The sequence below is a fragment of the Cupressus sempervirens genome, chromosome 11, assembly GCF_028749045.1.
Source record: "Cupressus sempervirens isolate cs-2001-9-10 chromosome 11, ASM2874904v1, whole genome shotgun sequence".
Lineage (NCBI taxonomy): Eukaryota > Viridiplantae > Streptophyta > Pinopsida > Cupressales > Cupressaceae > Cupressus > Cupressus sempervirens.
In genome coordinates this window covers 31,552,994-31,625,082 of record NC_143128.1, presented here as the reverse complement: position 1 = coordinate 31,625,082, position 72,089 = coordinate 31,552,994, and the positions used below count along the sequence as shown (strand labels likewise).

Sequence of the window (72,089 nt, the reverse complement as noted above, 5' to 3'; positions counted from 1 at the left end):
TGGAGGAGTACACATTGTGAACCAGGTAATCAGAAAAATGACAAGTGTGTTCAAGGTTTTCCATACCTTTTCCAATCCTTACTAGCCCAAGGCTAGTGGTCAAGAAAAAGATACAAAGAAAGTATTGGTGAGCATCATGTACAAGACATGTGGAGTTGAAAAATAAGATTGGGAGGAGAGGCTTTCAGTAGTCCTTTCGATATATTGGAATACCAACAAGGTCACCATTGGGAAAACCCCTTTTTACCTAATATACATGTAGAGGTGATAATGCTACTTGAATACACAGTTTCTAGCCTAAGAGTGGAAGTTGAACATGGGATGGGAGATGTGCAAAGCTTAAGAGAAAGACTCAATATCTTAATAAAAATGGGCAAAAGAAGGAAAATGGCTCAATGGACAACATAGGTGGCACAACGAATATAAAATTTTTGAGCTAATAAACATTTTAAAAGAATGAATATCCAGCTCAAAAAACTTGTATTTAAGTACAATGGAAAAAATGAGATAAAACTCAAGAAGTTCAAAGCACGATGGCTAGGATCATACAAAATAATGGAGTAAGGGAAAATGGAGCAATAAATTTGTCAACTTTACATAATAATCCCTTACAATACCTAGTCAATGGGTCTAAATTGAAACCTTATAAAGAAGGGAAAGAATCATTTTGTGTTTATTCAATAGACATCAAAGATGGAAGGTGTGTGGAGGGAATACAAGAAAAAATAATTTTAAAATTAGAGAAGATAAAAGGAAAGACTAGAGGTAAAATAATAAAACCAAACCCTAACATGGTCCCATTATATAAGTCAAGTTGGAAGAATAACAAAAGACATAAAAGAATAGCAGTACGGGTAGAAGGAATTTAGGTATGAAGCATTGCCATACACGGCAGAGTTGGAGTATGAAAATTTATAGTATGAGGGGCTGCAATATTCTCTATACATAGCATTAGAGTACAAAGCAAATCACATGGAGGGGTTGTCATATCACTAGAACAAGCACAAGTAGGAGTATAGATGGGAAAGGAAGTATGGGTGGGAGTGCGGGGAAGAATTTTTACAAAGGTTGCAATTGGGGTACTAGTACGAGGAAGAACGCATAAGAAGATTACCATTAGAGTACAGTTACATGGAAGAATCTATATGAGAGGCGTGGTTGGAGTACAAGTACAAGGAAGAATTTGTACGAAGGTTGTAAGGATGTGAGCAGTCAAAGTTAGCGTATAGTCAAAGCATCGTAAGGAGATATTGACATAAAAATAAAGCATCCCAAGAATTGGTCTTTGTACAAGTTAGGAAGCAACACATGAAAGTGTTATGCGTGTAGTATCAAGGAGATAAGCAAGTTCTACCTAAGGGAGTCGTACCAAGAATAAATTACCCACAAACACATGGTAGGAGACAGTTACATGGAAGACAAACCAATGGGGGAAGACACAATGATAGTAAGGACATTTAACAACAATTACAATATTTTAAAGACAAGCATTGATAACCCAAGCAAAGGAACAATTAGTGATTCAAGGAAAGACAAATTCTTGCAAGTGAAGAAAATGGCCACGAAGAAAGACAAGGGGAAGAAAACAGAAAAGATAAGAGTGACCAATGTCACATTTGATAGTGTGGAAGGAAGAAAATATAGGACATGGTGGGAAAATGCAAAGGAAAACCATGTGTTGAAGGAAGCACTATGCAAGGCAAAAGTGGATAAAATCATTTTTATGCCTATTTTTTATTCAAAAGAATTTGATCCTATGTTGAGAACTATGGTTGTTGGAATGACAAAAAAGAGCATAAATATGTGATTCAATATTTTCAATAGACCTTCATTATTTTATATTCTCCAAAATAGATAAACAAAGCATTTGGGGTTCCTAACCATGGGCATGATGTAACAAAAACCCCAACAAAAATGACAAAGGAAGAGAAAAAAAAATGGTTAGGACTCATGCATGAGTGATCTCACAGAACAAGAATAGGATACCATAATTTTGAACAAGAATAGTAGTCGAGGGTAGAAGAAAATATTTATAGCCAAAGAATATTGGAGTTGCATTGTGGGCTTGGTAAAGAGAAAACTCACTAGTGGAAGCCGCATATCTGACATTGCCATCTAAATGTTACCCATAGTAAATGGAGTGAATGTGGGAAGGGTTTTCAATTGGGCACAAGACCTTTCAAAAAGGTTAAGGGAATTCTTATAGTTAAAGCATAAAGCATTCTACATGCCTCATCATGTCATCGCCCTATTTTTAGAGGCAATTCAAACACAAGTGCCTCTAGAGCATAGGACTTTTGTAACAACAAATAGGGTGGATCCCTATAAGCTTGCCATGGAATATTCGTTTGACATGGATATATCCAACATAGGGCATAGAGGAGGAGATCCAAGGAAGAAGAAGTTCAAGAACATAGTGGTACCAAAGCCTTCTATTCAAATAGAAAGCACAAATCAAGAAGATGAAAGTTCTGATGAAGAAGAGACAAGTACAAGAGAATCTTATTCTGAATCAAATTAGAATGATTAATTTCAACTAAGTTACATTAAAGGCACACCTGGAGAGGTCATATTCTTGCCACTTCCAAACGGACGTTGCCCATAGCCACACCTAAGTATGTTGAGATTCAAATAGGTATGGAAATAGGTACTAGTCATGTCTGTACAGAGGTTGGAGAATGGGTTCGTACGAAGAACAAGGAAACCTAGGAAATCCATATGAAAGAAACCCATATGGTATTTCGTACATAGGGGGCCTTGATTGCACATGAAGCTCATGTGGACACACATACGCAGAAGGCATAGACAGATCCCAATCTCGGTACAGAATTCTATACGCCAATAGTTCATATAAATGACATGGCAGGCACAAAGGATGTAGTCTACATGATAAACAATGATCAGGCTAGAGGCAGCGATACATTGGACAAGGACAGAGAAGGTAGTATATGGTTAATTCCTTAGTGGGGTACAAAACAAATTTCATATCTAGATATGAAAAATATGGTTCCTCCAAACCAGTTGGCTCATACTAAAGCAATCAACCTTTGATGCCACAAGAAGGCAACTACCAATATTGTGAGACTGGAAACACCTACATGCATCAAAGTGGCTCAACCAATTACTTTAGTGGTACAATCTATAAGGAAGGAAGAATCCCAGAGTGGAAAGCATATAGAAACAATCATTCCTTAGAAGGAGATAACACAAGTTGAGGGCTAAATATTGGACAAAGCTGATAAATTGCTAGGAAAGTTTGAAATATGCCTCCACCTTCATCACCTCCCTTGGAGATTGAAATTGAAGACATAACGGAGGCACAAAGCGAGCACTTGGAGCTATTAACAACAAAAATGACAAGACTATCATCAGAGGGCAACATTGAGATGCTTCTTAGGGAGTTACAGGGGATGGAGCAAATCACAAAGGAGATTCTCAAAGAAGCCAAGGAATATAACCTAGATACCATAATCTGAGCAAGACAATCTCTAATGGCATTCATGAAGAAAGACTTCCATATGGACTAGATTTTACTCATGCAGAGTAGAGACGGGCATGAGGAGGTAGTCGGGCATGAGGAGGTAGTTAGCATATGGAAGATTGGACATACCATACCTATAATGATAGAGCAACCACCACTTATGCGGTCACTTACTCAAATGGAGGAAGTGTTTAGAGGGACATTCACAAAGCTTGAATAGGAAAAGGATTTGACAAGAAGGATGAAAGAAAAATGGGAAAAAGTGAAAGTAGCTTGGGAAGTAGAGAAAGAAACTCAAGTTGAGAAATTGGCATCAACTAAAAGAGATAGGATGGAAGCCTTGAACCTTTCTTGGGGAGTTTGAGCTAAGAAAATGGCTACAGAGCTAGATCTATGGTGCCTTCACAAACAACCTTGAACCATTTTTCAGGGAGTTCTATCTAAGCAGATGGTTGCAAAATGAGATCTACGATATCTTTGCAAATGAGCATCTAGTCCAGGTACATTCTCCCACCCTACTTTTTGAAGTGTAGTTTCCTTTTAGGTTTTTTTGGGTAGTCATCTCCAAGATGGCTTCCTTTTGGGGGGAGGATAAATGTAAGGCATAATAATACAATTATGTAATTAAAGATAATTAGTTTTGGAATTGGGTAGTTAGGTGGCATAGGGATGTGTCGGTTGGTCTTCCTAACCAATCAGACACTATATTAGAACATTGGAACATGTTACATGAATGATGTACTTGTTTTTGGTTATCAATACAAGGATATTGGTTTCCCTCACCAACTTTGGTACGTGTGATATTGGTAGTAAATCTTTGTTGATACTAATATAGTTAAATTCATGCTTTATTATTTTGTTTGGTAGCCATTCTACATGTGTTATGATTAAGAATTGATGAAGTGTACAAGATAAGCATGCCAAAGTGACATTCAATCATGTTTAACAAATTAAAAATCTCAATTCCATATGTCCAAATTCATCTAATAAAATTATTCCCAGTGTACATGTGGTGTCCATATGTTGTCTTCATGTAATTATTTTCTCATTGGTTCATAAAAGTAGTGTAATTTTCTCATTATCCAATAAGTTGATGCCTTATTGTAATTGAACATCATTTAACACTTATAATGAATAGTTGAATTAGAGTCATGTTAGCTTGATCTTCACCATTAGTTTCAAATTAATTTGGGTTATTCATTGTCATTGAACTCTCTATACAAGGAAAGGCCTTCTCATTTAATGATACATTTATAGAGATTGTTGCTAATATGTTGTCAAAATGATGACTCCTTCATTGTTGTTATCATAGTGAGTGTTTGTGAAGTTTTGGGGCATTGCATAGTGTTAGTTGCATACAGAGTCACCATTTTCCAAAGGTTTTTCCTTCAAATGTTTGCCCATTTGATTATTGAAGTCCTTTTCTTATCGCCCATGTATTCACCCTCTCCCAAAGTGAATGGTTGAAGTAACTAGTGCCCGCAGTCACGGTCCCTTCCCTTGAACCACTTTGGATCACTTCGAACCTTAGTTCAAAGTAGTTCAAAGTAGTTCAACCAAAGGTTTTACACTAACGATCTTTTTGGCAGGTGATGTACATCAACCCGATGGAGCTTTCTTCTGAATCACTTTGGACCACCTCAAACCGAACATCAGTTCAAACTAGTTCAAAGTTGTTCAATGGCAGAGGTGTTTGGCAACTTCAAATATTTAAGTACGGCACGCTGTCACATTGCGAGACAATTAATGATCTTGTCAGAGAATAATGATAAAAAGGACATTTTTATTTCCAAGGAAAGAAGTCATCATTATTGGAGAAGTGGAAATCTTCAGCCGAAAAAGTAATTGGATGTTGCATTAAGCTAATCATTAGCAATACATTCAAAAAAGAAATCATTAAATAGAAATTCAAGCAACAAGGCTTTCGAATGTATGAAGGTTAACAAGAGGTGATGTGTCATTAATACCTAATAATCATCCTGTACTTCTACATGTAAACACTTTATTTTAAGAAAAACTCATTCAATTTTCTTTTTAATTATCATGCAAAGAATTGAAAGTGTGGAGAAGGAGCTATCAAGGGAGATAGAGAAAATTGTTGATTTCTCAATGGAATACAGGTGAGAACTTAGCAATCCTTGTTTTCTTCTACAAATCTCTGTTGTTTCAAAGCTTTATCTGTTTGAAGCCTTGTTGTTTGATTGAGAATGAGGTCAGTATTGCATTTCTTCGGTAATGTCTCAAGCCTAGAATGTAGAAAACCTATCATCTGTGATACAAATTTGGAAAGGGTAAAAGAGGAGAATTTACAGGAAAACTTTCTTGTATATGCTAATGAAGTTAATGGATGTATGGAAGTCTTAACTAGTGGGTTGGTTGAGGCTACCGCTTTCCACCAGCCTTCGTGAGTCCTGAACTCTCCTACAAATCTATATTGATCACTATGATGTTAAAATCTAGAGTATTGTAAGTAAAAATGGCAACGTGATACTCACGATTTCAAGAGACACTATTGCCTTTGTATTGCATTTGCCAGAAAATACCTATGCTACATTCTCCCATGTTCAAGCCTAGGCCGAATACCAAGAGACCCCAAATCAATCATGCACTACCATTGCTAGGAAATGGACTGAAACCATGTATAGTAGAGGTTCCAAGATACCCAAGGTCATCACTAAATATCACCTAAAACCCCATATTCAAGACCTAGTGGTGTTATTGCATAGGGTAAAAGGTTCAGCTGATGTACTTCTTTTTGAAGAATGGATGTATAGGTATATAGAAATCATTTTGAAGGGTGAACAATGGATGGATTGGGTAAAGATTATTGCCACTTCAATGAGGTTTCAACTCAGAGGTGCTAAGGAATTTCAAGAGGATTTTTATATGGCTTCCTATTTAACTTACTGCATTGCCTATACTTGTGATCTTATCCCTCTTCCTCATGGAGTGTGGAGTGAAGAAATGACAGTTTTCTAGTATTTCCCTCTACTATAGAAAGAAAAAATATTGGAAATTTTAGGAAAGTTCGTGACCTACTAAAAGAAAAGGTTTATATGTCTCTAAAGGAAGTTCCCATGCCTAGACTATCCCCTGAAGCTCAAAGGTTAATTCAGCAATATGGAAGCTACTTTATACAGTTCCCCAGGCTCACATATTTCAGAATTAGTGGGTTTGAGGATAAACCTATGAAGTTTCCTTGGTATGTCTTAGACTGTTTAGTTTTGGCCAAAATATGCAAACAACTCTTCTCTGTTATTAAAGATAATCTACCGCAAGAAGATTGGGAAACAACCTTCCCTATTAAGTTGGGCTCATTGGTTTGTAATAACATGGATAGTGCTTCCATCATTGGAAGTAACTTACTTGGGTTCAATCTCCGCTTCTACCATAGTAGGAGGAACTTTGATAGTAAAGGGTATGCAATCCAGATCCTTGGCCTTGAAATTAACCAATCAACCCCTTGGTTGGAAGATCTATGGCAATATTGTAGGAATGAAGGAGAAGTTATAAGGAAATATCATTCAAGGCTGAATTTGCAGCAAATTGATTCCTTCAAGTTGAAGTTCAAAACAAAGGGAGTAGTTGAGGATGGCTCGGATATAGTTGAACTTGGTTGGGAGGAATCTAGTGAATTGAAGTCCCTAGCAGTCGACCGGAGTAAGGATGAAGAGGATGATATTAATCTAAGGGCTAGGTTCATACTGATCTTCATAGATGACTGGTTACAGAGAAAGAACAAGAAAATAATCAATGAACCTTCTGTAGAGGTGATTTCTTTCCCAGAATCACTTCCACCTAACATCCCACTTTTTCCTGTTGCAAGTAATATATTGGTTCAAGATGAATAGAAGAAGTCACCTTCTCGTTTGCAAACTACAACTCCAAGAACAATCCAAGTTTGAAGCTCTGAAGCAACATAAAGTTCAGAAAGAGAGAATGTCTACTCAGGGGTAGGATTCGAGTGATGGCCTCAATTTCTCTGATAGTGCAGATGGTAATGTTAAATTCATTTAAGCTCCCAAGGTAGATCAACCTAGATTCCTAACTCCTACCAGAGATGCCTAAGTGATGTCTAAGAACCCAATTATTCCTTCTTGGTTATCAAGCACAATTTAACAAGAAAAGGAATTTTCAACCAGTGTCCACACCAATGAAAGATATAGTCACTAGGTATGTAGCCAGAGGTTCGAAGGTAAAGAAGTTGAAAACGGATGCTCATCTTACCAACGATCTAGTAACAAGAAAAATTACTGCTGAAATAGCTATCTACAAGAAAAAGGAGTTTGAGGATACTGATGATGAAGGGTTTAAGGTTACCTCTATTGAATTGGAAACTATTAATAGAAGCACCGGCAACCATTTATTTAAATTCTCTATTGACCATATGCTTACTCAATTTGAGAAAGATAGTAAAGAGAAGAAGGAATTAAAGAGCATGGTAATGATAATGGCTGCATACATTGATTCCTTAATGAAACTTGGAGCTTTACCAATTATTCAGGTCCCGCAACCATTTGATCCCAATTCGACATGAAGTCAACAATTGATGAGGCAAATGTAGAGAGGAATGTTGTCAGCCGATGTCGTGAAGAGTTGGGTGGACATCATAATAAAGGAAGGTAATAAATTCATCTTTGAATTTACTAGTGTTTACACTGAGGGAGAGACATTGCTAGGAGAAATTCAGACCTTGGTTCCAGTTTAGGAAACAGAACTAAGTCGATGTCAAGTAGTCATTTTTTAGGTAACCGAAGTTGAACAGTTTGGGGTCCTCAAGTTCTTAAATAAGAATCCAATGAAAAATGTGGATCCTTGTATGTTGTTTATTCTGAAGAACAATATGGGCTGGAAAGAAACAGTCTACAAGGAGACAATCAAAGAAGTGCAAGGTATTGAAAGCAGGGTTACAGAGATGCACGAAGAGCTCTTGAAGGATATGAAGATTTTGAACCCCACAGGGATTTTGCAGTTTGATGAAGGGAACATGGACGTTGAGATGGTAATCAAGAACTTCAACGAAGTCATGGAACAAATCAAGGATAGTGAATCACTAAGTGACGACGAATTCACTGTGTTGGCAAGTATTGAATCAATGTTGCATCTCAATAAGAACTTGATGCCACATTAGAGTTTGAAAGTAAAGGAATGTAGGTGGCAGAAAGATGCATGTAGGGACCAGTTGCTGAGCCTAAAGAACCCTCACTCCCAAGTGACGCAAGAGTTTATGAGCACGTTTCGAAGCTGGAAGCTAGTATGTCAGACCGTCAATGAGGAGGAGAAAACTAGCGAAGATGCTTGAACTGAACCGTTGCTTTAGTTACTTTTTGGCGCCCTTTTTTTTAAATAACTACTTTCTCATTTTGTAACTATTTCTTATATTATCCGAAACGGCTAGGTTTTGATGGAGGCCTTTCAGATTTGGAAAAACTATAAATGCTAGGGCATTGAACTGGTTTAAGGTTAGCAAAAGATAGCTAGAAGATAGATAGTAGAAAAAGTTCTATTAAAGTAGATAACTTTAATCAGTGATCAAGGATAATATATGGATTTTTGGCTTTCAAATGACTGTGTGCATGGGAAGGTTTAATTTACATAGATAAATTGCCTCGGATTCTACTTTGGAACTTGGTGTTCAGAGTGTTAAATCATTATTACTTTGTGAATGTTGATTTGACGATTCAGGATCTTGATTGTTGTTCACTTTGTAAGTTTATTTCAGTTCTAATGTTTGAATGATTTATGTCAATTTGTGGTATAATTCATTCTTTGAAGTAGATTTTCTATATGAGTAAGCTCGAATGGATGTTTCTTTGAGAAAGTTGTATTGATATTCACCTCACTACCTAAGAGTAGTCGAGAGATCCTTACGCACTTTCAAGTAAAAGTGTAAAGATAACCTTAAATTCATCGCAAGTCAAATAAGGGAGCTATACCTTTAGAAATTCAGAGAGAAAGTTAAACAACATGAGACTTTCTCAACTATTGTGAACATTTTTGTTCATAGAGTAAACTTGGTAAATTGGTTGAAAGGACAATCTGTTCAAACTTTCATAATTTTGGGCATAGAGTAAACTTGGTAAATTGGTTGAAAGGACACTCTGTTCACCAATAGATTTTTGGCGACTCTACTGGGGAGAATCCCTTTGAAAAAGAACCTGGGTTTTGGAAAAGAAATGTATAAAAATGGTTCTTCCACATAACGAGGTCTTCCCTATACTACAACCTAACCTTCGATTTGAAGATACTCAAGAAGACATAATCTCAGACTTGGTTGCAACTGCTTGGGCATTGCATAGAAGTAATCTACAATACCAACAAGTATTAATTGTTTTAGAAAGAGAAGAAGAGAGGGCGGAGTTGTTGAGAGGAGTACCAGAAGTTCAAGAAGAAGCAGTTGTAAATAGACTGGCTTAGGCCCCCACAAGACCTTGAACTTGTAACCAAAATTAGAATTGGCTACCCGTAGATACACAAGGAGGGAAAGAAAAAAGGGGATTCTTGATGAAAACTTTGAGCCATTGAAGAATCTGAAGTTTCTACCAGAATTTAACGATCTTAAGAAGAAGAGTATTAAATCCCAAAGTAGACCCAGTTCCCCACCTAAGCAATCTCCTCTTTCACCTTTAGTACAATCTTTGCTTCCATTAAATACTCTCATCCCTGTTGTTATAATTGTTCAACCCTTGCAGGTTGTACCACCAAACATGGCCTTAAATCAACCGTGGGGACAAAATATAGGGCCATTAAATTTGGGTGTAAATCCTGCACCATTACCCAAAGGAGCCACTGAAATTTTACCCAAGTTTAGTGGAAACAGCAAGATTTCAATAGAGGACCACTTAAGTGCCTTTTATTCAACCTGTGCTATTATAAATGTGCCCACACAAGAAGTTGTTGTAAGATTGTCTGTGCAGACATTAACTGATGCCGATGCAGATTGGTTTAATCATCTTCCTCATCATTCCATCACCAGTTGGGATGATATGAAAAATTCTTTTGAAGATAGATTCAAGGCTCCCGAAAATGAAAGTTTTCTATTTTTCCAACTTGGTCAAATGAAGAAAGAGATGCATGAACCTATGAGGGAATTTGTAGCTAAATTTAATAGACTCATGCAAAGAATCCCCACTGCGTCTAGACCTAATGCAGAGAACCAAAAATCATTCTTCATTAATGTCGTTCATCCAGAAATAAGTTTCCATCTTATAAAAGATGCATGCATTGATTTGGTCGCTACCCAGAGACTGGCTATTCCATTAGAGGATGCATTTATTAATGCAGATAAATGGAAGCAAGAGGTTCAAACATTGGGAACACCTTCATCTTCAAACTCCACTGATCTTGTGTAACAAAAACTAATGAACAATGTAGCAATGATGAAGAAGCCCTCTGGACTCTTGAATTCGATGTAAGTTGTTCAAATTTGGGCTTAGGTGCTAGTGTTGTCCTCATTTTACCCTCAAGAGATGTTTTCTCTTTCTCTTTCAAATTGGATTTCCATAATACTAATAATACTGTCGAGTACGAAGAATTGCTTCTGGGGCTGCAGGAAGCCAAGGTGAAGGGAGTAAAATAGTTGAGGGTAAGAGGTGATGCTGAGCTTATCGTAAAATAGGTAAGAAAGGAATTTTTTATTAAAAATGATAGGCTAAAGCATTATAGAAATTTAGTTTGGGATGAAATCGAGTCATTTGAAGCATTTTCTATTGAACTCATTCCTCGCTCCCAAAACACCAAGGCTGATTCTTTGGTTGTTTCAGCATCATTATTATTGCCTCATCTAGAATTCAAAAGTGACACTTATAGGATTGAGATGATCTATAGACCTAGAGTTCCATACAATGTTAGTCATTGGTAGGTCTTTAATGATGATGCACAATTGAAAGAATTCATAGGATGTGCTGGAAACATTGTTGAAACCTTCTTCAAAGGATCTGAACATGATGGTAAATCGATTGGAGAAGAATCAATTGAATCTGGGGAGATTATTCAACTCAAAGGAAATCGGATTCCTAAAGGATTGGTTTCTTTGGAGCATTTTTTCGATAGAAAAGATGATAGCACCTTGAAGAGAGATATTGAACCTAAAGAAAAAATAGAAGGACATGAAAATATCAACATTGGAACCAAGAAAATCCCAAATTGATTTCTATAGGAAATACCTATTCTGCAAGAGAAAAGGAGAAATTGTCTGAACTTTTCATTCAATATCAAGATGTTTTTGCCTGGGGTTATGAGGATCTAAAGAATTTCAAGAATGGTGAATTTGTACATCACATACCACTAAAACCAGAGGCAACTCCTTTTAGACAAAAGCTCAGGAATTACAATCCTAAGGTTTCTGAAGCCATTTTTAGAGAGGTGGAGAAGATGTTGAAAGCTCATATAATATATCCCATACATCATTCAACATAGGTGGCCAACATTGTTCCTATGAGGAAGAAGAACGAGGAAACAAGGATTTGCGTTGATTTTAGGAACTTGAACTAGGAAAGTCTTAAAGATAACTATGTGCTTCCCACTATGGATCACATCTTACAAACAGTAACTGAATCTAAAGTAATGTTTATGCTTGATGGTTATTTAGGATACAATCAGATCAATGTTGCACCTAAGGACCAGCATAAAACAGCTTTCATTACCCCATGGGACACATTTGCCTATAATCAGATGCCTTTTGGTTTGATTACCATTGGAGTGACCTTTCAGAGAGCAATGAAATCATCTTTCAAGGATCTGCAAGACAAGATAATTGTGATATATCTTGATGATTTGACAGTCAACTCTAAAAGAAGAAAACATCACTTAAGGGACTTGGAAAAGGTGCTAAGTAGATGTAGACAACATGGTATATCCTTGAATCCTAAAAAGTATGTGTTCTTTGTGGAAGAAGGTAAATTGCTTGGACACATCGTCTCTAAAGATGGTATAAAAATTGATCCAGAGAGGGTGAAAGCAATACAGAAGCTGACTCTGCCCACCAATATAAGTGATTTGAAATCCTTCTTTGGTCAAATCAATTTCCTAAGGAGCTTTGTCCCTGAATTCGCTGAAAAGGTGAGATACATGTTGAATATGATGTGTGAAAAACATCCTTTTAGGTGGCAAGAGGAGGGTAAAAAGGCTTTCGAAGATATTAAAATAGCCATTACAAATGCCCCAATGCTGATAAGTCCAAATTTTGAAAAGGATTTCGTTATCTATTGCTATGCTTCTGAACACTCTTTATCTAGTATTTTAACTCAGCAGGATGATAAAGGTAATGAGGCTCCAATCACCTTTATGAGTGTTCCATTAAAGACACATGAGTTAAACTATACTCCAATAGAAAAACATGCATTTGTTGTAGTGAAGGCATTGAAACAATTCAGATATTATATACTGCATTCTCATTATGTTGTGTATGTGCCTGAAACAGTAGTCAAAAGTATATTAACTCAACAGGAAGTAGGAATGAATAAAAGAGCAGTGTGGGTAGCTAAAGTTCAAGAATATGACTTGACTAATAAGCCTACTTCTTTGGTGAGAGGGCGTGGTTTGTGTAAAATGATGGCTGAGAACAAAGATGTGTCCCTTGATGAACCTGATGAAACCCCCGCTATCTTATTGGTCAGCCTTACAGATCCTTGGTTCTTAGATATTGCATATTTTCTAACATACAATGAGTGTCCCCCAAATATGAGTCATAAGGAAAGGCAAAACCTTAGATTAAAGGCTAAGAAATATGTAATTTCAAATGGTGTTCTATATAAAAGAGGAATTGATGGAACCTTTTTAAGGTGTGTGGATGCAAAACAGCAAGAAAATTTGTTAAAAGCATATCATTTAGAGGCTTGTGGAGGGCACTTCTCATCCACGGTTACTACTTTAAAAAATTTCAGGAATTGCTTCTATTGGCCAGGCATGTTCAAAGATGCTTATAAATTTGTGAAGAACTGTGACAAATGTCAGCTTTTTACTAGATGCCCTCAATTAGCAGCATTACCTCTCAGGCATGTTGTCATTGATGAGCCCTTTCAGCAATGGGATATTGATTTTGTTGGACCTTTAAGTCCTCCATCTAGCGCTGGACATACATACATATTAATAGCAACAAATTATTTCACTAGATGGGTGGAGGTAGTTCCAACTAGAAAAGCTAACTCTCAAGTGATATGTGATTTCCTAATGGAGCATATTTTTGTCAGATTTGGGGTACCTCAGAAGAAAGTTTCAAACAATGCCACTTACTTTTCATCTGAGGAAATCTCTCTTTTTTGTTATGAGCATGGCATATCATTGGCCCATTCCTCAGATTACTTTCCACAAGGGAATGGGCAGGCAGAGTCCACCAATAAAAACTTGGTATCCATAATTAAAAAGCTGGTGTCTGATAATTCCTGGGATTGGCATAAAAAACTTTATGAAGCATTGTGGGCAGATTGGATTACACCGAAAAGAGCTATTGGTATGGCTTCATTTGAATTGGTATATGGAATTGGAGGCCAAGTATCATTACCTCTGGAATTATCTGCTGCAAAACTACAATCGGTTATTGAAGATCAATTCTTTAAGGATTCACTGGAGAACAGAATAATGTACCTTCATAAGCTAGAAGATGAAAGAAACAAGTTGGTTGATCACATTACTGAGCATCAAATGAGGGTGAAACAAATTTTTGATAGGAAAGCCAGACCACGCAGTTTCCTCAAAAATGAGGAAGTACTTCTCTGGGATAAGAGGAGGGAATGGAAGGGTGCACATGGAAAATTTGGGTCTCTCTGGAAAGGCCCATTTATTATTTCAGAAGTTGTCAGCCGAAACATCTTTCATTTGAAGTACCCAGATGGAATAGTTTTGCCCTTTACTTATAATGGGCAGGACTTGAAGTTCATCAAGTTTTGACTTTAGAAGTCCCCTGTTGTGTACATAGCCTTTTTGTCATGTTGTGGTTTCCTTTTCCTGTGTTTTCCCTTTGTGTTAGTTTAGGTCTGTTATGCTCCTTGTTTTCTAAGTTCTTTATGTATTTTGCATACACAGTCCCTAGTCAGAGCCCTTGTTAGTTGCATATAGAATCGTCATTTTCCAAAGGTTTTTCCTTCAAATGTTTGCCCATTCAATTATTGAAGTCCTTTTCTTGTCACCCATGTATTCACCATCTCCCGAAGTGAATGGTTGAAGTAACTAGTGCCCATGGTCACAGTCCCTTCCCTTGAACCACTTTGAACCACTTCGAACCTTGGTTCGAAGTAGTTCAAAGCAGTTCAACCAAAGGTTTTACACTAACAATCTTTTTGGCAGGTGATGTATATCAACTCGATGGAGCTTTCTTCTAAATCACTTTGAACCACTTCGAACCTCGGTTTGAAGTAGTTCAAAGTTGTTCAACGACGGAGGTGTTTGGCAACTTCAAATTCTGAAGTATAACGCATCGTCACCCTGCAAGACAATTAATGATCTTGTCAAAGAATAATGATAAAAAGGACATTTTTATTTCCAAGGAAGGAAGGAAGTCATTATTGGGAAAGTGGAAATCTTCAGCCGAAAAAGTGATTGGATTTCGCATTAAGCTAATCATTATCAATACACTTGAAAAAGAAATCATTAAATAGAAATTCATGCAACAAGGCTTTCGAACGTGTGAAGGTTAACAAGAGGTGATGTGTCATTAATACCTAATAATCATCTTGTACTTCCATACACAAACACTTTCTTTTAAGAAAAACTCATTCAGTTTCCTTTTTAATTATCATGCAAAGAATTGAAAGTGTGGAGAAGAAGTTGTTGAAGGAGATAGAGAAAATTGTTGATTTCTCAGTGGAATACAAGTGAGAACTTAGCAATCCTTGTTTTGTTCTACAAATCTCTGTTCTTTCCAAGGTTTATCTGTTTGAAGCCTTGTTGTTTGATTGAGAATGAGGTCAGTATTACATTTCTTTGGTAATGTCTCAAACCTAGAATGTAGAAAACCTGTCATCTGTGATACAAATTTGGAAAGGGTAAAAGTGGAGAATTTACAGGCAAACTTTCTTGAATATGCTAATGAAGTTAATGGATGTATGGAAGTCTTAACTAGTGGGTTGGTTGAGGCTACCGCTTTCCCCCCAGCCTTCGTGAGTCTTGAACTCCTACAAATCTGTATTGATCACTATGATGTTAAAAGCAAGAGTATTGTAAGTAAAAATGGCAATGCGATACTCATGATTTCAAGAGACACTATTGCCTTTGTATTGTGTTTGCCAAAAAATACCTATGTTGCATTCTTCCCTGTTCAAGCCCAAGCCGAATACCAAGAGACCCCAAATCAATTCCACAATACCATGGCTAGGAAATGGACCAAAACCATGTATGGCAAAGGTTCCACGCTACCCAAGGTCATCACTAAATATCACCTAAAACCCCATATTCATGATCTAGTAGTGTTATTGCATAGGGTAAAAGGTTCAGCTGATGTGCTTCTTTTTGAAGAATGGATGTATAGGTATATAGAAATCATTTTGAAGGGTGAACAATGGATGGATTGGGTAGAGATTATTGCCAGTTCAATGAGGTCTCAACTCAGACGTGCTAAAGAATTTCTAGAGGATTTTTATATGGCTTCCTATTTAACTTACTGCATTGCCTGTACTTGTGATCTTACCCCTCTTCCTCATGGAGTGCAGAGTGAAGAAATGATAGTTTTCTAGTATTGCCCTCTGCTACAAAAAGATAGAATCTTGGAATATTTCAGGAAAGTTCACAACCTGCTAATAGAAAAGGTTTACATGTCTCTGAAGGAAGTGTCCATGCCTAGACTATCCCCTGAAGCTCAAAGGTTAATTCAGCAATATGGAAGCTACTTTATACGGTTCCCCAGGTTCACGTATTTGAGAAATGGCGGGTTTGAGAATGAACCTACGAAGTTGCCTCTGTATGCCTTAAATTGTTTTGTTTTGGCCAAAATATGCAGACAACTCTTTTTTGTTATTAAAGATAATCTACCACAAGAAGATTGGGAAATAGCCTTCCCTATTAAGTTAGGCTCATTGGTTTGTAATAACATGGATAGCGCTTCCATCATTGGAAGTAATTTACTTGGGTTCAATCTCGACTTCTACCATAGCAGGAGGAACTTTGATAGTAAAGGGTATGCAGCCCAGATCCTTGGCCTTGAAGTTAAACCATCAACGCCTCAGTTGGAAGATCTATGGCAAGATTGTAGCAATGAAGGAGAAGTTATAAGGAAAGATCATTCAAGGCTAAGTTTGCAATAAATTGATTCGTTCAGGTTGAAATTCAAAACAGAGGGAGTAGTTGAGGATGGCTCAGATATAGTTGAACCTGGTTGGGAGGAATCTAGTGAATTGAAGTCCCTAGTAGTCGACTGGAGTAAGGATGAAGAGGATGATATTAATCTAAGGGCTAGGTTCATGCTGACCTTCACAGATGACTAGTTACAGAGAAAGAACAAGAAAATCATTAATGAACCTTCTACATAGGTGATTTCTTTCCCTGAATCACTTCCATATGACATCCCACTTTCTCTTGTTGCAAGTAATATATTGGTTGAAGATAAACAGAAGAAGTCACCTCCTCATTTGCAAACTACGGCTCCAAGAACAAGGTCTCAATCCAAGTCTAAAGCCCTGAAGCAACATAAAGTTCAAAAAGAGAGAATGTCTACTCAAGGGCAGGATTCGGGTGATGGCCTCAATTTCTCTGACAGTGTGGATGGTAATGTTCAATTCATTGAAGCTCCCAAGGTAGATCAACCTAGATTTCTAACTCCTACCAGAGATGCCTAGGTGATGTCTTTGAACCCTGTTGTTCCTTCTTGGTTATCAAGCACAATTAACAAAAAAAGGAATTTGCAACTAGTGTCCAACACCAGTGAAAGATATCATCACTAGGTATGCGGCCAGAGGTTCGAAGTTAAATAAGTTGAAAACGGATGCTCACCTTACCAAGGATCCAGTAACAGGAAAAATCACTGCCGAAATAGCTACCTATAAGCAAAAGGAGTCTGAGGATATTGATGATGAAGGGAGCACTGGCAACCATTTCTTTAAATTCTCTGCTAACCATATGGTTACACAATATGAGAAAGATAGTAAAGAGAAGAAGGAATTAAAGGGCATGGTAACAACAATGGTTGTATACATTGATTCCTTAATGAACCTTGGAGCTTTACCAATTGTTTAGGTCCCGCAGCCATTTGATCCCAACTTAGCAAGAAGTCAACAATTGATGAGGCAAATGCAGAGAAGAAAGTTGTTAGCCAATGTCGTAAAGAGCTAGGTGGACATCATAATAAAGGAAGGTAATAAATTCATCTCTAAATTTACTAGTGTTTACGCTAAGGGAGAGACATTGCTGGGAGAGATTCAAACCTTGGTTCCAATTTGGGAAACAGAACTAGGTCGATGCCAAGTGGTCGTTTTTCAGGTAACCAAAGTTGAATGGTTCGGGGTCCTCAAGTTCTTAAATGAGAATCCAATAAAAAATGTGGATCCTTGTATGTTGTTCATTCTGAAGAACAATATGGGCTGGAAAGAAACAATCTACAAGGAGACAATCAAAGAAGTGCAAGGTATTGAAAGCAAGGTTACAGAGATGCACGAAGAGCTCTTGAAGGATATGAAGATTGTGAACCCCATAGGGATCTTGCAGTTTGATGAAGGGAACATGGACGTTGAGACGCTAATCAAGAACTTCAATGAAGCCATGGAACAAATCAGGGATAGTGAATCACCAAGTGCTGACAACTTCACTACATTGGCAAGTATTGAATCAATGTTGCATCTCAATAAGAACTTGATGCCACATCAAAGTTTGAAAGTAAAGGAATACAGGTGGCAGAAAGATGCATGTAGGGCCCAGTTGCTGAGCCTAAAGAACCCTCACTCCCAAGCGATGCAAGAGTTTATGAGCACATTCTGAAGCTGGAAGCTAGTACATCAGACCATCAGTGAGGAGGAGAAAACTAATGAAGATGCCTAAACTGAAACGTTGCTTTAGTTACTTTTTGGCGCCCTTTTTTAAAATAATTGCTTTCTCATTTTGAAACTGTTTCTTGTATTATCCGAAACAGCTGGGTTTTGATGGAGGCCTTTCGGATTTGGAAAACTATAAATGTTGGGGCATTGAACTAGTTTAAGGTTAGCAATAGATAGCTAGAAGATAGATAGTAGAAAAAGCTCTATTAAAGTAGATAACTTTAATCAATGATCAAGGATAAGATATGGATTTTTGGCTTTCAGATGACTGTGTGCATGGGAAGGTTTAATTTACATATATAAATCATAGTGTTCAATCATTGTTAATTTGTGGATGTTGATTTGACGATTTGGGATCTTGATTGCTGTTCACTTTGTAAGTTTATTTTAGTTCTGATGTTTGAATGATTTATGTCAATTTGTGGTATAATTCATTCTTTGAAGTAGATTTTCGATATGAGTAAACTCGAATGGATGTTTCTTTGAGAAAGTTGTATTGATATTCACCTCACTACCTAAGAGTAGTCTAGAGATCCTTACACACTTTCACATAAAAGTTTAAAGATAACCTTAAATTCATTGCAAATCTAATAAGGGAGCTATACCTTTAGAAATTCAGAGAGAAAGTTAAACAACATGAGACTTTTTCAAATGTTGTGAACATTTTTGTACTTTTCATAATTTTGGGCATAGAGTAAACTTGGTAAATTGGTTGAAAGGACAATCTATTCACCAACACATAGTTTATGCATTTCCTCACTAAGAGTAGGATTTATTTATTCTAAATCAAGATAGAGGTAGATGAATGGTAGGTATCATTATTGGTGAATTATTATGAATTGTATGTTCATACCTTTTGCTACTTCTTGATTGTGAATACTAGTTTAAGGTTAGTTTGAACTTATTGGAAGCATTTAACTTCAATCGGAAATGTTCATTTGGATTGAGTCATCATGTATTCAAGTGAGTATTGAAAATATGGAAATTTCATAAAATTGCACCCTCCTTTGTATAGTTTATTTGACAACCTCCTTTGCATAGTTGATTTGTCAAAAATATGGAAATCTCAGAAATTTGCACCCTCCTTTGTATAGTTCATTTGAAAACCTCTTTTGCATAGTTAATTTGGCAAAGCAAGGACATTAAAGTTTCACCTTTCTATCAATAGTCTCTTACATTGTACAATTAGCCTAGCTTTTTTATACCCATTTATTTTGTGATTTGTTTTGTTGGAAGTAGTTGAAGAGCTATCATTACCACATCATTCACATTTATAAAGTTAATATTCGATTGAATAAATAGAGAAAGGCCCCACATGGCTACCGCCAAACCACATCATTAAATTAAGTTGTATCCAACAAGAACGGGAACCTCAAGGTCACCTCTATGATCCTTTTATTTTTTTTGCAATATGTAAAATGTGTGGTGTCTTTGTTCAATAGAGGACTTGATATTAAGGGTTTGATCTTGGAATACAAGTGTTTCATATTGTATGTTAGAGTGGTCTCAAAACTCATGTCAACGGGTCATTGTTGGACATTCTTAGCACTTGTGGAATACCCCAAAGAGGCAACTGATCATAGTTGGATGTTCTTGCTACTTGTGAGATGTGGGCAAGTTTGCCATGGTGTAAATGTGACATGCTCTCAAGCTTAGTTAGGTTGGGCAGTTCGCTCATGCGCTCATGCGCTCTCTCAGTTCCTACCAAGATGGTTTTTGTGATTGATGATGGAAATCATTCTACTTATCTTAAGAACTCCTTGTGCTCTAGCTAATGATAAGCACATTAGTATCTCAAATTACTGATGGCTAACAAAGTTAATTTTCGCATTCTATCATTGGAATTGTTGTTAATGAGTAAACAGGTGAAACTCCAATTTAAGGACATTACACTGCAGGCTGCATGGTAAATTTTTTTCGTTCTTATATATTCTTTATAGACCTCTGTACCTTGTTTTGTATGATACAGTTCTTAACTGTTGTTCAAATTAAAGTCCAGCCTATTCTCTGTTCTAAATTTTTGATCTGTACATCAAAAATATAAAAAGTTCACCAACTGATTAGCCTTTGATTTTTGGGCAATAGATTAAAGCTAAATGCAAGATGGTAGTAGTACCTTCAGAAAGGTTCTACTAAATCCTAGCAAACTTGAAGAAAATTACAGAGGTACCATAAGAAACAAAAGGTATGTACTTATACTTGAGGGCGATTGTGAAATAACCCAACTCAACAGTTAAGGCATGACAACCTCAATTAAAAGCATGAAACACTATCTGCATATTTCACCTCCTCATTAGAAATATAAGCAGCACCTTAGAATATCATTACCATTTAACATACAAAAATTGCCAGAAACGTATATTTTATCCTTTTGGTGACAGTAAACCAGGTGAGTCTAATTCTACCCATAGTACATAGCTAACATCCATCATCTTTTGAACAAAAAGATGAGCACTGGCCCAGATGGACGATTTACTATTTCGTGAACACTAGAAACCCACATTGTTGCTGGCAAATCAGAAGCATAACTTCTTACAGCCTCGTACTCTTCCCTGTATGACATTAAGATATCAGACAAGGACAAAACCGGTAATGAAAGGAACTATAAAATTGTATAGTGGAGATAACATTAAGCAGGACACAGAAAATGAAAACAAAAACTTTATTGTTATGTAAGTAAAGAAGTATTATGTGAAAGAAACAGAAAGATAGCAACTGAAATTACAGTAAAATAGTTCTTGAAACTCATCACTTCATGTTTAATGTACTCATCCAAAATTAAAATACCCAAGGTATATACTACGAACTATAAACTATCTATTACCGGCCTCCAGGGTGCCCAACATATGACATGATGCTGATTAGTCCACCTGAGCTCAAGACCCTGGCAGCAGCATCCAAGCCTAGCAATGTACTTTTAGATGTCGTAATTATCTCTTTGTTGCCACCAGGCAGGTAACCTAAGTTGAATGCTACAAGCCTGGAATGGTCAAAATCTTGTCAAGTTTATATAAGCTTTGATATCATGTAAACATAAATGGTAAAAACTAACAAGAAAAAAATCTACATCTAAAGAATCTCTTTTCAAGGGTAGAGGAATGATTCTCAATCATCGTGAATTAGGAATTATATAAGAATGAAAGAGAGAACATTTAACAAATACCTCACAGAAATACCTTCAGGCACCAGCTCTTCCATTTTGCTATGACACGAAGGAAAAAGTTTGACCTGTTCCCTCTGAACAAACACCCTAAAAAAGATGTAACCAATGTCACCAAGATATATGATTTTCCTAAATAAAAATCAATACAAGTAAAATACAAATTTGCAGATGTTGTCTTTCTACATACAACAATTTTTTCCTACACGTTATCTTGTTGCTCTACATTTTACTAGGGATAATTATGACTCATGGGCAAAAGGCATCATCGCATATTGTAGATGGCATAAAATCTAACCTAATCTTCATGAACTCTTCCTACGCCAAAGTCCAAATTGAAAACATTAGCCTGGCAAGAAAGGAATTTGAATATCAAGGGATTAATTGCTTACAACATCAGTACATCTTCCTTCACTGAAGTCAAATCCAAGCTAGAAGGTATTGAGTGTGTATGCAGTTGCACATGGTGGACCAATATTTGGGAACACTTTGGAGATCCACATGTTCCTCCATTTCCAGAAGATCTAGTTGTAGATAGTCTTATTCCACTTGATGATGCAGACAACATTCCCTATGACGAATTTAACTTAAGGGAGATTGACCATCTTGCATTCATTTAAAGCTATAATGATTAATTGGCTGCACAAGTAGCTCCTACTTTTCCAACTAAGACCACTTCTATTGTTGCTCTTGATGATGCTTGTATTCCTACAGCCATGGATTCATGTGATTCAATGCAATGGAGTATTCCTTGTCTTCTTGACACAATTTCATGGGATGACTTTTTGATAGACATTGCAGGTTTGTATGTAGAGTCCTACATTTAAGATTTGAGAGACATCAGTGATGACATTCATCTTCTCTTTGATGAGGATTATCCTTCTTCACTTGTTGTGAAAACACTCTGACCATCATCCTCCACATGATCCTTCTTTTGAGTTTGACATAATTGATGATCTTTTGATACAGCATTTGGAGGAAGTCTCTTTATCTTCAGCGAAGACATTTTAGTCTTTGGAGATTGGCATTCATGAGTCTATACCTTCACTTGATACGTCATATCACCTAGTTCAAGTTGATCATGATTATGTGTTGAAGACTCCTATTCAATTTCTTAAGACATCATAGATCTTGAGGTTTCTTCCTACAAATTGGGGAGGCTTCATTCATATGCCTATGACGTTATTTCTTCCTAAGGGGAAGCACATTGTTCAATTTTCATGGAATATATTCTACATTGATCCATGAGCATCTACCATTTGTGTACCTTTTACATTGAGTGGGGGGTTGCTTCGTCTCTCTTCCTACTATATCTTCTTCCTAAGGGAAGAAATTTTGTTAGTAGGCAATGGACTATGTTTTGCCTTCGAGCACTTACTGTACTTGCAGGAGGTTGTTCACTATGGGGGAATATCATATCTCCTTATTCCCTTTCTATGCAGGGTACTTGGTTGTAAACACATGATCTATGTCATATTAGGGGGACTTGAGTACTCTATCCATCCATGCATCTTGTATGGTGTTACCTCTCTTTTGGGGAAAGAGTTTTTCCCATGAGGTTTTCTCTCTCTCTCCTCTTTATGAGAGATTGCATTGCATTTCTTTTTCATTTGTATATTGTACATGAGTACCTAACATGGCCTAATAGCCAGAACCTATCTTGCATTATCATCTAACCCTATGAGTTTAAGTGCATTCCCCTAAGTTGAACTTCCAGGGGGTGTTGTAATTAAATATTCTTGATTACACATTACTTAAGCTTACTTAAGATAATGCATTACATCGTAGTTTGCATTGTAGACACCTAGTTTGCATCATATTTTAGCACATGGTATAGGAGAATTCTACTTTAGGTGGTGATGGTTCCTATCTCATTCCACTTTATGTGTGAGATCCGCCTTCTATGCTCTTATCACATTATCATCCTTACATTGTTGTGCATACTTCATTGTACAATGAAGGATAATCCACCTTTGATGGACACGTAATGCCACCTAGTATGGATGATAGCTTCTCTTGCCTATCTCGTAGTTATCATGCATTGCCTATATATTCGGGCATATCTACATTGTAAAACATTGGGGCTTTTATGTATTATTGGTCATTATTGAATCCAGTCAATTAAGGATAATATCATTTTGTCTCTCTTGTTTGTGCTATTCATTGACCTTTTAGATCTTGGCGTTTTCATTCATTACCTTAGGCAAATTCTTAGAAGAACTTCATTCCCAACATATTTTAATCTCTGCCCTTGACATGAAAGGGTGCTCAATGCAAAGAAAAGGTCGATCAGAATTCAAGAGGAGAGCAAAAACAATGAAAATCTGATTTCGTATAGGGCTGGGCGGAGAAAGTCAGCCTTCTAGGGGAAATCTAGTTGTTTAAACAAAACAACTTCATTGGCCCAATATGGGGCAGGTCGGCCTCAAACCAAAAGTAAGAACCTTTCACCCCAAGCACTTAGATAAAGAGGGAGGCTCATTTCATTTTTAACATAACCAATCCTCTCCCTAAGTGCAGATGAACCCCACCAAGGCAGGGAACTACTTAGCACATAAAGGAAGCAATTTTATTGAGCAAAAAGTGCAATCTTGATGAAATTCCTAGGGATAAATCTCTGATTTTGTTAAAAATCAGAACTTAAAGTTTCAAAAGGAAGCAATCTGGGCTTGGAAAACTAGGAAAATCAGAATTTAAAACTGTAAAAAGAGAAATCTGGACTTAAAAACAAAGAAAAATCAGAGCCAGAGTGAGCTAGAGGAAGAACTCTGCATAGAAACTAGAATCAGAACATATGAAAGTCAAAATTCTTGATCAAATTGTTTTAGTGGTTGAAGTTGATCTAGATGCAATTTCATGTAAGCTTTAAGATTTCGTTAATATTTATACTTATCATTTTGGGAGCTTAATGCAATTTCTCCTTTGTTTTTGCAAGATAAATATGGAGCAAGGAAAAGCTTGGAGAGTGAAAGACGGTGGCAAAGTTGGGCTCAAAACTTCAAATGAGTAGGTGGTTCAAGATCAGATTAGCAATGTGGAATTCAAAGAACATGTTATGAAGGAAAAGTATAAATCTAAGAGCAAAAGAAATCATCTACTTGAATTTCTTCTGCAAATCAAATTCACTTTGAAAGCTCCAGTTACACAGAAGGCTTCATAACTTCAAGAGGATCAAGGTTAAGGCATTGAAAGAGACATCAAGTTTACAAGTACAAGCAAGATCAAAATTGTGGCAATGAGAAGATTTTCAGAAGGTGGAGAAAATTTGAGAAGAACCAATTTGGGAATATTCCATCACAATTGAAGGCTTGATAATATAGAGTATCAAGAGATATTTTCTCATCACCAAAGAATTGAACAAGTCTATGAGATAAGGATGCTACGGTGGCACCCACATGTCTTCAACCAATCAAAAGCTTCCAGTTGCATGTGTTCAAGCAAATTCAATCATACTATGCCAAATTTACATGTGAAAGGCATCTAGTGCCTCTACCTTGTCTATTTTCTCACTGGTTCTCAAAAGCATTGTAATTCTCTTATTGGGCCCATAAGGTGGTGCCTTCATGTAATTCAATGTTAGTGATCGCAACCCTAATTAGGGTTTGTAATGGGTAAATCTTGGCCATTCAGTGTAATTGAGCAACTACAAAAGGGCAAGGCCTTCTCATTTGTAAATAATTAGATTGAGGAGATTAGATTAGATTAGCTAAGGGAGAAACATGTTGAAATTCTAGTCACAATGCTATCAAAGTAATTGTTGATTCATTGTTGATCATCCTGGTGGATTACTTGTGTTGCCTTGGAGTATTGCACGGTTTCTGCATTCCCTTACTAAGAGTAGATTTTATTTTATGTTGATTACAAGTAGTGTTTAATTGAATGGAAGATATATGGGAAACTTCTTTGGTGAACTCACTTAGACCAAACTACTAGCTTCTTGTTGATTTTCAGTTTGCCTTGCATGGTCGAATAACATATTCATGAACTAGCTTCGATTATTGCTTGCACATTGACATGCATTGATGGATGGTTTTGATAGAATGGTGATAATTTGAACATTTACATCTACCTTAGGAGATTGCACTAGCTTGGTTGATGTCGATGGCTAAACTAAGTCTAGTAGAGTCACAAAGACATCCACAATTTCTTGCATTCTTCAAGTAGATAAGATCTTCCTAAACCCTTCCCCTCTTCAAGATTACTTGTTTAGTAAAGAGAAGTTGAAGCCAAGTTGATATCCATTGATCCAGCATTGTAAGTCCCTTTGTAATAACCAGCATATCACATCATTATAACTGAATGGAAATCAACAATATGAAGGAACCTTGAGGTTGCCTCATTTGATACAGTGTTTAGCATATGATCATCCTTACTGAAGAGAGAGTTGGATATTTGGTATTCCACATGGAATACTACGTGTTTGATTCTGCATGTTGTAGTGCAACAAAACTCACAACAACAAGACAATGTGTATTGCATTTGAGTTGAGTATGACAAAACCAGACCCATTCTTCAGATTTCTTCATAATATTCTTTCAATGTATAAATAATTCATTACTTTACAGCATGAAGTCTGCATATAGTTAAACTAGCCTAATATAAATTTATACAATCACATCTGCTTTGTCATCTCTGTTTCTAGATTGCAAATTCCAATAGGATGACCTTGGAAAGATGATAAATGACTTTGGGACGGTACCTGCACTAGTGATGAATGCATGCACTTCCAGTCTAAGTTACAGATTATCTAGAAAAACATTATTGAAATTATTGAAATTGCAAAACAAACTTTCTATTTATATGCATACCAAAAAGAAATGTCTACTCATGCTGATATGGATTACAAGATACCTCAATGGGTGCAAGTGTGGAATCTAATAAAGCAGAAGTATTCTGCACGGCAGATTTCTGCAAATCCATCCCATAAACGAACCCCTTTCTCGACCCTTCACATACCATTTTTGCCAGTGCCAATGTGTCATGCCCATTGCCACAAGTGGCATCAATCACAAAATCTCCTCCTCTAACAATGTCCCGCCATACCCTGCATATTGATAAGAACATTACTGAAAGTGAGAAATATTCATCTCTTTACCAAAGTTCATTAAATTTCACCATTCCAAGCAACCCAAAGCATGTATATGGCTCATAATTGGCAGTTATTGATATGCATCCAAGTATTCTTTTATGTTTATTAATGACTTTAATAGTTGGCCATCCACTTTTGCATCGAATTTGGGGGATGACAAAATGTTTTATCTATTGCAAAATTACTGGATGCCATTAACAGGGCAGCTAACAACGTGGATACCCTTCACATAAGGGATTGCTGAAACCATTTCTCTCAACTCAAATTTCACTATCAATTGCACCCGTATATAGGCACTATACATTAACTAGATTTTACTTATTAAACATGTCAAAACTGCATTTAGCATCTCATTTCAGTATGCCCAGTAACTAATACCTATTTGCTACTGCTTGATGGGGTCCATACCTAAAACAATTCTTTCAAAAACATCTTTAGTCACAATAATACATCTTATGTCAAATAAAAGAAAAAAGTACAGAAACTTGGAAACCATACAGATACCTTCTAAACTAGGAAACACTGGTTGAACCATCAATGTTGGCTCCAGCATCCAAGGCATTACTCTTTGCTAAGAAGACTCATTCTGGCAGAAGCCTGGGTCACTATGTTGACAACGAATATCTCAGTTACTCCTAAATAAAGATTAGAAAAGCTTTCTAAAAGGTGGCCTTGAATGAGCCAACTAGTAGAAGTGGATACTTTGCAAAAGATCCCATGTTTTGTCATTCTTTAGGGTTCAAAATTCACAAGAGAATCTCCATTTTTTTGAGACAAGAGCCATGTTACTTGTATCTGGAAATTCATCCTAGCTTACTTATTGCACCCAAAATTAACCAAAAGATGAGAAATAGATGACACTAAGAATTGATGGGTAAAACGATGCCTAGCTATTTGAAAATGACATTTTTAAATCAGAGTATTTGCATAGTTTCTCATCCATTAAAGCCTAGGTTTAAAGCTAAACTATTTACTAATACTATAATCTAAGTTACCACATTCAGTCCTCCCTGCTGGACTTCAAGATTTGGTTCGCTGCAAAATCTGCTCCTGTTCGAATTTGCTCAAAATTCTGTCACAGCCAGGTAACTTCACTCCAAATTCTCTTAGGACTTGGTAAAAAAATTTGGATGAATTTGGAAGACATGATTTGGACAGAGAGGAATTTGGGGGGAATTTGACTGAAAACATCACTTTCATTGACTTTTTCATAGAGTTTATTTGCCAGCTTAGGTCTATTCAAACCTCCAACACTAAAAGTGACCGATAAAAGGACCAAAAATGTTGTTTAATACGTACCAATGCAAGGAAGAAAAAGAAGTGCAGTTCAAGACACACCATATGCATGTCGATCCCTAGCCTCATGTTATAGAAACACAGTATTGTGCCAATAAGAAAGACCCCAACTGAGATGAATATTCGTGATACAGCATTGAGGTGGGAAGGAATATATTGAAACTCCTCGCACCTTGTAGATCCCACCAAAATCCTCTTTATACGTTGAGGAAAGTATCCAGCTCTAGAAGAACCCCCAATGCAAAAGTATGCCTTCACCAGTAACTTGTCATGCTAGCTAGAATGACTTATTTACATCCCCAGCTAGATATGAAATTATATTTGACCTCCTAAACCAGCCTTCAGTAAGTGAACAACATTCACAGAGCTTCATGCCAATATTAAATATTTCAAGCAAAACTGCAATAAGTGTGCAAAGCCATGCCCAAACAAATATGGATAAAGAATACCAATCTCCATACAATTAAAATATTCAAAAATATAATCATTTCTGGACTTAGTCTTCAGCATTTGTCATGAACATGATTAAATAGTCATAAATTCATATTAATAAGGCATCCAAAGTGACAGTTAAGAATTTTATTCAGACGGTAAAATTACTTTCCAGATCCTCACTTTATTTCAAAAGGGTTTTATTACGGTTGCTGATCAAAAAGAAATTAAACCTAATAATAACAGTCAAAATAATACCAAGGACAACATGAGGTGTTGCAAAGATGGGGAATGACAAAGAAACTGTAAATGAGTTATACCTCGTGTTGTATTCACAGAGGTTTCTTTAATAGTGACTGCTTGGATTGTAGAAAAAGACTCTTCTTGGTTTCTGTCTTTAGGCTTTTTTTGGCTCACAATTTGAATCATTTTTCTCCACATATTAGTTATAGAACATCCCAATGTTCTCTGTAGTCAATTTTCTTATACTAATGAGATCCACAAGATTCAACCTTCTTTTAAATTTGGCCCAGAAGAAATGCTTATAACATTTCCAAATGTGTTTTACTCCCCCACACTTGTCTTCAGCAAGGTTGACCATATTAATATATCTAGCCATTATCCAATGGACTTTGGGAAGGGACATGGCAAGCCAATCCCAAAGAGAAGCCCTGTCCCTATAAATCATTAGGGGTATAAACATTACAAACGCTAAGGACCTTATCATTCCACTTAAGGTTGACCCAGACTGCCCTATTACAAGGAGAGACTCCACCACTAATAACATGTTCTTCCCAATTTGGTCCAATGAGGATGGCAACCCCCCACCTTTCCTCTCTTATGAGAGGAAGTAAAGTCTTTAGCATGACCCCAGATGAACTTCATGATGGTGTAAGAGTGGTAGTCAGTCACCTTAATTTCTTGCAAGAGGACACAATAAGTTTTCTGCAATGTATTTATCCAATCTCTAACAACATACTTTCTATCTGCCATCTCAAGGCCTCTAACTTTTGAGCTTGCAATGTTCATCTGTCATCATTATTGTTATATTTAAGAAGATTTTTGGTTTCTGTAAAGCCTGTTGAAACAATCAGGCATTGCTGGCTTTTTTGATTTGTTACTTAGATTACCAGATTTAGAAAGAGAGCTCTTTTCTATGATCTTTTTTTTTAATAACTCTTGCTAACTACTTCTGTAAAATCATCCTTGTTATTACACTCCATAGAGTGAGGCACAAGAGCTAACTGGTTATAGTAGTTTCCTCATCCATGGAAACCAGTGTGTCCAGGGGGGAATCTATGGATTCAAAAGGTGCTCCTTTAGAGTTTATGATTTTATCACCCCTTTCTTTGATGGTGTCCAGGGCCAGCTGTTGGGAATTTTTCCTAGTTTGGGCTACTTGATTCTTAGGAGCTACATTTGTTTGACCATGGTGTACGGAGATGGGATGAGATTTGTTGGCTCCAGTATGAGTGATAACTTCATAATCATCTTTAAAAAGAATGTTTGAGACAGATGTTTGAGACAGACACAAAATTGGTTCTCATTCATTTTAGAGCCATCAAGAGTTTCAGCATCCAAATTCTTACTCTTTGTATTGACAGAGGCTTCTTTAATAGAGACAATTTACCTCATTTTGTCCAAGCTTATGACTTTATAATTGGTGTTGCAAAGATAGGGCAATGACAAAGAAACTGTAAAGGAGTTAGACCTAACTAGAATGGAGCTAAGGAAAATTCAAAACTACAGACATCAAGGGCAAAAGAACAAGAGGTAGGATGAATTGGCTACATGAGGGAGACAAAGGTCAAGATATTTATTTAATCCAACTAGAGCCAGACAAAAAAGAGAACTTATTGAAAAACTTCAAGGAGATACGGGTCTGACCAGAGATGTGGGGGAAGTTAAATCTACTTTCTTTAACTTTTACCTGAATCTGTTCTCTTCTGAACACTCTGTTCACAACAGGTAGCCCTTGACAAATGTTTGGGATTGATCCCAAAGAAACTACTTGCCCTTGTGGTGAAGTCTTCAGAAGCCCACATTTCAGTAGAAGAAACTGAGGCAGCTATCAAAGACAAGGCTAATAAGAAATGTCCTGGCCTTGATGGGCTATCTGTTGAACTTTATAAGAAAAAAATTGACTGGACCAGTTTGGAGTTGTTGGGTCTCTATAATGAAGCTTTTGAGAAAGGTACTCTGGGTACACATATAAATAGAGGGGTCATTAAACTCATACCAAAAAGCAAAGATTAGTCTTAAATAAAAATTTGGAGACCCATAACACTTCTAAACTTGTCCTACAAAATCATTGTTAAACTTCTTGCTGGAAGAATAGCTAGGTTTGTTAACGAAATTATCTCTATTACACAAATGGGCTTTATCAAGGGCAGATGCATACTTGAAAATCTTGTCACCAATTGGGAAGCTCTTCACTGGGCAAAAGAGGATAGACAAAACTCTGCAATTATTCGTCTGGATTTTAAAAAATCCTAGGATCGGATAGAATGGCCTTTTGTAATTGGAATGCTTAAAGCATTTGGATTTCCACCCTACTTTTGTAAATGGATTGAGATTTTATTTAATGTTTTTTCCACTGTAATTGAAATTAATGGAGAGTTGTCAGAGCCTATCCCCCATCAAAGGTCAATTAGACAAGGGTGTCCTATAGCCCCAACTCTCTGTAATAGCAGCAGATGCATTATTTTATATTCTTAGGTTCTCCTCCGTGGGCCCACCTGTCAAAGGAATTACATTGCCGAATCAGGAGGAACTCATTAACACCCAATTAGCAGATGACACTGCCCCTTTTGTTGAAGTCAGTGAATGCAATTTTGATAATGTTCTGGATAGGTTACAATTTTTTTGCCTTGCTTCTGGGGCAAAAATTGCTCCTCACAAATCCACTGTCCTTGGATGGCAGGAATCAGCAGCTAACTGGATGGAAAATAAAGGATGGATTCAGGCAGGGCCCAATACTATTGTTAGATAACTTGGCATCCCATTTGCAGAGGCTCCCTCCACTAAGGACATATGGGCATTGGTTTTTTCCAAAATTGCAAAGACACATCAGAAATGGCAAACTCACCTACTGTCCTTAGCTGGTAGGGCTCAGATTGTTTAACAAGAATTGGCTTCACACTCCATACTCTCCTGCTTCTTGGCTTTTTTCGAGCTATCAAATTGAGAAACTAGACAGAATCATGATAGATTTTGTATGGTCAGATAGGCTTGGTAACAAGAGAAGACATTTTGTAAAATGGAATTGGTGTTGTATGCCTAAGAAACTTGGAGGCATGGGAATGAGAGATCTTAGAACTCATGATTTGGCATTAGCTTCAAAATGGATTTGCAAATCCATGTCTGGTAATGAGCCATGGAAAGTGCTCATTAGAAATAACATTATAAGACCTTCTATGAAAAAGGGTAAGTATTGAGGTCTTTTATTTTGTGACATGATTATTGGCGAATTTGAAATTAAAGTCTTTGGCATGAGAGTTTTTGCCTCCCTGTGGAAAGCGTGGGCACAGTTGAGGAGAATTTTAGGTTCCAAAGATGTTGATGGTCCCCTGTGCTTCTCTGTCATTGACACATTTCTTTGGCGGGGGTAAAACTAAATGGTAAACCCCTTGCTCTGACTCAAAGCTGTTCAGATAAGCAGTGGAATGCAAAGGGCATCTCTGTTAATAGCAACATATTGATTGATAATAGACTAGGGATATGGAATGAGATTAAAGACAAATTTAGCATTCCTAATACTCAAAAGTAAACATGCATATTGATTGCCAAAGTTGTTGGTACTTTTTTCCAAGCAAATTGGCCTTTAGTAGATATTACTAAGATTATTAATGGCAGGATGGAAAGCCCTTAATGGAAGTTTCTACAAATCAAATATGTAATATGATTAAGGAAGATTCTTGTATTCTTAAGTGTTTCAACCAAAAATGAGGCCTTGAGTGGCCGGACTCCAAATGGCACCTTGTTCTTGACTCGTTAATGGCGTCACACCAATGAACCTAAAAAATTATATTTTAGATGGACCTTTTTGCTGAAGAAACTTGCAGCTGGTCAAGAAGTTTTGCATTCCCTTGGCATTTCACCCCCTTGTTGCTCAGTCTGTCTTGTTCCTGAAACAATTGAGCACATTTTCTTTGAATGTAAATTTGCTGTTTTGATCTGGTCTTTATCTTTGGGCAGACAACCTAGTTTTCATGGATTGAAATACTTGGTGGTTATGTGGATGCTTTTGATGCCAACCTTAATAAATTCTGCTCTTTTTTAACAGCTGAAGTTCTATGCTCATTTGGAGAAAGAGGAATGAGGAAGTCTTCATAGGTAATAGAAGGGAGCTTACTGGGTTTTATTAAACACTCACATATTATCTTATCCTGTCACATGTTTCGGCTGTCCTTGAGATTCGAGAAAGCAGATTCATGATACTGCTGCATGAAGGAGGACTCCTTATTTACAAAGCAGATGTGCAATAAGCACATTACTTCCACACATACATTGAAATGCTAGATAAGAAGGAAAGAGGAAGCCCTTAAGCAGTTCGCACAGGAGAAAGAAATCAATATTGAGGAATAAAACAAACAAATCATGAAGACACATGAACCAGATGCACCTAATTGGGAGACTGTTGCAAATATACATGCAGATGTTCATCCTCCTTTGGAAGCCTTTGCAACAGATGCTGCTGAATGCAGCAATAACATAATTAGTCAATGGGACTAATGCTTGAATCTATTCTTTGTATAGGCAGCTCTATAAATTATTTAACTGGTTTCTTTTTTATCTTGTATAATATAAATATGATAAACTCATCATAGCTTCTCATATTACTCTAGTGGTGACAGCTTTACACTGAACAGAACTTTATTCTGCAGTTTTTTGGATTATATCAGTTTCCTAAACAATCTCTAATATAAAAAAACATCAAAATATATTGATGCTTGAAAGTGTTTCCATAAAGAGCTGATCCATATGCAATTTTGTTACATTTCAAAGAATATATATATTGGGTGGATGTCGATTGCAAAGAAAGTGGCTGTAGCATAGAATTCACTCTCTTGTAAAGATAAAGACTGTTTCTCCTTTCCTAGCTTTCTTACTTATTCTATTGAGATATGGATGCGATCAAATTATAATAAATCCTAAAAATGAATAATCTAGAAATTTAAAGATTGTGACTTATAGGTCATATTACTAGATGCAGAATCATCTGATACATCGGGAGTTGTAGAACAAACTAAACACTTCATATCCAAGAGTCCAGAGGAACCCAACAACTACATCTTATCAATCCAGAATCCAGATAAATCATTAAACACTAACCAAAATCTACAATAACTAGGATGGATTTACCTACATATGAGCCATATCAGTTGCTTTCATTTTCCCAAAGATGAAACCAGTAAGACCATACATTGCTCCTGGTCAAAAAAGCAGTAGCACAGCCATATTAGTCCAATATCCAATGGAAGTCACTAATGAGATTGGTAAAATAGGTAGATAGTTTAGAAGGATATAGGAAAATCTAATTAGGGTAGAAACCAATCTTCTTGAGCCTTGTTTCACATCTCCCTGAGACACAGAACTGCAAATTTTGTCAAAGTCAAAGTTTGAATCAGAAAGAAAATTATTTTTCCCTGAAATTTAGGGCTTTGCCAACCACCGTCTCATTCCATTCCTACCAAGATTTTGTTTTACCTTAGATTATATTCTACACATAGTTTTTTACATTGAAGAAGTTTCTGCCCATTATCTTTTATCCTCCAACTCCAGTCGCCCTTCAAATTGCTCAATATATTCTTTGTGATCTACCTAGTTGTGTGATAAAAGAAAAGAACAACAAAAGGGAGCTATTTTGCATCACCTATAGGCTACAATATGTCATATTTGTGGCTGTCAACTACCAGTCGGGAGTGCAACACCAACCAACCAGAGTCCATCCACCATACAAACCATTGCTGGTTACCATTTTCCTAGGCAGCAGATAATGCCGGTCGAGACGCATCACTTTTTGTTTAAGGATGCATAGGAGGATTGTGCCACAACAGTTGGTAAGGGTTTGATAACTAGGGCAGATCCATTCTCTATGTAAGGACGGAACTATGGCATCTATCACACCTGTGAAGCCACCGTTTCGTCATCCTTTAGCTTTGGCCTACTACTTGGGCATGTTAAATATTTTTCCATTGATGTCAAAGGTTGATGAACAAGGTCAGGGGAGAAGCATTATTCAGGTCAAAGGTTGATGATCAAGGTCGTATAAGTTATAGGGGGCAGCATTATCGATGTCAAAGTTTAATGATCAAGGTCGTATGTAATGTCACCTCTTTTCTAAGTATTTTATTTAGTAGATAAAATGCTGAGTCTTCATTAAATATTTTTTCCCCCAAAGACTTAGGCGATGATTTAATAAGGGGGACAATGAGCTTTAAGTTCCTGATTTTCAGTCATTGGCATGGGGACTACTTTCCTGTTGCTTCAGTTTGAAGATTTGATCGTGTGATTTTTGTAACTCGTTGTTGATTGGTCTTTTGAAGGAAAGAAGGAAAAATATGCTTTTTAGAGGTGTCAAAATTACTTAAGAAAATCACATGGCAAGAGAAAGCATTCTATGCTTGAGGCTACATAAATAGCTCTTGCAGGATCACTAGTTTGGATTCAAAAGAGCCATCAAGCAGTAGGAAATCCAAACATAATGCTGAAGTCTGAGACAGAAACAAGCAGCAACAGGGACTGATGACCAGCAAAGTGCTATACAGAATAATTGAATATGAAGCCGCCATAGCCCCGTGTCAAGGACAGGTATGTAGAACAATAAATATTGAATATATCTTTATATGATTCTACATGTAGAGGTGTTGAGCACCTCAGATCATAAGTTTTTCTAAGAGTAGCAATTTCTTCAAAGATTGTTTTCCATTTTATCTGTTATATTGGATTTGGTGATTGCTAACAAGATAAATCAGTAAGGCTCACAACTTTTAATAGCAAGGATATTTCAGTGGTATTATAGCCCAATACCCTACCAGACTGTAAGGTTTAGTCTTCTTTTTAATGCTTTTTTGTTGCATGTTCTTGTAACAGGTTTCTATGTACTCCAAAGGTTCTGGATTACACCGATACAATTCAAGGAGTAGGTCTGGGCAACTAGAAGAAGAGGAAAATAAATCCATCTGAAGCAGAAACGGGAGAGACGTGGAATGAAGGCCCTCATGAGTTGAATAATCGGTTGAATGACTTTTTTATAGTGTTTGCACAACAGCAGCAGCAGGTGATGCATCAAATTCAAGAACTGATGGTCATGGCAATGGGACAATTGAGAATTAGACGTTTGAGGTCAGGAAGATCCAGTAGTCCCCATAGCAGAAGTGAAGCAAGGCATGAGAACCAAGACAGAGCACCCTCTAATATTGTGAGAATAGCAGATATAAGGTCTGATAGACCATTGCGTTCAACCTTCTTACATTGTACCATTGAGAGAGAACCAATTCCAAAGGTTGATGTAGAAGAGATGCACATCACAGATAATATCATGGTGACTTCAGATGAATGCCTGCAGCTTCTAACTGATGTAAGGCAGCAGATAAATTTAAATCAGTTCATGAACCAATGTAAAGATAATGTTAGGAATCGTCTGGAAGGACAAGACACAAGGCCTAGAGTGCAAGCTACACAGGGCTTCCAGCCGGTGGAGTACAAGGATGCCTTGAACAAAATTAAAATTCCAACTTTCAGTGGAACTGGAAAATTATCAGCTAAATCATAGGTTCATAAGTTGGACACCATTTTGGCACTCAAACCCATGGAAGAGGTTACGGTGATTCAGTTTGCAACCATGCACCTGGAAGGAGTAGCATATGATTGGTGGCATCTTATGAAGAATGTGTCGACAGGCTAATTACAGGTTTTGACAGAAAGGGCATAGATGTCTATTACAGGGAATTAGCTTGGTTGAAACAAATAGGACAGTTGGAATCATATATCAATGAATTCCAAAACAAAATTGGGATGGTTCCTGATATGCTTCGGAAAATAGTCAAATGTTATTTGTGGAAGGTCCGAGTGACAGATTAAAAGGATTGTTTAAAGCTCATACGCTCAATTCTTTAGATGATGCTATTGGACTAGCAATGGATTAGAAATTACAGCACCTACCAGACTTAGAAGAAAGACTTCATCCTTTGGAAATATAACAAGAAGGGGCCAAATCAGCAAAGAAACACAAGTTTCAACCAGCCAAGAAATACAACTTTAAAATCTAATCAAGAAACATGAAATGAACTTGGAAGGAAGAAATTGTGTTTCTCCTATAAAGAATCATGGGAACTAGGACATCCTTGCCTTGGAAAGGCTAGCTACACTTGATTGGAGTACATGCAGAAGCGGAGGATCCCTCTGAGTCAGAGGGAAGCTTTGAGGAAGAAGAACCTCAGCAAAATCAGCCTCAACAAATAGAACTAGATGACACTACTGTTAGAGAGAACCCGTGTGTTGCCACTTTATCCAAAATTCCTCATGGCAGGCCTTTCCGGCTGAAAGGAATTCTTAAGGGGTGGCGAATGGTATTTTTAAGGGACAGCAGTGCTACACATAGTTTCATTGATGAGGGTCTTAAGGGACAGCAATGCTACACATAGTTTCATTGATGAGGGTCTAGTCAGTAGACATGGACTTCAAGCAAAAGAGTTTCCTGGATTTAATGTCGTTGTAAATTTCCCCTAAGTTGTGACCGTGTTGTACCCCAGCTGAAAATTCAAATGGGGGATTACACATTGACAAGTGATTTTTATATTATTGGTCTCAGCAATGTTGATACTATTTTGGGCCGTCAGTGGCTTGAGCCATTAGATAGATATATTTAGGACTTCAAACAAATGCAGTTGGAGTTTATAGTTGAAGGTAAAAAACCAATACTGAAAGCTATGGCAGACGGTGATCCAAGAATAGTTTCAGCTAGAATAATGGAAGCTTTCTTTAGACATAATGATGTGGAATGGGCAGCCCATTTCTTTGTTTCTAATAAGTCTACTATATATAATGAACTCTCTAACCATTTTGATTGACAATCTGTGTTAGATAAACATAGTGCAGTGTTTGAGAATATTCCTCCTAGGCGATCTCTTCTTAGTGGATTTGAACATGTGATTGAGCTTGACGAAGGTTCGAAACCAGTTATTACCACTCCTTACAGGAAATTGAAAAGACAGTCAAGAAGCTGCTGAAAGTAGGTCACATACGCCCAAGTTCCAACCCTTTTGCTTCTTCTGTAGTGCTATTCAAGAAGAAAGATGCCACATTACATATGTGTATTGATTACAGGGCATTGAATAAAAGTACTACATAGAATACGTATCTCATACCCAGGATAGATGAACTTCTAGATGAGTTGCATGGTTCAGTTTTCTTTTCTAAGATTGATTTTTGGCCTGGCTATCATCAGATAAGCGTAAGGGAAGAAGACATTCAGAAGACAACACTCCATTGTCACTATGGAGTATGGACACTTTGAATTCCTTGTTATGGCCTTATTACTTACAAACGCACCAGCAACTTTTCAATCTTGCATGAATCATATCTTTCGTGAATAACTGAGGAAGTTTGTCTTAGTATTCTTTGAGGATATACTAATCTACAGTGAAACGGATGAACATATGCAGCACTTAGACATTGATCTAACTTCTAAGTATCAGGGAGAAGCAGTCTTTGTTTGCAAAAGCTTTAAAGTGTGAATTCGGGACATCTGTGATTCTTTAATTAGGACATGTAATTGGGATTGAAGAGGTAAAAGTTCATCAGGAGAAAATAAAGGCAATCATGGATTGGCCGCCTCCCAAAAAAAAAATCTAATTTGAGAGGCTTCTTGGGTTTATATTGCTATTACCAGAGGTCTGTGGGAGGTTTTTCCTAGTTGGCTTTTCCATTGACTAATCTTACTAAGAAAAGGGCTTTTGTCACAATCCTTTGAATTACTCGTACATTTGTTGTTTTCGTTATGTTGATGCCCTAGGTGCTATCTAATTTTCATAAAACAATGCTTTTCATAAAAGAATTGATGCCCTAATAATGTCCAATTTAAGCTAACCATAGTTTTGATTTAAATGATGCCCTAGCTGATAACCGCTTTTATTCTTACTTTCACAAATGCTTAAATTCAAATCTCATATATGGAATAACAAGGTAACTTCATTCTTATCAAGAAATGATGCAAATTGTTTATTTTGCATTTATGTATAAATAATGATAATGTAATGCCTTGATGTTGGACTAACTAATTTTATTTTGGCCCAATGGACACAGGAACAGTTCAGCCTCCAAGGATAAGGGTGAGGAGATATCACCAGGAAAGATGGGTACAATGTGATTGTGATTAATGGTCATATGGTTACAAGGAACTGGCAAGTACTGACTAGAATCAGGTTAAATGCAACCTAGATGGCATAGGTTTCATATTAGGATCTTGAAGCAGGGTATCTTTTGACACCTTCTAAGTCATTTTGATGATACTTTTGGAGTCCTATGATTTAATGATCCAGATTTGCACCATGCTTGACCTTTCCTTCTTTCGGACCCTAGGTGATAACCTTAGTGTTTGCATTCTCTTTGATACTTTGATCAAATATTACTATTGATTTATATATATATAAACATAAATATGCATTTATATTGGGCAAGGGATCATAGCTCATAATTAATTACATGTATATAAGTGTGTTTTGTGTTTAAATAATATGAATATATATATATATATATATACACACTTTAATAATAAGGTGACTTCGGCCATTGTTAAAAATTAAACAATAGTAATTATTCATTATTGTCATTAAAATAAAATACATAAATACTATTCATATATTATAGAATTCAACTTGGCCCAATTGCCACCTTAGCTTGGATTGAGCTTAATACTCTCACGACAATGAACTTTGGAAAATGAGAATTTAATGATTCATATTATGAGTACCAACTTATGAATATGAATTTCGAGGAAACATTGGGAGAATGTAATTTTGGTTTAATACTTAGCAAGAACATTACGTGAAAACCTATATTTTTACATCTGTAGCGATTATAAAAAACATTGTGGAATACTATAATTTTTCCATCATCCACAATGGATGAGTGGCAAAATTATAGAGCCACCTCATGGGTACATGGTGGGAAACATCATATAGGCAAGCAGTTCTCAAAGTGATCTGAATTATGAAGTCGGACTACAATAGTAGTTGTGAAACTTGTGCTATTCTGATTTAAATGAAAACAAATTTTGCAAGCCAAAAAGCGATCCATTCTATTTGAAATTGGAGTTTGCACAAAGTTTAATGGATCCCAAGGGTCACCAATATCCCTTGGAAATGAAAATTAAAAGTCCACATATTATTTTATTACAAAATAAACTATAAAAACTACTAGAACTATGAAATATTATATACAAAATTAGGTCTACCTGAAGAAGTCATAATTTTCTACTCCTAGCTCAGAATTGTGAACCATTTACTTTGCTGGAAAGATCTCTAAGAGTTCTACATACAATGTTGGAAGGACAAAACTGGAGTAAACAATTGTTAAGAAAATAAAGTGGTAAGTGTAAACAGTATTGAAATAATTTGAAAGTTCACATGATATTACTTGACATAAAATTACATCTAAATTTTATTTAAACCACTTGATCAAGTATATACATCAAACTTGGGAGGGGCAATTTAATTTTGAACTTGGATTATAACTGTAGGAGTGCGCAGAAATTTTAGGGGTGTTGGAATTAAGCATTCAATGTAAGGTCGGATTACAACCTCCCCTTGGGCAGCCTTGTCCAAGAGGAGGTCAGAATCTGACCTTCCTTTGGACAAGCCTTCAAAGCATCATAAGGGTTTGTCTATAACATCTCTCTTCAAAACAGCATATCCTTCCCCTTTGTATGAGTAAATTTGATACTTAGCTTTCAAACTTTCGTACCTGTTCATCTGTACTCCATCACAACATCTCTTTACTTTCAATCAGTTCAAATCAGACAGCAAGTGCTTGAATTCCATCGTAGATTTGTTTAGATCTGCACCTTGTATCACTTGGCTTCACCCTTCAAACTCATCATCCAAGCCCAGCCTAAGTCTTGGCAGCTAACTTCATGTCTCATAATGGAAGTGGCAGGCACTTAGGAGAGTGTGTATATGTGCCCAAGCCCTGGTCAGATTCTGACCAGATCTTGGACAGGCCTGTCCAAGGCCTGTTCGAAATCCGACCAGAACTCAGACAGCCTGAGTTCAAGCCTTCTTTGTTTATATACTACTCTAGCCTTTCACTTCAGCTTCAAAACTTTTTATTGATTGAAACATGATTTTTTAGTTGTTGATCATGCCTTGAAATTTTGGATTTGATGATGACTTTCTTTGGTCAAAAGCCTGATTTTCATGCTTTTGTGGCAATTGGATCAGGTTTGTGTTGGTGTAAAAGCTAGATTCAAACCCTGAAATGACCATTTTTCAACAAAAGAAGCCATAAAGGATTGAAGTTGCATCTAGATTGTGTTGACTTGGTGATCAGCACCTCCTTGGAGATTGTAACATGGCTTAACTGCCTACTGTGGATCGGATTAAATGTGGCATTTGTATCGGGCATTGATAGTTTGAGCTTTCAGTGCAAAGGCAAATGATTCCAACAATTAGTATCAAAGCCTTGGGTTACGGGTTCAAATTTCCCTTCAATGGGTGTTAAAGGCTCAATCAGTGCAAAGGGGGAGATTGTTGACTTGGTGGTCAGCACCTCCTTGGAGATTTTTACATGGCTTAACCACCTCCCGTGGTTCAGGTTAAACCTGGCATCTACATTGGGCATTGATAGTTTGAGCTTTTGGTGCAATGGCAAATGATTCCAACAGATTGGAGGGTGGAAGTTTGGGGTTTCTTGGACATGCCAGTCCAAGGCATGGTTGGATTCCAACCAGGTTCTAGACAGCCTTGTCGAAGGCATGGTCAGATTCCGACCTGCCTTTGGACAGAGTTCCAAGGCATTTCTTCTCTTTAAAACCTTTGTGCCTCCTCCAAACAAACTTCATCTTGCATCATTTGAATTTGCAAGTTGATCATCATTAGCGATTTGGTTTTTGCATACTTGCAATCCAGTACTTAAAATTTTCAATTTGGTCCCATCATTTTCAATTCAAACTTATCTTGCCATTGTATGACACCTCACCTCTTCAAAGATGGAAAGTTAAACTCCCGTCAAGCCTGAACAGCTCTCACTAAAGCTTCACCATGGAAGACCTAAATATTGGATACCTTGACTCAACTCTACTCTTCTCAAATGCCTCGACCCTCAATTGGACATGACTTGCAGCTAAAGTTGCTCAAACTCGTCTCACTGACCTAGAGACCTCAAAATTGCCACTAAATAAGGACAATTAAAACATCTACTCCTACTGCCATATGAGAAGAGGGGATAGCCATTCACAATTGGCCAATGGTGTGAAGACCTCTCAATAATTTCCATGATAACAACTCCTCAAGGATTAGGATTTTGATCTTGAAATCAGTCAATCATAGGATTAGTATTTTCATTTTGGAACTAGGGAATTTGAGATTTGATAGTTGGAAACTTAAATTCCTTTACAATTTAGAACATTCAATTCAGAAAACTTTAAAATTCTTGTTACAAATCTGGAAAAAATTCACTCAAATCAGGTTCAATTTCATACTTTTGCTGGGCCAATTCCCCTTAAAGCTGCCCTCATTCACACTTTAGGTCTGATTTTCTTGACTCTTTATTCATCCTGGACTAATTTCTTTCTTGAAATTATCCATAGATACGATTCAAGTGCATATCACTGCTGGGAAATCCTAGTTTTAAAACTTAAAATTCATATCCATTATGGCAATCGCCCTTTCCTTCACAAATTTGCACACGACTTCTGCAATTTCACACATCAAATCAGATCTGACTTTGCCTTGCCTGCTGGAGAAATTTTCTTGTTTCTGATTTTTGCCCCCATAAGTCTGACTATGATTTCCACTTTACTCTGAAAATTCACCTTGATAACTCTTAAATTTGCCCTTGATCAAGTCAAAATAATTAAGTTTGCTAAGGCCTGCAACTAGTTCGCTGTTCTATTCTGATTTTCCTTGAATTCAGTCTGTACCTGATGTGAAAGGAATGGGTTTTGCACTTTACCTATATAAGCATTCAGGCTGGGAATCGTAATCATTTGGAGAAGGCCAATCCCCTGTGCTTTGTTTGCATTTAACTTATATCGTTTCCTTTATTGAATTGTCTGCTCTCCTTGACCTTCTTTTGCATTTTAAATTTCAGTATCCCTCTCATAGGGCGATCAAGCTCTAGTTTGCAGCTTCTTCAAAGGCCAACCTTATTTACATTCTTTTCTTGTGCATTCCAAACCTTCATTGCGTTCCCCATGTCAGCTAACTTTCTTCACTTTGCATATTATTCGTCTTCCTTTCTAAGGGCACAAATTTTAGCTTCAGCTAGATTACCATCTCTATCAGCTGGGCTCTGTGAAGGGGATATTGCTTTTAGCTGGACTCCTCTCTTTTTGGCTGCAATCCACCTATTTTAAGCTGGACTTTTTATGGACTTGCAACTTTTAGCTGGACTCTCAAAGGGAAAATTGATCTTCAGTTGGAAATTCATCTTTCTTAGCTGGATTTTTCAATGGAAATGCAACTTTTAACTGCAACCCTTAATTTTGAGCTGGATAGTGAAGATTTTGAGCTGGAATACCACCTCAAACAAGGATTTGGTTTTTCCACTAGGGAATTTTTCATTTCTACTAAGGATTTTTCATTTTCAACTTTAAAATTCACATTCAAACAAAACTTTCTTTTCTCAAACAAGGATTATATTCTTTAATTTTGGAAATCCAACATTGATTAAGGAATTTCACCCTTCAACTCAAGAATTCATAATCTTATTTAAGGATTATTTATTTCTTGCCTTAAAATATTTTTGACTTCTAAATTGCAGTTTGCTCCCTATGGTGGAATTTCAATAAGGTCAAGTATTTTCACATTTTCTTTTTGGAGCAGAAATTGGCTAGAAACTTGGATTGCGAAGGGGAGACTTGCACTTGTCAAGGAATTTGAAGTGGAAGCTAGCCTTGAACAGGGGATTGTGAGGGGAAATTCCATCTCATCAAGGATTTACAAGAGGGAATCTGGGATCAACAAGGACTTTCATTCCACTCCATTTTCCTCTTTAAAATTTCATTCAATCCCTGGGGGACAATCGACCCTATCATGGAAACTTGAGGTCTAAATCGGAGGTGCATTGCTAAGGAAATCCTCCTCAAACCCGGATTTTGCAATAAGATTCAATCCTCGCACATTTTTTTCATTCTAAATCAACCTAGGAATTCTTTGACTCAACTTGCCCATTTCCTATGTTGGTCCAAATTCTATTTTTCTAAGTGATATACTTAGTTTTCTTTTGGTCCATTGTTTTGGAGCAAGTTTGTGATGTATTTTCTCTATTAGTTTCTGAGACTACATCAAATATAGAATGATCTCTGTGTTTCTTCCCAAGGTCATTCTGAGTTTACTGTAAATGTATACAATTTTCAAAGAAAATGAATACAAATTATGAGCTGTCCCCATATCAGTTCTTTCTGAATCTTGTCTCCTTTTGATTGCTTGGTTATCTTGATATGTATGAGTAAAAGCTTGTGCAATTGACTGCAATCCAGTTAGGTTGTATATTTGTTCATCACTGCTATTAGTTGAATGAATTAAGTAAAGGCTTTGGTGAGTTTGATAAGGTAGCTGTAGTAGTGGAGAGGATTTTCGAATGATGAATTCTGATAAGAATTGTTGATAAAATTTGTTGTAAGGCAACAAATTAGATCTAGAAATTTGTTGTAGACTCTGAACCCCAATGGATTAGGCACTAGTCAAATTAATTCAGCTGAAAGAGAAATGTGTCACAAATGGTTGTCAAAAATGCAGAATTATAATCAATTTTACTTTTATTTCCTGTAGATCTTCAAAGTTGGCCAGTACTTGTTTGCACGGAATGTTTTAGCTTCAATTAGCCACTATTGCTGAGAACACCTGCAGATCTATAGAAGAATTTTGGCCATATCTGTTATATGGGATGTGTTTATCAAATTATCAAGAATTATGCATGTATTTGAAGATTTGAGATGAGAATCAGAATGAAACTAAAATAATCCTCATACAGTGTTTCCCAGTCTTGAATCATCCCTGGGTATACCCACCCTAGTTTTGCAGAGCCTAGTAGAAAACCACCCTTGGTTTTGTTGAAGTTGGGTCCAAATGGTTTGCACATACAATTGTTGATAGGAATTGGCTAGTCTTTAGATTGTGTGAGTTATATCATTTTGGTATTGAGCATTTTGTTGCTTAGTAGTTTTAAAACACCAACACCCTAATAGCTAAAAGACTAAAAATGTTGCCAACCGAAAGACAACTGAGCTATACAGTAAGCTAGAAAGCGAGAAAACAGAAAGGTCCCCTTTTGCAAAGGAGGCATGTTTGCTTACAACACAACAGAACCATGTGGCAGATCTTCTGCAAGATTCATTCACATGTTTCAGAACCACCATCAAACTTAGGTTCGTTTATGCATCTTCACATTTGCTGTGGTCGTGTTCAGAAATCCTCTTGTGCTGCTATCATTGCTTCCAATCTCTAATTGATGTCTACTGGCTACTAATTAAGATCTATCGAAGACATACAATATTAGTTGTATCCATTTTTGCTTTTGTATAAGAATTTTGGCATAGTTTTAAGACGCCCGATGCTCGTTCTCAAGAAAACGTACTGGTGGACACAACAATTTCGACAACCAAAAAATATCATCGATTCAAAAACTCGTGAGATTCATTAATTTCGCAAAGTGTGAGGGTGAGCATAAGATAACCATAACCATAAACAAAACCAGATTTCCCAGCTCAAGAAACATAAACTGCATTTTTTCGATGGGCCAAAATATATTTGTGGGCATTACACAGTAACTATAGTTTACCTGTTTCGCTGACCCTTATATCGGCTCTTGCTTTCAAGGCCACGCTCCTGCATTTGTGCAGGCTTGTTAGAGACAGTTTTAATGTATCTCCGTGGACGTTGCTCAAGAATGGTGAATATGTCGATTTTGGTTGCGATAAAATAGTAGGAAAAATCTTAGCACTTGCCAGGGCCATGGCTACTTAGCGATAACTTATCACCGGAATTATATTGGAATTCTTATGGAATTGTAAGTTTAAAAAACGCACAATATAGTCAGTCTCTCCCGACGTCCAACTCTCGTTCCATAGTTAGCACAAATGGAATTACCAATCAAACAAAATATAAAAGATCATAGCTAGCAAATGCACCTTTTCTATTTCACAAATAGTAATTAGAACATAGTTAAATATTTTCTAAAGTGATAATAAGTTTATAGCATATTGATAAAGAACTTCTTAAGAAGTATTAAACACAACAATAACATATATAAGATTGGTATGATTGTACTAAGTACATAAATGGATATACACAATGATCTTATGAATATTACAATTAAATTAAAAATTATGAACACATAAAATGATATAATGACAATGTTTGCATGCGAGAGAGGAGGGGGCGGAATAATGAGCATAAATGTGTATTAATGACAAAAATTGTAGAAAAATGTTAGCTTTAATTGAACTGTAACCTTAATTATATCCTAACCTTAACTAAAACCTAAACTAATTATATCATTACACACATTATTTCAAAATTAATTATATTCAAATTGTAACCATGAATACAATATTTCTCTTATAACTATGATAGAGATCCAATCCTAATTGAACCCTAAAGTTAACCTTACTTGAATCTTTACACTAAACCTGTAGATTAGGATAATGGTAAGGATTGGGTTACACTTAAATAATGGTCAACTTTAGGAAATACATTATATTTAGTGTTAGGGTTTTAAGGTTTGGATTAGGTTGTGTGTGTGTGTTAGGGATAGGAATATTATTAGACTATTGTTAGCACTATAGCTAGGTTTAAGGTTTTAATCATGATTTTAGGCTAGTATTATGATTAGGTTTTAGGTTTAAATATATTTCTAATCATAACCCTAATCTTAATAGTAGTACTAACCCTAACCTTAAACCAAGTACTCAATTATAATTATAATTATAGTCCAAAATCTAACACTTACCATAAGATTATTCATTTCTCAATCTCTAATCATAACCTTTAGCATAACTATTAGTCTAAGCCAACTCATAACTAATAGTACTACTAACCCTAACCTTAAACCAAGTACTCAATTATAATTATAATTATAGTCCAAAATCTAACACTTACCATAAGATTATTCATTTCTCAATCTCTAACCATAACATTTACCATAACTATTAGTCTAAGCCAACTCATAACTTAGCTGTAATTATCATTCGACACTAAAAAAACCTAACTACAATCTTGAGCAAAAACATATCATTGTTTTTAATTTACCCCTCTAATATTATTTATATCTATAATATTAACCCTTATCCTAAGCTTTACTTGATAATAAACATAAAGATATCGATGTCTATAACTAAAAATGTGGTCCTAAACCTAAGAGCAACAATAACCATAAGGTTAACCTTGACCCTATCTTTAGTCATAAACATGATGCAGATTTGCTAATCATAATCCCTACCTTTTATCATAAGCACAACTTAAACCTGATAACTCAAGTGTAATTATCATTCTAACATATTAAAAAACCTAACTACAATCTTGGAAAAAAAACTATGATAATTTTTATTCTATCCCTCTAATACAATTTATAACTATAATATTAACCCTAATCCTAAGCTTTACCTAAAAATAAACATAAAGATACTCCTAATGCTAAGAGTAACAATAAACCTAATGTTAACATTTATCCTGGTTTTAGTCCTAAATATGATGTAAATGCTAATCATAATCTTAAACCTTGATCCTAAGCATAACTCTAACTTGACCTTAACCATAAACCTAATACTATCCCTAACTATGATGTAAACTCCAACCTTAGCCACAACTCTAATCATAACCATAACTATAAACCTTAACCCTATCCATAATCCTCCCTCTAAAAACCATAACCCAAATTGACATTATAACCATATCTAAGTTTGGTACTTAGTTTATGAATTGTCCAATTTATATATAACACTACTTTATTTCAAATTGTAAGGTAGATTTAGTATACATATTTTTTCTAATAATTCATTTAATCAAGGTTATTCAAACATGTATTTTAAATGTCTATTAAATTTGACAATAAAAATATTAGATAAATAGCATGAAAAAATAAAAATTATCAAATAGTGATTTAGTATTTTTTATTATATTTATTTATACTAATACATTTATGTTAAATATATTTTGTATATTTTTTTAATAAAACAAAACTTATACTATACAATGGTAGAATTTTAGTGACTTCAAATGGACACAATATCTTTTTAGTTGTCAATTTTTAGATATAGAAATTAATCTTCATATATAAATACTCTTTTTATTCTATTTTCCTTTTTGCATGTAAATCAATTCAACTTTCAAAATTAAATTACATTAGATATTTTTAAAATTTCAAATAGTCTATAAATCTAAAACTAAAATCTAGATATATGGAGAATCATTTTTTTTTTAAATGGAGACATAAAATCTTTCTATTTTTATTTTTTTTTAATCAGTAAATGGCCAATAGCCAAAATTTTATTAATGTAAAAATAAATAGTACAATAGCAATTCGTCGTTCAAATGGGCATTGGTAGGAAAGAACGGGGAAGAAAACCTCAAGTCTCACCTAGGACCATAGTCCTATATTATTATAGCATTAAAGAGGCATAATAAACATGTTATCTCAAATAATGCATCAATTTACATCAGAATTTGAGCTTAAAGCTCCTTGATACTTATCCAAGTCTTAGAAGAGAATTGGTCACTATCTTTACACTCTTTCATTGTTCAATCTTTCTAATTTTTTTGAAATGTATATAGAATATTTTTATTTAATGTTTATTCAACTTTTACATAATTCAAAATTAAAATAAATCATGATTTTTTTTAATTTTAAATTAATAATTAAAGAATTAATTTACAACTGTGATCTAGATAGAAATAGAACATTTCTATATTTTCAAATATATTATCAAAAATCGTGTTCTTCCCTTTTGCATGTAAATTTGTGTTCAACAACCTTTGTAACATTCTTCAAGCCTCTGATAAAAATAATGTTGCAAACAAAATCTTTCAAGAACTAACAAAATTCCACACTTTTCTTATTAAATAACAATTAGATCTTATTAATTGGCATTCAAAAAGTTCCCTTTGAATTGAATGTCTATGATATATAATCTCATTTATAGGAAAATCAACATGAGTGAGAAATTCAAATAAGAATAAACTAACATATTTCTATGATCTTTAAAGTCTTTTGATCAATTCTAGGTAATATTACATGTTCTTATTTTACTTATGTTTTGTACATATGCAATTTTAAGCTAACAGGAATATGGAAGATTTTTAAGATGACTATGATTAGACTTTGAGGTGAATGTGTAGCACAAAAGCCATTGGTATTAGAGGAAAAAGAGAAACCACAATGATCAAAAATATTCGATGTGCCAAAAGGATGGAGTAAGAGAATTTGATGTGAAGGATGCAACATGTAAAACTATTTCTAATAAATGCAATGACATATGGGTCAAAATACATTGTTTCTTACTACAATAAGATGATATTATTTATAGTAATCTAATTATTGGTGTATCAAAATACATGCATGCTTAATATAAGTTTCAAACCAAATAGCAATGATAGAAAGTGTGCTTCTTAATGTATGCAACATGTAGAGCCACACTTTTGTTAATAGTGAATGCCCAACATAAACTACAATGTTCATAGATTTCGCAAGAATGGAGCTCCACATTAACATGTCACAACTTCTTATAGTGAACACAAAAATATCTAAAGATTAAAAACTACTAAAACAAATTGATCTAAACCCACTTATCCAAAATGTAAGTGCTCCAAACAACTATAGATCTAAGAAAATGCACAAGTCTAATAAACCCCACAATGAGTAGAAGGGCAATTTAAAGACGTGCAACCTAAAACATGATTGTGCATGAGAAAGGAAAAAACAAATTCAAAGGAAATGTTTTGATACAACCAATCAATACAAGAGCGAAAAATTAGAGAAAGGAATAAATAAGAATAGAAAGGAATTTAAAGAAAATAAAAAGAATTTATAATAATTTTAAAATAACCAGAAAGCAACTCAAAATAACCACAAATAATTTTTGACAACCGGAGCCGACAATTTTTTGGTGAGAAATTGTAAAATTAGGTGCAAAGCTCCCACATAAAAGCTTATCGGCTTAATTAGTTTAGCATATAAATTTTATTTTTATTCATTTTATCTTTTATTATGAGTCAAACAGTAGGGGTATTAATTTTTTTAAATTTGCACCTCCCTCGAAATTAGGGGTATTTATTTTTTCAAATTTTGATATGGCAATATTCGCACCTCCCTCGACTAGCATTGTCTCTAAGGGCAATTTATATGTTATTTTTTACAAATAGTTGTTAGATTTTCGATTTTTTGACTATTCATCAAAAAAAAAAAAATGTGTTATCTATTCTAATTATTAATTTTCTACAAACAAAGATAATGAATAGAATATGTTTACTCTAAATAAGACATTTTGGATTATAAGGATAAATTTTTCAAGTATGATCCCAATTTCATTTTTTCTATCATTGTTTGATATGCTTGAACTTTGATGAATTATTTAATCAAATAATAAAATATTGTATCTTTATTGTTGGCAACAGATATGTAAGAGATGTTACAAAGGCATAAAATCAAACAACCTTCTTTGGGAAAGTAATAAACCATCAATCAAAGAGAATTTTAAGACATACCTTGAACATCATTTTTAATCAATTTAAGAAAGGAGTTATTACAAAATGATCATAAATACCTAGTGAATAATAGTAAAGCCTTTGTGTGTGAGGGTGTTGTTAGAATTATGGGAAGAGGAAGAGGTGGTGCATATTTTAATAAAGGTTTTTATAGTAGTGATTTTTTTGGAGTAATGAAGGATGTCCTAATAAATGCAACTCTGTGGTATAGTTTTCTTATGTCAAATCATCATCTCCAAGTCAAAGGTATTGTGAGGGGACCTTGGTTCTCACTTCTACATAGCGGAGAGGCTTATTTTCATGCAACCCAAAGAAGAGGGAAACAAAAATAGTGTCATTCCTAAAACAAGGTGTAGTTATGAGTATTAGCATGTTGGGGAGAATGTTGAGATTTTTGGGAGATTGTTGGTACTTGGATTAGATGTGTATGTTTTTCATTCATGACTCATTTGTCATTGATGTCAACATATATGTGTTTGGGTATGTGGCAAACAAAGTTTTTGTACATCACAAAGGCAAATTTGATCATTAAGGTTTGGGTATGGTGAGCCAATATGTGTTGGATTAGATTCGTGTTCATGAATATATTCAAATGCTAGATCTATGTTCACAGACGTTAATGTGAAGGATTGGATGAGTTGCAGTTAATTTAGTAAAAATTGGTCAAAGGATGGTGTACAGAAAATAGTTCATTGGTATTTCAATTGTACCTAATAAGTGAGATGGAATGACGTTAAGCAAGATTAGGTCATGCTTAAAGGCATGTTTTTGATGTTATATTTGTGATAGAATATGCTAGAAATTGTTCTATGGAGGTCATTGAAGTGTAATGTGTGATATGTTCACTAGCAGTCAACTCTTCTAGTGGGATTTATTTTGAAAGTTATAAAGTGTATTGTAGCATGTGGAACTTAATTATAATATCTTATTAAGGTCCTATATTACTCATTGTACATTAGGAAAGACCTCACAAGCTGACAAAATTACTTATTACGACAATGTATAAAGGAAAGTTTGTTTCCTTGGTTCAAAGTGTGTATTATGAGGTATTGTGTAATTGATGTTCAAATGTTGAGAATGTGAATGTGATAAGAAAAGAGTAGAAGATGATGTTGAGATTGATTTGAGAACATAGAAGGAATTGTAGTGGCAAAGAGGTTGTTATATTGGTTAGTTCACTATTGGGATATGTTATCCTAGAGATCTAGTTTATTTATAGTTATGAAGCAATTTGGATAGTGAGTTCAATTGTCTTATATATTGTTCTTAATAGGGCTAGAATCTTTCAGTAGGGATTCAAAGTTTTCTAACAGGGACTCATATGCAATGATTTTATTGAATTGGCCCCTAGCAAGGTCATATTATCTTACAAGGAATTTTTATTAGTATATTATTTTGTGGGCAACATCCCTAATGGTGTTTTCCCTCTTATCAAGGGTTTCCCTAGTTAGAAAATGATTGTGTCATTGTGTTTGTTCTATATCTTGGAATTATTCACTTTGTTGGTTATTGAAGTTGGATTTGATAGGTTGAGTTTAAGTTTGATAGAGCATACGACTGATTCACCCCTCCCCCTTGTTGATCTCATTTTGGTGTTGACAAGGTAGTGTCAAAACACTTAAGTCATTATCTAGCAAAAACATAGTGCAAGTTGAGTCAGTAGTTCATGTCAAGTGATCAAAGCATGTCAAGCATAAGTTTCCAGACAATACATGCCATGCAATATGACAGTTAGTGTCAAGCACTAGTATGTGTTCCAAGTCACTTAAGTACTGAGCCAATAGAAGGAGCCGAGCAAGTTAGTATGTGTTGAGTGATATAGGTGTCGAGAAGACAATGTGTGTCAAGTTTTTTAGAAGTTGAATTACAACATTAAGAGCACAGTGATGGCTGAGCATTAGAACCTTTAGATGTTGAGTGAACAGTCAGTGATATAGTTGTTTGTAATGGCATAAACTACTATGTAGACCATTTTTGGACCAACATACACATTATTCTATGATTATAGAAGATAATGATCAAATCTTATTGTGAATTCCTATGTAGTAAATGCAACTAATCAGATTAAGGGATGTTGTAGGTGACAATATGGATCAACCACAATCATTTATTATAACCTAACCCTAGTCCACCAATGTTTGCTTAAGGAGGAAAACCCTAACAAAATTTTAAGATGTGTGAGAGATGAATGTTAAGTGCAAAAAGAGCATTCATGGTGGCTATAGAGGTTATGACAATGTTATGAATTGCATAATCAATTAGAGAGAACAAAATAAAGTAGAGAAAGGACAGAGGAGACATTATCATGGCGTTGAATCATTTTAACAAGTGATACAGAGAAAATATCCTAACAGGGTAGCCTTAATAGGTTTTGTAGTCTTAATAGGCTCTTGTAAATCTCTTAACCAAGTGCTTACTTGATTGTGAGTGTAAATCCTCTAAAAAGGTGATAACTAATAGTCTATTTAGCCTTTGATGGGGCAAACCCTTCATAGGTTAGATCATAGTTTATGATCAAAATCATTATAACCATAATTGGCTACACTTTACAACTTTAGTAGTGAAGATTTGTGGGTGTCATCCCCACCCCAGTTTTACCTTCTCCTTGGAGGGTTTCTAGGTAGCCAAATTTATTGTGTCATGTGTTAAATTTTTTTTATTCTATGGATGCAATGTGTAGTTGCCTATTTCAGTTTATATGATATATTATGAGATGGATGTGTGGTGAATGTTTTATGGTTAAAGATTTGAAGTGTTGATTCACCACCCACCCCCACCCCTCTCTTAGATTTTACTTTCCCATTGTTATTTCCAATAATTGGTATCAGAGTGTTGGTTCTCTTGAAGGAAAGCCTGACAACTTTGGAGGTAAGATCTTGAAGATGGAAGTCTACAAATTGGGAAAGACTATTGATAAATAGAAGATTGAAATACAACTTGTCCTACATCAACTCAAGGAAGCAAGAGATGAACTACTACATTCATTGAAGAGAAGGAAATAGATAGTTATTCAACAAGATGACACTCAATATCAATAAATTGATACTACTAGACTATTTGAGGATGGAAACTCTAGAGATTTTGATGAAGCCATTGTAGATCTGATGGAAAAGAATGGTGCCCTAACTGAAGAGGTCAGAAATATCAAAAGGGAATAGGAGGTACAATAAATACTATTGTGTGAGACAATTGAATTGCTAAAAAAAGTTGAAGAAGATAGAGCCATGATTGAAGAAGAAGAAATACTTCTAGCTAACAAACTTGAAGAGAAGACATCATATGTACAAATTGGATACAATGAATCAATTGATGCTTGCAAATTAAGAATTGAATAGGAAAGACTATATTGTGATTATTACTTTGGAAACACATAATTCCCTACTACAAAATGTGTTAAGGACAGAAAGAGAAAAACTTAATAAGCCAAGTGAAGCCATAAAATATTTTTAGAAATTGATGGAATCACTGAGACCTAACAATGACACTACTGGATTGGGATAGACCACTACTGAAGGAGAATTGTCTAGGAGTGGTGAACAAAGGAGTAACAAAGGTAAGATTAACAAACCCACTTGTTGTAACTGTGGAAAATTGGGTCACACGGCAAATGATTGTAGGAGCAAAAATGGAAATCATATTCCTAAGCAAAAATTCAAGGGTCACTATTATAAGTGCAAGAAATAAGGACATCAGGCACATGAATGTAAGACCAAGACTATCAATGCAAAAAAATTTGAAGGCTATTATTACAACTATCAAAAATATGGACACATAGCATAAGAGAGTAGATCTAAATCCAAGTGGACATCAAAGAAGCAAATGAAGGGAAACCACAATAGAAATTCATATGATCAGGATTACAACACAAGGTACAGTTGTCACTATTATCAAGAGTATGGTCATGTTTCTAAAAACTTCATAAGAACACATTTAAGAGGCAAGTACAATAGATGGTTGAATGGGATTGTATGTTTTAGTTGTTTGAAGACTAGTCATGTTAGTAGAAACTATCCAACAAGGTCAGCTGCACTGAGCAATGATTCCAATAAAGGAAAAGAGAAGGTTGATGTTGAAAAGGTAAATGTGCAAATGAGCAAGACATGGAAGAAGAAGGAATATTACAATAAATCAAGTGCAGATGAAGTCACTTCATCCAATGGATTGGGTGATCACATCACCCCCAACTAGGCAATCAAGAGGTATGTGTGGGAATGATATTTCAAAGTTATATTATGCATCAATTCCAAGATTCTAAGATCTAAAAAGATTAAATATGAATGAATAAAGATGCAAAAAAGTGATTTAAACTTAGAGAAAATCTATAGTTTTGTTCTATGTTTTTGTCAAGCATGGAAAGTTTCAATATTGTTGCCAACCATGAATGGAATTTTAGTTGTTGTTGAGTGATGAAGTTGTGTTAGTATTGGCCAAGCTCGCTATGTTAGCTGAGTGTTGGTGTTTTGAATTGATGTGGTTCCAAATTAGCCTAATGAGAAAAAGATACATCTAGGGGTAGCTAACTCCCATCTTCAAAATACCATTTCAGACACCAGGCCAACTATAAGGCTAGACCCTTCTTCTACTTTAGGCTCTGTAGAACCTAGGCGAGTGTACCTTAGATTTACTTATATGGAACCATTGCAATTAAACATATAATTTGAACCTATCAACAATAGATGAAACCCTTATTTCTCCTATTGACTTATGCAATAACATAGATTTACAATAGCTAAATGCAAGACAATGTAATTCATAAGCTAAGTAGGGCATTCTATTCTAGCTCTTCAAACATAAAATATAAAGATGATTTGAATTTGACTTGATTTTATGTGGGTGGGGAAAGTAGCTAATGGTCTTGTAGCTTATCAGTGCCTCATCCATTGGGCAAATTCACAAATCTCTTTCATGCATTTTGAATATCTAAAACACATACCCTATGCCAAGACTCCATATCTATTTTTTTACCTTGTAAATTGGATATCAATGTTCAATCTAAATTTTATTCTTACCTGATATCCTCCACAATAAACTTGCAACCTTGTTGATTTGCTTGAAGCATTTATATAACTCCTTGAGCTATAAGCAACAATGAAACCCTAAGGGACTGCAACTATTATCTAGACTCTTTGTGCAAAGATCATAAAACATTACAAATCACTGAGAAAGGAGACAAGATTTACATTGAAACTCAACACCTGATATTCTTTGTATTGATTTCCTTGAAATAATACATGAAATTGACTCACAAAATACCTAATAAACCAGACTATAAAATAAACATATACTATCATACAAGAGAGAAAGTGGTGGGAATGAGAAATTGATGGGATTGGAAGGGGGTATCATAGCCAAATAATAGCTTCATGGTTTGGAACCAACACATCCAGATACTATTCATTCATATTTCATCAATTCCAAAACCATTTCTGCTTCAATTTTCAACTCCTAACTTTTCCCTAACTTTTTCCAACCTTGGTCTCATAGTGAAAAACTAGAACCCCTAATGAAAGAGAGAAAGATACATATATAGGATGAAAAAAATCAATCCTAACCTAGAGATATTTTCATTTCCTCTTTCATTTCAAAGAAGATCTGATTCTTCAATCATGACTCCAACTTCAATCCCAAAATTCATCATAGTTGGAAAAACAAATATCCTTCATAACTAAAAATTGGAGCCAAATTATACTAGAATGGCATAATATTCTCAAAATTAACCCAACAGACCTTTTACCATGCCTGTAACTACGTTTTCAATTTTCACCAATCTCATTGAGAAGGCCCAAATTTTACATTTCTACCTATAACTTGAACCAGTGACTTCTTGTGCAAAAACAAACTTCATAATCAAAAATTTCATCTTCTCTCAATTTTGATGATATATAATATGCTTGTATTCACTTATCAAGAACTTCAAGAATCTTAGTTTGAAAACCAGGCTCCAGTCAAGGCTCTTTAGACAACATTATTGCAAATATTAAATCTTCCTAAAGTTTGCACTATAAGATATAACTTCAAATTTATTTAAAATTTTGACCTACACATGCTTTTCTAGGAAAAACATTTAAAAATGTAATTTTAAAGCCTACTTGAAATTTCCCTCACTTTTCAATCTGGGTCAAACCTTGTTGACCAATTTTGACACATGTCACATCCTAATTAGTTGACAACTACTTCGTCATTCAACCTTTTCCAATTGGATGTTGTGTGGCATCATCTCATTGGCCACCTGCTTCACCACATCATCGTGCCACATCACCATGCCACATCATCAATTGCTATGTCGTTATCTCAGTAAACATTCTGCCACATCATCATGACATAATGACCTTGTGACATGTGTCATTCTTTGCCACATCAGCACCTTAGGAAGCATGCCATGTCTGAAGCTTCTGCCACATGTTAATTTCTAACTCGTCGACCTCACTGCCAACTAGCACCAACTCATTGTCATATGTCACTTGCTAGTTGGGTCACCATGTCGTGTTGTTAACCTCTTTGTAACTTCCCTTTGGCGACATAGCAACCACCATTGGATCCCACCACGTGTCGTCATCTTGTGCCTCTAAAATCTGATCGCCACATGTTGCTTTAAGATTTGTTCTTAGCATTGCCACAAGTCCCACAACCTTCTCATCGAATTTCAGGTTTTCCAAGAAGTTGCCATGTCACTTGCCGAAAAACCTCCCATTTTGTGGTGGAGACATAGAAACCACGAGATTCTGGCCACTTTTCGATGAGTTCCTTCTGAATTAAAAGTTCCTCGATCCTCATGCTAGCTGGCTGTCCACGGGTTCCACCACACAGACCATGGCTTCCAAAAGCCTTTGGTCTTGTAGACAACTTACATTGTGCATGCTTTCATATTTAAAAATCAAAATCTCCCTTTGTGGCATGAATGTGGGATAACTCCTTGAAAACAAAAATTTAAAACCACCTCACCGCCTGCTTGAGGCTCTGCCCCTACACATCCTTTAAATCTCTTGCAACGCCATGAGATATCTTGTTTCTATCATGTCCTACTCTCCTACCATTGTTCTTCATCTTATGGGTCTGCGCCACTTTCTCGTATGTATTGAAATATTATTTTAATGTTCCTTCGTTGGTCTCCTATGAAATGCCTCCAATAAAGACCTTCCCCTACCACTAGTGTTCGACTTCAAAAGGTGTTTTTTGTTGAATGCATGGGTTCCTATTATCAAAGGGCTATGTATCCTGGCACCTCCCATGACAGTTATTTTGGCATTAAAAAGAGCCAACATTCTCAAACATTTCAAGCATCTTTGTTGGTTATGATGGCATCTATTAGCAAGCAAATTCTGCTTTAAATGGCTTAATTCAAGCCTCAATCTAAAAATCAACTAAGGGATCTTGCCTTCTCTTTACATGATCTAGTTGGAGAGAACTAACTAATATGATCCTTTGCCACACGAGCTAGAGAAGTCAAAACTTTTGTGTTCTTGTCTAACCACGATGGGGAAATTGAACTATCCACCATCTTAGTTGATTCCACTAGAGAAGCCAAGCTTGTTGTTCTTTATTCAACGAGGCTAGTCATAGTCACACCCACTACCTCCATGCTATTTCAATGGCCTTTCCTTTTGTAATTAGCAAGTCCCCTTCAAAAGCGTAGCCATTTCCTGCAGCTTCCTCCTATTTGGATTCTCCCTGCCTCACGTGGTCTTCTTACTGTTCCTTCAATGTGTGGGGAATGAACTAGGTAGCTCTATATTTTATGCCATCTCCTTGCTTTAAAATTTAAATTAAACCACTTCTTTTTATTTGATTTATCCTTTCCGTTAGATAGGCTATCTTCTCTTGGACTTCCAATCTTAGAATCTTCAAAAGACTTCGCACAAATAGCCTCGATGGTATAGCTTGCACTCTTAAAAAAAATGTCACCATATACGACAAATATGTGTGTGCCTACTTTAAGCTCTAAGACTTCATAGGGTTGAAGGCCTTCTAATTTCTTGAAAAAATGCAACATTAGGATCCTTAGCCATAACCAATGCATTAATTGATGAATCAATATGATAGATTTGAAAATGTAAGAAATACATTACATCTGAAATAACTGTACCTTTCTTTTCACTATCTTCCTGTATAGCTAGCCCATAACCACTATTTGCCTCCTGCTCAAAATAAAGAAGCTAAAATTTGCTTTGTGCAGGTGAAGTGACTCTAACAACTATCCCAGCTTTAGCTTGTTCTTGTGTGATAATTACCCCAAAGCAATGAGCTCCTTGCTTTTCCACCTTGCCACTGGTAAGCCTTCCAAGTGGAAAAGGCCTAATGGTCACTATTCCATTGAGAGCATCCTCAAGAACATTAGAAGAAATTGTTGTTTTAATAGGCACACCAAGCTTGCTAAACAATGTTGCAAACATAGTATTTTCAATGCCTAGATTTTCATTATCGATTGCCAAAATTGTTCACTGCTAGGTATACTCCAACAAGAAGCATCAAGAATTGCATCCTTATACCATCTAAGCTCAGTTAAATTTAGATTCTTTGCTAGATGTACAAAGGAAATCATTGCTTGTACCTTCACATCAGGAGACTAATGATCCAAGGCAGTTAATGCACAGGGAATAATGAGCTTGCATGATGATCCAAGATATGGTACCAAGCATCATTTACAATCATTATTAGACCATGAAATTTTAATTTAAAAAATTTATTTTAATCCCCTTTTAATCATCTTGAAAATCCCACGATGCCCTATCATTCTAACAAAATCAGTCACGCCCCTAAGTGGGTCTAGCTAAAATAAAATCATTTCCAAACAATCAAACTGCCAAAGTGATCCATTAAACCCATCATACTGATTAAAATCAAGTTTGACAACTAATTAATCAATAAAAACTCACTTTATTATTAATCTTCAAGCTGTGATTTTTTAGCTAATAGGGCTTGTCAGCTGGCTTTAAAAAACTGACCCAAATAGATAGTTGGGCTTTGAAATCAAAACTATTGATCCTTTGTTCTACATTCTTTTATCCTATCAAATCTTATCTCATGATGAATTCTTAATTAAAATATATCAACTGTCAAAGTTGCCTTCTCAGAAATGCTTGCAAGAAAACATGCCAGGAAAAAATAAGTCGCGTTCAAGTTTGTCTTTGAAAATAGGGCAAACTGACACTTGGGGAGATGAAAACTGGGCAATTAATTTATTGTCATGAGAACAATATAAATTTGTGATTAGGGCTCATGAAAAATAATGGGGTGCATTTGGAAAATGGTCAAAGTAGGCTACTCAGAATTGCAGACTAGAAACAATAGCAAAAAAGTGATTTTTACAAATGGAATGGACCTAGGAAAGTGTGTAGACAGATTCATCAAGATTTGAAAATTGGCACACTTGAAGTATTTTTATAGTAAAAAATAGTGGTACAATCGATTTGATATCACCTATCATGGATTTCAAGTTATGACATCCTGAACAGGGTACCGACAAATCTACAGTTGTTGACACCAATAAAAGGTTACAAATTGCATTTGGAATCGCATTTGAAAACTAATCCAATGGATTCGTCATAAGCTCAAACTTGAAACATAGCAAGTTTCTAACCTCTAAAATTCAATGAAAAATGAATTTTATCATTTTGGCCAACTGGGTCAAAGTTATAACCAGTCAAATAGGGCCTCCCAAAATTCAGAACAATTCACATCAACAAGACAACAATAAATGACCAACTTTGAGGGATTCAAAACCTAGTCAAACAAATTTAAAACAACTTGAAATCTAAAACATAGACTCTTTGGTATGGACACTGAGAACTCCCAAAGCGGCGAGTCATGAAACATTACTGGGTATGAGATATTCAATTGCAAGTATAGCCTCCTATCGTTGTTTGACACTTAGGCAAAAATGTAGAATTGGACATTGCTCAAAACGGGACTTCACAGAATGACTTGGAATGACAATTTATCTTTATGGGACACATATATGTACTAAGTGCATGGTGTCAGAAACATTAAACACCTACTAGGCCTTAAATGCATAGTCAGATACACATGCATTAAAATCGCTTAAAGGGCTTGATTTTTTCAATGGTACTCAAAATCAGGGCTTCGATTTTGAATCCCAACACCGAGCATACTAGATAAATGTGTAAGTTGAGAGAGTTGCAAAGTCCTATATTAGCCAAGCTTACAACTATGTAAGCATTAAGCATTTATTATCGAATATCAAGGGTTAGATAGTCAATTTTTGACTCATTTACATTCACCAGTGATTGAAGATAACATGAAAAGCACAAAGGTAAATTGTAATAGGAGATTCTAGCATTTATGAATGGGATTTGACTACTACTTGACATCATCCATTAGATTCAAAAGGTATTTAGCTATTGTTGAGTTACATTTCTTAAATTTTTGTAAACCCTCAGTAGTCAAGATGGAAGCTAGCTCTTTTGCAAGTGTTAGGAAAGAAGGAAAGGAATTTTTCAATGTTTAATTGATTACTAACAATGTTAGGCAACCACCTTTCCAAGCAATACCTAAAATTACACACAAAGGAGACCCGTCTGGTGTGCTATTGATGATACCACCAAAAGTTCTTATGATTAAGGATGTTAGGTGTTGCTATACATGCAAAGTTGGAGAGGTAGAAAATATGGAGATAAGGGATATATATATAATCAACTATATGATAATGGAGTCTTGAGGGAAGAAAACAAAATCATAGAGAAGAAAGGGCTAACCCATGCCCTATATTTTTCCAATGTCTTCAAGATTGAATGGATCAAAATTGTACTAAGTCACATACATGATGGCTATATCTGGTTGGAGAATGGACCAACTAAGATCACTAAGAGGGTTATTAACCAAGTATTAGGGTACCCTACCCTAGATAGACCTAAGAGTATGTGTAGTGATACAAATGAAGTGATTGAGAAGAATACATATGTCATGTGGAACAAAAGAGGCATGTCTATTGACACTATATTAGACCCCATAATTACCTTTGTAGTGAGAGTGATTGCTCACAAGTTCTTTCAGTCTAGCTGATTGAACAATGTTTCATGTATGGCTATTGATTTGGGATACAAGATAGTAAAGAGAGACCATTCCTATGACCTTATCAAGTTACAAATACAATAGTTATCAAAAAACTTGGAGGCTACCAGGAAAACAAAGAGTGCATCATGAAAATTTGGCTCTCTACTAGTTTGCATATTCTTTTATGTGCAGAACACTTTTCCTACATTTGGTAAAGTGGTCTGGAAGACAAATAAACCTATCACACATTAGATAACAAAATTTATAGAGTAGCTTGGAGAAAAATTTGAGTCAATAATGATTAGCTACTTTGAGGATTTTAAGAAATCCATGAAACAAAGGATGATGATACATGTGTCACTTATGGAGCAACATTACAATGATGTTTGCTTCCTAGTGGATGTAGATTACACATATGTGCAAGCAAAAATACCTAAGGTTAGATGGTTGAAACCTTGCCATATGAAATCAATGCAGATGAGGCCTCTGCAACAATAACAACTCTATTAGCAGAAGACATTGACAAGAGTGCCACCTCATTTGGTAATTATGATGAAACCAAATCAAGAGTAACAATTGACTTGAAGACAACTACAGTTCTTCAAAAGAAGAACAAACTTGTTAAGAAGCTAAAGGAGAGATTTAGTGAAGGGGGAGAAGAAGAAGAAGATGATGATGATGATGATGATGATGATGATGAGGAAGAACAAGACCAATCCCCATTGAAATTAACACAAGGCCAAGGAGAGGATCAAGGTGAAGATATGTTGAAGTTGTCGAGGGAGAAGAAGTTGAGGAAGCACCTAAGGAAAAAAAGGCCAAGAAGAGAAAGGAAAAAGAACAAATAGTGGTGATAATAGAGAAGCCTATGAAGAAGCCACAATAGAAGCCTACAATACTTACTACTAGGTCAAGCACAACGAAAACCATTGTACATGCCACTGAAGTTGTAAAGCCTAAGGGCAAAAGGTCAATTCCCACAACAGAGTGGAGTTAGCCTACAAAGAAAACCTATAGGACGTTAAGGAAGAAGAAAAATAAAAATGATTCACATAAGGAGAGGATAGAGTCAGATGACTTGAACCAATTCAAGGTGTTAAGCCACAATCCCTCTTCTGACATAGATAATTTGCATAAAAATATCATTGTAATTGCAAATTTATTTAGTTTTAGACACGTAGATTTTGGTAAGCTAGGGAGTGTTGATAAGAATAAGGTTGAAGAGTCTATTTTTAAGATGAATGCTACTTTCAAATCTACTCCACTAGAGATTGTTGAATCCCTACCTAAAATTTTATATGACCGAGTTGAGCAAACGTGGCAACATAGTTTGACCACTAAGAAGAAAAAAAGGGAGGCTCAATTAGCCCAAGTTATGCCTACTTTGGATAAGTAGATGATGGCTAAAGCCATGAATAAATACAAGGGGAGATTTTCCCCCAAATATAGAGCTTTTAAGATTTTGAGAAATCAAATAGAATAAGTGGTGACACAAAGCACATTGCTTTGGAAAGATATTTATGGTCTAGCCACCAGAACCACAAAAAAGACAACAGATGAAGAGAAAAAGGAGCTTGAGAAAGAGGTATAGAAAGGTAATGAAGAAAAAGGTGCATAAGAATTTGAAGTTCATGATAAAGATGGTAATATGGATGATACCATGGAGACAACAAAAGAGGCCACAATTGAAGAGGAGTGGCAATATGTATAAGTGTCGAGTGTCAGTCCTCCACACATAGACCAAGTGAGTCAATAGGACTCAATGCTTATAAAGGATGTTCATGACACATCAACATAGAATGTCAATCCTTTGACTAAGGAGGATCTAAAGAAGATATTGATATACTCCACCCGAACAACACAACTATGCACAAATCATGTACTAGTGAGAGTTGATGAGATTAAGAAGGCAGAACTTGCATCTGCAGGGGAGAAACCAAAAGAAACATAAATTGTGCCCCCTCTATCTACAAAATTCAAAGATACATAAACAAAGGATATTCAAGAAGATCAAAATGCAAACCTAGCCCAGACAATTGTTACAACTAATTCCCCATCTACAATGCCCATAATTATGTTTCATATGAAAGAGGTAGAGGCACAACAAATAGATATATCACTGCCTAGCCTAAACAGTTTAGGTTTTCCTACAATAGTAACTATTGAGAAATATGATACTGAAGTACACACAGGCTAGGAAGCAAGTCCTTCACCTATTTCACAAGCACAAGGTGAAGTTCACAAGGAAGTGAAGGAGGAAAATATGACTGAAGAGTCAGCATTGACTATTAATCCAAAGGAACAGATTGCTATACAAACATTGGTCACATTGCCAATTTATGCATCTCCTCTTATTAGTCAAACTCTTTAGAGGCCGAGCACATATGCTACACCATTGCAAATATCAAGGCCTAGTCCTAGTACATCAAAGAGTGTGGATGATACATCATTTGGTGATGTAAGTCTAGATGAAGTGATTGAATTGCCAAAGTTTGATCTTACTACAATCACAATTGAAGAGATGAGTATTCTATAGGAAGCTCTACAAAGGAAAAATAGGCAATAAATAATGAGAAGGGAGTACAAACAAAAGCAAGCTTTGCATGAGATAAAAGACATATTCTATGATGCTTTTAGTCTCCATGATATGAATGAAGAAAAGCCTATCATTGAGCAACTTGTCACTTTTTTTGATAAGATAAAGGATGAAGACTTGGATTCTAATGTTAAACTTTTAGAATGGTTTGAGAGGAAAATTCATACAAAGGTACTTGAGAAGATATCTAGTGCAATTGCACTAAGATAGGTTGACTTAGCAACCAAAGTGGAGAGTGTGAAGAAGGTGTTAGATAATATTTTCTCTCTATATACTATGTTATGTGATGTCAATTTATTAACACTGAAAATTTAGAGTGCTATTGGCTAGTTTCAAGGAGATCTACAACTTATAGGTACTACTCTTAAGGTATCTCTTGGTTAAAGCCAAACACACAAGGTAGGCTTACTAAGCTGCAAGCACAAGATGCAAACATCAAATCTACCTTGATTATTATCCAATGCATGTTGGCTCTGCACATGGAAGTGTTGCATAAGGAACTAGACAATGTAGAGACATTGATGAGGAAATATTCTCATCTTTTAACTCATGATGGCTTAGTTGACCTTTCTACCTAGCTAGACATTCAATATCAATCTCTAGAGGTAGCCAACAACAATTGGGATACAACACTGAAGATTATAATGGAGGTCCATAAATCATTTTTGGATAAGCATATTCTAAGTGTACCACCTAGCTGACATAAGTGTCAAAAGTGGGGAATATGGTTTTGGATAATGTAGTAAGGGGGATATCTACTTAGGGGGAGTAATGAAGTTATAAGGTATGACTGATAGTCATACATTTTGCAAAATTTTGAAGTTTCAAAATTTTGTATAAGAGACGAGTCAAGAATATATATTGTCTAAGTTATGATCATATCAAGGTTGTATATGCATGGAAAAGTGTTTTTGGCACTCATGTCAAAGGGGGAGATTGTTGATCTCATTTTGGTTTTGACAAGGTAGTTACAAAACACTTAAGTCATTATCTAGTAGAAACCTAGTGCAAGTTGAGTGGGTAGTGTATGTTGAGTGATCAAAGCATGTCAAGCATCAGTTGCCAAATAATACATGCTGAGCAATATGATAGTTAGTTTCGATCATTCTATGCATGTTGAGTCACTCAGGCACCAAACCAACAGAAGGAGCCAAGCAAGTTAGTATGTGTCAAGTGATATAGGTGCTGAGAAGACAGTGTGTGCCATGTTTTTTTAGAAGTCAAGTTACAACATTGAGAGCACATTGATGGCTAAGCATTAGAGACTTTGGATGTCGAGTGGACAATCAGTGACATAGTTGTTTGTAATGGTACAAACTACTATTTAAACCATTTTTGGGCCGACATAAACATTGTCTTATGATTATCACCATCAAAGCCTATGACGATGAGGAGAGATCCTTCAAAGGCATGGTTATTTTGCCAATCAAAGTAGGACCAATTGCAAAAGAAATAGTTTTTCAGGTCTTAGACCTGCAATTAACTTATAACATCCTATTAGGAAGACCATGGGTTCATGACATGCAGGTTGTTCCCTCCATTTACCATCAGTGTCTTAAATTTCCTGACATGGGTCAAGAGGTGACCATACCCAAAGATCAACATTTTTCCCAATATTGTAATTCCCTTATCCCTCATAACAGGGAAGAAATTGGCACACCGACAGATGACATCAGCCAGTCCACATCTACAAACACTTCATGCTATACTAGCCAAAATGACAACCACTCATCAACATCAACTAAGGGCAAAGAGAAAGTTGGTTGTTCAAGCCCTTCCCTTCCATCACCATCATCATCCAAAGACCCTAAATAGTCACACTATGAAGAAATGGATAGATTGATGAAAGAACTTGATGAAAAGTGTAAATTGCAATGCAAAGGAGTGGTTGAGTACTCAATCTCCTTATTTGATCCCCCACTTTCTTTGAAATCTCATGGGAAACCATCATCCAGGACTAATCCTTATCACACACATTTTATCAAAGAAACTGGAGCACCTCCAAGTATAGTAGAAGAAATTAGTCAAAGAAATATTGACATCTCCCCCCTCTTATGCAAAAAATGTTTTGATCTCATGAAAAAGATGGGATATAAAGGAGATGGTCCCTTAGGGAAAGGGAGAGGCATTGTTGAATCTCTAATAGTATAGTTCAGGTCCAACAAGTCCAAAATAAGGGTGGGCTATGGTGAACAAAACAAGACACAAACCTCTTCTAAGGTTTGTCCTAAGCATAGTGAGTCCTCCTCTTCCACGTTGGTGTGGGTACCTAAAAAAGGGGATGATAATAGCCAGAAAACAACTGGCATCATAAATGTAAATGTATCCCTCTTAGGTTCACATCCCATAGGAGAATCGCCCATAAATACCTCTAATAATGAAGATAATGATGATCCACTAAATGGGAATTTGAATCATTATCTAAAGAGTTGCTTCACGACAAAGAATGTGATGTTGTTTACATACCCACATCTAATAGTTTCATTACACAAGGAACAACCTCTCGTTCGGGTCCCACTTCACCAATAGTCAGAGTACAATAGCACAGCTTAGAAGATGATGAGCATATTGAAGGGTTTTGATTTCAAACCCTATTTCCTAACTTCTTTCCAATATTAGTCGAATATGACTACTATGTGCCTCTCGCAAGCTCTACTTTTCCTAACACTCTAGAAGAAGCACATCTCATAGATCTAACTGATACGACGTATAAGCCATCCAAAAAGATCATGTCTTTAAACCCTATTGAACCCTTTCCATATTATGAATCATTCTCCCTAGTCCATCCCGAACTCATTAGCTAGGATACAACTGAGCTTCACCAAATTCCTCACTTTAACACTGACCATGACATTTTCATCTACCTTAATGTGGTTGAACCACATCATCAATGAAGAATAAAAGAGATGCATATAGTTGGGTCTAATATCAATCACCTCAATCACACTAGAATAGGTCAAGAATTTCATAGCCTTAATGATCCCTACCAAGTTGTAGCTGATCTCGAGGAAAAAAAGAAACAAATAGAAGTGACGCATCCCAAGGTGAAAACCCAATTGTGGCACCCACAGATGGGGTGATTGATACCTTACCCAAACACTCCGAGGAAAGATCCTCTATCTTGATTGAACTAATAGAACAAGTCAACATTATCATAGAGCAAGAACTGAGGGTCATTTATTTGGCACAATCCTTAAGCATAGAAGAAAGAAATGCATTTATTCACTTCTTTGAAGAAAGATAGATAAAATTTGTGTGGTCTTACACAAACATGCCCGGATTAGACCCAACTTTAATCCTCCATCATCTCAAAATATCTTTGAAGGTCAAGCCAATAAAACAAAAGCTTAGAAAGATGCATCCTCATATAGCTCTACAAGTCAAAGCAGAGTTAGAGAAGTTGATCAACACCAATTTCATTTGGCCCTTGGTGTATGCGTCATGGATATCCAACATTGTTCCTATATCAAAGAAGAATGGTAGCATATGCATTTGCATTGATTTCCAAGATTTAAACAAAGTGTGTCCTAAAGATGATTTCCCCCTTCCCAACATTGACACCATTGTAGACCTAACAGCAGGCCATTCCATGTTTTCACTCATGGACAAATTTTTAGGGTATAGTTAGATCAAGATAGCACCAGAAGATCAAGAGAAAATAGCCTTTACTTGTGCGTGGGGCACATTTTCTTGGAATGTGATGCCCTTTGGGCTAAAGAATGTTGGGGCCACCTATCAACGAGCCATGACCACTATCTTTCACAATATGATGCACATCTTTATGGAAGATTATGTGGATGATATTCTTGCCAAATTGCATACTCGAGAAGAACATCTCCCCATACTGGCCAAGATATTCACCCTCTTAGAAGCATTCAAAGTTAGGCTCAATCCCAAGAAATGCGCTTTTGGCATCAAATTAGGCAAGCTTCTAGGACATATTGTCTCAACCAAAGGGATAAAAGTTGACCCTAAAAAGGTCCAAGTCATAATCAGTACGACACCTTTGAAGAACCTAAGTCGGTGACACTCTCTTCAAGGCAGGCTTCAATCAATTTGTCGGTTCATTTCTCAATTGGCAGAAAAGTGTGTACCTTTCACCCACTTACTACACAAAGACATAATTTTAAAATGGGATGATTAGTGTCAGAAGGCTTTTGACTTACTCAAAACCTACTTGATGAATCTACCCATTTTGGTACCTCTAGTATCACACAAACCTTTTTTATTGTACATTTCTCTAATGGATAAATCAATCGGAGCCCTCCTAGCACAATAAAATGACCAAGGAAAAGAACGAGCCATCTATTATATCAGTCATACCTTGGTCAACTATGAGCTCTGTTACTCTTTTATTGAAAAGGCCTATCTAGCCAAATTTTGTGCTTCCCAAAAGATACATCATTATCTTCTAACATGAAAGGTCAAGCTCATCTCCAAAATTGATCCCCTCAAATATCTTCTCAGCAAAACAACATTAACAGGAAGATTGGCCAAATGGGTGATGATCCTAAGTGAGTTTGACATTGAGTATGTTGATAGGAAAGCAATAAAAGGATAGCCCATTGTCAATCAATTGGGAGATGCACTTGTAGAGAGTTCAAATCCTATCCTAGTTGATTTCCCAAATATGCACATTCTTTAAACAAATCTGGTAACGTGAAAATTCTATTTTGATGGTTCCTACACACACCATGGGTCAGGTGTCGGTATTATTTTCATCATGCCACTAGGTGTTACCATTCCTAAATCTTACAAAATGCTTTTCCCTTGCACCAACAACATGGCAGAATATGAAGCTTTGGTCTTGGGTCTCAAACTAGCTTTAGAATGGAAACTAACAACGCTAGAGGTTTATGGAGACTCCCAATTGATCATCAATCAAGTCACTGACACTTATCAGACCAAAGATGAAAATTTATTGTCTTACAAACATATGGTTGACACACTCAAGGCATGTTTTGTTCATATTACTTTTGAAGAAATTCCTAGAGATAAGAAAAGAGTAGTAGATGCTATGGCCACCTTGGCCTCATTACTCTAGCTATTGGAGTAGCACGAGCGGTATGAGTTCTTAGTAAAATAGATGGTTCAACCCACATTTACTCAACCTGATTCCCTTATCATTTTCCACTTAGACACTCCCAATTCCCTCTAGTATAACCCCATCATCACTTACCTCTATGATAACACCATTTTGTCTGACTTCTCACACAACCAAAAATATAATTTCATTCGGCAAACCTCATGCTACACTTTGGTGGCTAATACACTGTATAGGATGGGTCTTGATGGTACTTTGTTTAGATGTCTCAAAAAGGACAAGTCTAGAGTCACTCTATAGGAAGTCCATGCAAGGATTTGTGGGTCACACTCCAGCAGACTTACACTAGCAAAGAAGTTCTTAGGATGGGTTATTTTTGGCCAACCATGGAAAAGGATTCTATTGACTATGTTAGAACTTGTAAAAAATGCCAAATCCATGGTAACCTTGTTCATCCACCAGCCCAAGAGCTCAACCCTTTGGCCACACCATGGCCTTTTTATTAGTGGGGCTTTGATTTGATTAGAGCCATCCATCCACCTTCCTTTGACAGACATAAATAGATCATCACCACCACAGAATACTTCACCAAGTGGGTCAAAGTGGCACCACTTGCCAACTCTATGGGAAAACAAATTTCTTCCTTTATTCTAAACCATATCATTTGTTGGTTTAGCATACCCCATGCCATTCTCACGGACAATGCCTTGTACTTTAAAAATCAAATAATTGATGAATTATGTGAAAATTTTCACATTATACACCACTCCTTGTCAATTTATTATCCCCAAGGCAATAGCCACGAAGAGGCCACCAACAAAACCATTATCGACATCCTTAAAAGAACCACCAATGACATTGGTAGAGATTGGCATTTATAGCTGAATCCCACCCTCTGGGCCTACAAGACAAGTTTTCGGACACTTATAGGTGTGACATCCTTCTCTTTGGTTTATGGCTATGAAGTTATTCTTCCTTTAGATGTTGAGATCCCATCTTGAGAGTCACTTTTTGGGATGTCCTATCAGATGAGGATTATAAAGTGGCCCATCTAGAGCAACTGGAGTTGTTAGAAAAACACCAATGTGCAGCACATGAACACCTCAAAGTGTATCAGAATAGGTTATTGATACATTACAACAAAAAGTTCAAACCCTATGTTTTTCAGATGGGTGACCTAGTACTCTGAGAAAACCCTAAAAACCAAGTGGCTAGAGAAAAGAAAGGAAAGTGGGAGGCCAATTGGATTAGTACTTACATTAACATAGAGTCCTTTGCAACTTTTAGATTGCAATGGCATAGACCTAGCAGAACCTATCAATAGCATCCATCTCAAAAGGTTTTATGTCTAGAGCTTTGAGAAACATCTCAAAAATACCAAAAAAAAAAAAATCAAAAAATTCAAAAAAAATGGCGCAAAAGAAGTGAGAATACCACCTTTGGTCTAAAAAGGAGCGAGAGATAGCACCTTTGGACTTCCCTAAACAACACAAGTCCTTCAATGCTAAAAAACAGTCAAGGCAACACTCAAGTATCTTCCTTTGTGATAAATTTTGCTTGTTTGAGGCTTATCTAGCATAGTCAAGTTAATTTCACACATACCCAATTGAGAAACACTTATGGGTTAAAGTTTAGTGGGTCTTTGGCATTAGATGTAGTTCACAACAATAGAGATAGTCAGTATGATAGCAACACAAAGAAGAACAACAAATTGGGAGAAATAGGGAGTCTAATTATGTATTGAGTTACCATAGACATGAATTGTAGGAAAATCAATGCACATCTCAGCTATCCGCCATAACCAATGATCCCCAATGTTTATTTTGGCCCTCATTTAACCCATTTGATATCTCAATCTCTTTTCCCTATCTCCCACATCCCAAATATAGTTGTCCATGCCCACTTTTCACCTTTTGACCCACTTTGGGTGTCCTTGCTTCTTTAAGTGCCTCACATGATTTTGGTTACCTCTGTATTCCAACAAATCTCACTCACATCCTCTTTCTACTCAAAAAAATTCAAAAATCATCCAAATTATCAAAAAAATCCAAAAATCATTCAAAATTATCAAAGGAAATCCAAAAATATCAAAAGAAAAATCCAAAAAAAATCCAAAATTATCAAAAAAAATCCAAAAATCATCCAAAATTATAAAAAAAATCCTAAAATCATCCAAAATTATCCAAAAAAATAAAAAATCATCAAAAATTACTAATAAAATTTTAAAATTGTCAAAAATTATAACAAAATTTTCAAAATTGTCAAAAAAATTCCAATAACATTCAAAACAGGGTAATAATTGCCAAACATAGCCGCAATATCTCAAAAAATTAACAACACCCCAAAATTCCTATCAAATGTGGCTCACTTCAACTCAAATAGGCTTTATAATAGTCATAAAATATTTAAATACAAAGTGCCTCGATGGTATTAAGAAGTAGTGTAGTTATGTCCTGAAACATCTCACTGGGCTTTGAAAAATTTGGCACAACACGAAAGTGCAAGAGGCATTGGTAGAGTCCCCTCTTCCTTCCTCTTGTCAAGAAAAACAATTCCCAATGGATCATTAGTCTTATTTATGTTGTAGTGGCCATGATTGGTTTAGCCCCCTTTAACAAATATATCAATGCTATCTTGGAAGCCCAGATATTTGTTAGACTCTTTCAACATCACCTAATCGAGGGCACAGAATAAATAAGCATAAGTGTGAGAACTTGTCACCCCCCTCTGCACCTTTTTTTGGCCCAAACGCCTTTTTGAAGCCCCTCAAGTGCCCTTTTAGGCCCAAATGCCTCTTTCAAGCCCCTCAAGTGCCTTTTTAGGGCCAAACACATTTTTCAAGCCCCTCAAGCACTTTTTTAGGCCCAAACACCTCTTTCAAGCCCTTCAAGTGCCTTTTTAGGCACAAACGCCTTTTTCAGGCCCCCTAAATGCCTCTTTTAGGCCCCTGAAGCGCCTTTTTAGGCCCAAATGCCTTTTTCAAGCCTCTCAACACCTTTTTAGGCCCAAACACCTTTTTTAGGCCCCTCAAGCACCTTTTTTGGCCCAAGCACCTTTTTTCAAGGCCTTGTTTCATTTTTTTAAGGTCCAGATGTCCTTTT

At 35.9% G+C, this 72,089-nt stretch overlaps 1 protein-coding gene and 1 pseudogene across 2 annotated transcripts; both read right to left on the bottom strand.

Annotated features, from left to right (window-relative positions):
• Window positions 1-20,610: 20,610 nt before the first annotated feature.
• On the bottom strand, window positions 20,611-45,713 carry LOC149528089 (S-adenosyl-L-methionine-dependent methyltransferases superfamily protein). Of its 2 annotated transcripts, XM_089810743.1 has the most exons (6): window positions 45,420-45,713; window positions 33,784-33,847; window positions 26,450-26,642; window positions 21,602-21,675; window positions 21,263-21,418; window positions 20,611-20,990 (listed from the first exon to the last, which is right to left on the bottom strand). In XM_089810743.1, exons 1-6 carry the CDS (start codon window positions 45,592-45,594, stop codon window positions 20,867-20,869), a joined length of 786 nt encoding a protein of 261 aa, XP_089666869.1. In that variant the 5' UTR covers window positions 45,595-45,713; the 3' UTR covers window positions 20,611-20,866. The 2 variants fall into 2 exon arrangements, with proteins under 2 accessions (XP_089666869.1, XP_089666870.1); XM_089810744.1 differs by lacking the exon at window positions 33,784-33,847 and having other exon boundaries at window positions 45,420-45,619.
• A 12,351-nt stretch (window positions 45,714-58,064) lies between these two features.
• Window positions 58,065-58,767, bottom strand: LOC149528088 (chaperone protein dnaJ 15 pseudogene; annotated as a pseudogene).
• Window positions 58,768-72,089: the final 13,322 nt, after the last annotated feature.

Excerpts from the sequence above, each read along its gene's own strand:
- LOC149528089 (XM_089810743.1), bottom strand. The coding sequence starts at position 45,594 with ATGGCCCTGGCAAGTGCTAAGATTTTTCCTACTATTTTATCGCAACCA. Across the intron at positions 21,419-21,601 it reads CCTGAAGGTATTTCTGTGAG|GCTTGTAGCATTCAACTTAG; the intron begins GTATTTGTTAAA and ends TGACCATTCCAG. Across the intron at positions 20,991-21,262 it reads GTTGGGCACCCTGGAGGCCG|GGAAGAGTACGAGGCTGTAA; the intron begins GTAATAGATAGT and ends AATGTCATACAG.